General features: G+C 44.4%; 1 protein-coding gene across 2 annotated transcripts; it reads right to left on the bottom strand.

Annotated features, from left to right (window-relative positions):
• Positions 1-13,098: 13,098 nt before the first annotated feature.
• Positions 13,099-54,767, bottom strand: LOC147621455 (uncharacterized). 2 transcript variants are annotated; one of them, XM_086824194.1, is made up of 4 exons: positions 54,530-54,767; positions 14,346-14,502; positions 14,091-14,261; positions 13,099-13,973 (listed from the first exon to the last, which is right to left on the bottom strand). In XM_086824194.1, the coding sequence occupies exons 1-4, from the start codon at positions 54,611-54,613 to the stop codon at positions 13,369-13,371; spliced, it is 1,017 nt and encodes a 338-aa protein (XP_086680320.1). In that variant the 5' UTR covers positions 54,614-54,767; the 3' UTR covers positions 13,099-13,368. The 2 variants fall into 2 exon arrangements, with proteins under 2 accessions (XP_086680320.1, XP_086680319.1); XM_086824193.1 differs by having other exon boundaries at positions 13,099-14,261; positions 54,530-54,764.
• Between the last annotated feature and the right edge of the window lie 17,322 nt (positions 54,768-72,089).

Genomic DNA, 72,089 nt, shown 5'->3' with positions numbered 1-72,089 from the left:
GATCTTTGAAGGGTTTGCAAACACTCTCACAAAGTAAAATGCCACCAAATGCAAACAACTAAGGTGGAAGTAACCTCAACACATCCATGGAAACACAAGTTTGGCATAACTTAGGGCCATTGTCCCTTATTTGGCCAAATCGTGGATCTTCAAAAGGTTTGTAAACACTCTCAACCATTGTGTTGACTAGTCCCCTACCAAGTTTTGGGTGTAGATCTAGTGTCCAACGAAGCTAGTCTGGCATAAGGGCAATTGTCCCTTATTTTCTAGCTAAATTCAAGTATTGCTGGTGGTGGCTGAGCCAACTGAAAAGAGTTTTCTAGCTAAATTCAAGTAATTAGTTCTGGCACTAGTGGCCCTATCTTGTATCAGATGTAGATAAAAAGTAACATCAAGCTAGACACATATAAGGTCTACCTAGCCATCAACTTGCATTTCAAGTCAGAACACTTGTACACTTAATAGCCCTAGACCAAGAAACTATCAAGAGAGTCTAGAATTCCACACCTAGCTCCTATTTTATTTTTCTTGGGTATGACCTTTTGGGTAGTGATCAATGTCAGCCATGTTACCAAGTTTGACCTTTTGGGTAGTGATCAATGTCAGCCATGTATCAAGTTTGACCTTAATTATCGAAGTTTAAGGTTAATGGTATGCATAAATTATGTGAAGCATGCCAACTTGGTAAGCAAGCCAAATATGCTTTCTCACATATGAAAAGAACATCAGTGCAATGCCATTGAATGTTATACATTCGGATGTATGGGGACCAACCAAGACTACAACAATTATAGATTGTAGGTATTATGTTACATTCATTGATGATCACACTAAGAAAGTGTGGGTTTACTTCATGAAAGAGAAAATTGAGGTGTTTGCTTACTTTTAGAGATTTAAAGCCTTGGTCGAGAAGGAAAAAGGCATGGGTGGGGGAGAGTATTCTCCAATGAGTTTAGTGATTTCTTGAAAAAGCTAGGAATCAAGAGAAAATTCACATGCAGATACCCTCCGCTATACAAAATGGTGTTACAAAAAGGAAAAATAGGCACATTGTAGAAGTGGCACGTACATTGATGTCTGAAAAGAATATGCTATATCATTTTTGGATGGAAGCAGCATCAATTGTTTACATTATGAATAGGACCCCCATTATAGTTCTTCATGGTATGACACCTAAACATAAGTTTATAGGCAAAAGGCCAAATACGTCTCACTTGAAAGTGTGTGGATTATGCATATGTGCATGTTTGCAATGAAGTGAGAACAAAATTGAACCCAAAGACAGAAAAATACATCTTCATTGGTTATGCTTTACAGTAGAAAGGTTATAGATGTTATAACCCTACCACTCTTGAGATGCGAGTAAGTAGAGATGTTGTTTTTTATGAGATGGCTAGCTAGTATGCACTAGTAAAGGCAACAAAAGATGCAAATTTAAGCAGTAATGATGCTACCCCACATGTAGAGCAGCAATCACAAGTGCTTAGTGGACCTAGCACAGCAGTGGATCCAATGTTAGTCCATTGTTAGGAAGGTTGAGGACGGATGTAGATACACATGTATCACGCAAAGAGAATGAAAAGGTAAATCAAACTTTTGTGCCAAATTTGTTAGCAGGTTACTCATATATGGATGGTGACTCTAGTGACTCTAAGTAGAGCCTGATGAGAGGAGCTTGGCATTCCTTCAATGGCCTCCTAGTGCAAGGAGAACCAAGGCTGTTTTGAGGATGCCTGGCAATGATCCAAGTGTATGTAGATCTATAAATATTAGATACCATGTTGACAGGTTGAGATATGATATGGATATACATCCTATCATTATGCTTACATTCTTAAAGTAATATAGGAGTGGGAGCCCACTTGTTTTGAGCAAGCACTTGGAAATAAAAACCATGGATGAGGAGATGGCAGCATTGGATCCAAATGCAACATGGCAATTAATGCCTTTGCATAAGAAAAAGAAATCAATTAGATATAAGTGGGTGTATAAGGTCAAGCATAGCTCAGATGGATCAGTGAGAAGGTATAAAGCAAGTGTAACATGCAAAAGCTTATAGACATGATTATAATTTGGATATAGCAAATATTTAGCACCTTGGTTCTTGACAATTTGCACAATGTAGCGTAAGTAAGAGTACAAGAGCAAAGGGGGGGGGAGAGAGAGAGAGAGAGAGAGAGAGAGAGAGAGAGGAGACAATAAGACACATGTAACATGCGGAAGCTTCGGGGTAGATCGATAACTTCAATGCTCAGAAATCAGCAATTGTTCACGACGATGAGAATAACGTACAAAATTGAAAGCAGATGTGCAGAACATATATATATATATATATATATATATATATATATATATATATATATATATATATATATATATATATATATAGAGAGAGAGAGAGAGAGAGAGAGAGAGAGAGAGAGAGAATAGGACACAATATTGGGTCTCGAATACCCTCTGTAGGAACCCTACCACGAATGGTGTATTTGCTTTTATTAGAATGATGCAAAATCTAAAAAGAAAAGATTGACTTACATTGAGATAAATCGCTGCCCTTGACCTTCAACCTTCACCCTTGTGTTAGCTTCTCCCTTAGTTGTTCGGGCGCTTGAGTTGCTACAACACTTTGTGAAATATGAGACACCTCTATCATTTTCTTGGTTGGGCTTTTATACCCTTCTCTAGCCTTGGTCGGCCAGCGTCCTGAAGTCGGATTGCTGTGAAAAAGCTCACGACCTGTTTTAATAAGCATTAAATGCTTATTTTGCCCATCGTTTCACACCTATAATGTTGTCCAGCCTGCGCTTATGTCCTCGATGGGTGTCCAGGCTACTGGGCAACCAAATGCAACTAGTGTGGGGCTACCCCACACACAACCGACTAGCTGGGTAGGGTCTGGGACCCTGTTGGCTGCCTAACCAAAGCCCCTAAGGCTAGCCAACAGCTTGCCTAGCCCACACTAGGCCTGGTGGACTCAGCATGGGGCCCTTCTGGCCCCTTGGGGTGGTTCTAAACCTGCCCCTTGCCCATTGCAAGAGCTTTAGGCTATGATCTAGGGGGTAGCCCTATGGGCTGGCCCCTATTCTACATGTAAACCTACATGGTCTACACAGTTGTCTAACATCTGGTCACAGACCAAACACACAGAGCAACTGACATCATTCCAGAGGGATAATCACAACGTGGACTAGTACTGCTTCATGTGCAGGACAATGCACACCTGACCTCAGACGCATATACAAGACAATGCACACCTGATCTCGAACGCATGGAGTAGAACCGTGGCTTACTCATCTCGGGCTAGGGACTCACATGGGACCAGTTTTCCACTCTAGGTCCTGCATCTTCTTGTTCATATATGTCCATGTGGCATCCAAGTGCGGGATGCACATGACATCCCCTTCTACTTAACTTAACGGAAGCTGCATAGCCTCCAAATTGTCCGTCTCAATAAAGCTGGATAGTCGTTGAATAACTCTTTGTCAAGCCATGCTACTTCGTGGGTCCCTCAATGTCCTGAAACTTTGTGAGGAACTGCCTTTGTCTTTGTCCTGAGCCGTGCTTGAAGCAGTGCAAAAGGATCTATTCTGGAACCATTACTTCAGCTTCATCAATGATATCTGGTTCCGCTTCATCTTTCACTCGGACCTGCATATGGTTTTAACCAACTGACATGGAACACATCGTGCATAGTCTAGCTTGGAGGTAGCTTCAACTTCATTGAAACCTCGTTAATCTTTCTCTGGATGGGAAAAGGTTCGAAGCTCCTGAATGACAACTTTGGGCATCGCTTGCCTACCTATTTCAACCTTTGCCTCATGATCCGAAGATAAACCCAATCACCTTCCAAAAACTTCATATCCCTTCGATCTTTGTTGGCCTGTCAAGTGTAGGCCTCCTGTACTTCAGCCAACCTGTCTTTTAATGACTCTAAAATCTCCTGGTGGTAAGACTTTGTCAATCTTTTCGCTTCAGGCACTGAAGACAAGGCCCTAGTCAATAGCGACTGGAATGGTCTTGCAAATGCTGATTCATATGGAGTCCTGCCAATAGCTGAAGAAAAGGAATCATTCAAAACATCTTAAACTAAAGGCAAATACGATTCCCACTTACCATGTTGATTGTGGACATAACACTTCAGCACATCAAAGGCCAATTGGTTGTAGATTTCTATTTGACCGTCAGTCTGTGGGTAAAATACACTAAAAATTTCAATTTAGTACCAAAGTTATTAAACAATACCCTCCAAAAATGACTGGTGAACTTGGCATCTTGGTCTGACACTATGGTCTTAAGGATCCCGCCAATTGGGTACCAATGCCGACTGAACAAATGGGCATCTTCGGCGTGGTCACATTGGCCCTGTGCATGGAATAAGCATAACAAATTTGCTAAATCTATCAACTATAGTCAAGCACTGAGTATTACGCTTACCCGGACTGGGAGGCAGACTCGTGACAAAATCCATTGATATATCTTGGAAAAGTCCCTCAGGAATTGGTAAGGGTTGTAAAAACAACCCTATCTTCTTCCCACGAGGAGCTTTCACCTTTTGACAAATGTCACATTGTTGCACATGTGCAAACACATCTCGCCTCATCTTTGGCCAATAATATTTCCGTTATAACTTCTCCAAAGTTGAATCCATGCTCCAATGACCACCAGTAATGATGTCATGGGCATCATGGAGGAGAGCTACCCTGAACGACTTCATGACACACAATCTGCCTTTGTAGAAAAGCCATCAAAAAGTTGCATGGTCCTGTGACATCCAATGCTTGTTCCCACTATGTTTCAAATTCCTCGGAATCCACATACATGTGCTTCATGTTGTCTAGTCCCATACCAACAAAATCAAGTCTAGTGGTCTGAATCAAAGTCACATGTCCCTTCTGGCTCAAAGCATCAGCCACTAGATTGGCCTTTCCTGAAAGGTACTCAATCATACCACCAAATGCTAGAATATCTGGCGGGTACTCAATCATACCACCAAATGCTAGAATATCTGGCTCCACGGTGTTGTCGGTCACTCCACTGTGCACTTGGCATTGTCTAAATCTAGCGTAATGCCTGATGTCAGTGCAAACCTCAAATTCACGGCCATAAAAGAAATGTTTCCACTATTTTAGGGCCTGAATAATTGCGAGGAGTTCGTAGACTGAGTAATTATTTTTCACGAGCAGTAACTTACGAGACATGTAAGCTACTGGATGGCCATTCTATTGTAATACACCTCGCTCGCATCGATGATCACTTGGAACATCTTGTCCCACGAGGCAAGCGCTAGACAAGGCACTTTTGACAAAGCCACCTTGAGGATCTTGAATGCCTCCATAGCTCGTGGAGTCATTCGAATCTGCTACCTTTTAGTCTTGACACTCTTTAGCAAATCGGTGAGATCCGGCGAGCGGTCAGAAAACTTATCTATGTGGGTGGAGTATGCCTGGCATATACCCACAAAGGATCTAATGTCATAAGCCATCTATGGTACTTCCCAATTGACAATCTCGGCCACCTTGGCTAGATCAAGTCGAATGCCTTCTGCACTAATTATATATCCAAGGTAATGAACCTTGAACAAATAAAATTCCGACTTCTTCTCATTGATGTAGAGCTTGTTGCTTTCCAGCAACTTCAGGACTTTCTCCACATCAATGTCATGCTGCTCAATAGTAGCTGAAAATACCAGTATGTCGTCTAGAAATATGAACACACACTTTCCAATCGATTCCCGGAACACTCGCATCATCATGTGGTATAATGTGGCTAGGGCCGTTTGTCAAGCCAAAAGGCATGACCACAAATTCATAGTGGGCTCATTCCGTACAGAAGGCTGTCTTGGGGATGTCCCCCTCAAGAATCCTCACCTGGTGGTACCCACTCTTCAAATCGAGTTTTGAGAACACCTTAGCCCCATTCAGCCTCTCGAGAATATAGTCTATTCGAGGCATTGGGAATCTACTCTTGATAGTCAACTTATTGAGTGCACAATAATTGACACGCAATCAAGAAGAACCATCTTTCTTCTTGAAAAACATGATCGATGCTCAAATGGCGGCGATACACTGGACAGATGAAGCCCGATTGCAACAATTCTTGGAGTTGGCAGTCCAAGTCCGATTGCATTGCCTCGGAAAGGCAATATGGAAACTTGCTCGGGGGTTCCAGACCTGGGAGGAGGTCAATCTTATGTTCCTTCGGTCTGGACGGGGGGATCTAGGAAGGGAGTTTGTCCCGAAGAAAAATCTTATGGAACTTTTCATGGAGAGCCAAATACTTCTCGAAAGCACTGGCCATGATTTGGGTAGTCTGGATGTAAATCATCGCACAATGTGAGCCTTTCCTGATTGCTCGTTTAGCCTGCAAGTGTCTTACGAGCGAAAAGTTCAGGATTCTTGGCTCACACTTAATGGTTGCTCGGGTCATTGGACACATTCCGACTAATCTGGAAAGTGTGCTTATCCCACTTGACATCAGGATGGAACTTATGAAACCACTAAATGCCCAAGATTATGTATGCTCCTCCAAGAGGGGCAACCAAAAAATCGCGCACAAACTCTATGCCTTGAATGACTAATTTAGCACCTAGAGCTTCAAACTTGATGCTCGTCGTCATGCGTGTGCTAAACCCTCAACTTGCTTATCCACCGAAGTCAAGATGCAGTATGGCAGCTTATGTTTGGGACGAGTTTGTCCTCGACCTTAAGCAGCGATTTCTACCGTCCCATTACCTTGAGCGACTCGAAGACGAGTTTAGAGGAGCACGTCAAAACGTGCAACCAGTCCTTCCATTTGCCAATAAAATTTGAAACTTATGTTTGTAGTTGGGCTTATTTCATCTGGACAAGAAAGGGAAATTCCTTTATGGCCTTGACACACAAATCCAGTGGGAGGTGCATATGTTTAGGCCAGTCACCTTCGAAGACACACTCTCGCTTGCACACAGAGTGCTAAAATGAAGCACAATGGCGGAAAGCCCAAGACTTCTCAGCCTGCTACTCCCAAGGCGAACACCTCGATCGTGGAAAAAAGGCCAGAACCACACGGGGTCGTCCCTAGGAAAGAGCACGGGAGCCTCTAGCTCCAAGAACTCGACCAATGCGCCCAAACTTACTCCAGACCAGAGAGCTCAGGAAGGCGAGACCGGTGGCAAGTTGAGTGCCGAGGAGATCGTCGCAAAACAAGGAGGGTAGGTGTTTCTTTTGTCATAGAAAAGGACACACTTCTCGGGAGTGTCCTTAGAAGACTACCATTGCAAAGACCGCCACCCCAGCCTCCATAGCTTTAGTGGTGAGCCCAGCTTCCACATAGACCCAGGCTATCCCTAGTTCTTCGGATCCCAATGCTTCGGTTGGAGAAATCATTAGCCAGGAGCTCAAAGATAAGCAGAAGGGTGTCCATGACCAAGAGTATGAGCGCAATGAATTTCTCAAGACCTTTGGCTACATAGGTGGCCAGAGAGTCATTGTCTTGTTTGACAGCGGTAGCACAGAGGACGTGGTCGGAGCAGGCCGCTCGGCATACCCGCCATTATACTTATTGAAGTTCATTTTCTCGGGAAAATGACATGAGGAAGCTGCTGGTGTCAGTCTTGCGTCCAAAGCCACAAGGTATTGTTCATGTTCCACACATCGCATGGCATCATCTTCACGTTGTCGAATCTCCATTGCACACATCTGCAACTCAAGCATCGAACTCAGTCGTCGCAGTCGTGACCCTTCGAAAGGGTCCCTTTGTAGAGGATCTGGAATCTGGGAAACGGAAGGAGAGGGAGAAGGAGACAAAAAAAGAGGAGCTGGAGAACGAGTGTGCTCTTACAGAGCCAATATTTGTGACTTCTGCTCTTGCAATTTGGTACCCTTTTCTACGATTGCTTGCATCATCTTTTGGAACATCTCTGGTACACTCATGCCTGATGCCCTAGATGGACTGCCTGGTGCACTTCGGTCCCAAGGTTCTTGTTCTCTCTCGTTCGTCGTAGCTTGCCATAGTAGCAGGAAAATGCACTACCTTTCGAGAGCGCAATCTGACCATCCACTATGTGTGTGGGAGACTTCCGGAGGCTGAAAACCGTCTATCCTTCAAGGGATAGGAGTCACTCTGAAAGGGTAGTCCACCGGAGTTTGGAAACCAAACACACAAGCGACAAAAAATTTATGGGCTTATTTTCTTCTTTTTCTTACTGAATCTTTACACTTGAAGTAAGCTATGATACCACTATAACATGTAGAAGCTTCAGGGTAGATCGGTAACTTCAATGCTCAGAAATCAGCAATCGTTCACAACGAGAATAACGCACAAAACTAAAAGTAGATGTGCAAAAAATAGAGAGAGAGAGAGAGAGAGAGAGAGAGAGAGAGAGAGAGAATATGACACAGTATTGGGTCCCGAATACCCTCTATAGTAGGGCCCCTACCACGAATGGTGTATTTGCTTTTATTAGAATGATGTAAAATCTGAAAAGAAAGACTGACTTGACCTATTTTGGCTGAGATAAATCTTTGCCCTTGACCTTCAAACTTCACCCTTGCGTTAGCTTCCCCCTTGGTTGTTCGGACCCTTGAGTTGCTGCACTTTGTGAAATATGAGATACCTCCATCGTTTTCTTGGCTGGGCTTTTATACCCTTCTCTAGCCCTAGTCGAGTAGCATCCTAAAGTCGGATTGCTATGAAAAAGCTCACGAATCATTAAATGCTTGTTTTGCCCATCATTTCACATCTATAATGTTGTCCAGCCTATGCTTATGCCGTAGTTGGGTGTCCAGGCTACTCGGCAGCCAAATGCAACTAGTGTGGGGCTGCCCCACACACACCAACTGGCTGTGGGACCCTGTCAGCTGCCTGGCCAAAGCCCCTAGGGCTGGCCGACAGCCTGCCCAGCACACACTAGGGCTGGTGGGCTCAGTATGGGCCCTCTTGGCCCCTTGGGGTGGTTCTAAACCTCCCCCATTACCACTGCAAGAGCTTTAGGCTCTGATCTAGGGTAGCCCTATCACTTGGCCCCTATTCTACAGGAAAACCTACATGGTCTACACAGCTATCTGACATCTGGTCGCAGACCAAACACAAAGCAACTAACATCATTCCAGAGGGAGACTCACAAAGCGGACTGGCACTGCTTCATGTGCAGGAGGACAATGTACACCTGACCTCAGACGCATGTGCAGGACAATGCACACCTAACCTCGGATGCATGGAGTAGAACCCTAGCTGACTCGTATGGGACCAGTTTTCCACTTCAGGTCTTGCACCTTCTTGTTCTAGACACAATGAATACCTTAGCTACTTCATGTTGGGAGGTCTTCGATTTTCCGTTATTGTACTTCATCTCAACACTTTGCACAAGAGAAAGTGCCCGATCAAAAGGTTATGATTCGAACACACGCACATCCCATTGTATTTTCATGTCCAAACCGTAGAGGAATTGTCTTCTTTTGTCTACATCCAGCTTTTGCAATTGTAAAGCCAGGTGAGTGACTTTGTTTGTAAATTGTAGGGCAAGTAGCGCGTTCTAGTGCAATCCCCAAAACTCATCCCCCAGAGTCGCTCAAGATAATGAGGTGGTAGAAACCGCTTCTTGAGGTCACTAACAAACTGGTCCCACCCATAGTTAGCAACTCCAAGTGATTCCACCATGAGAAGGCTTCCCCTCCTTCGATGTAGCAACTAGCTAACAGCACCTTCTCTATATCTCACTTCCTACCAACAAGCAAAGTAGGCTTCAAATTGATCAATCAAAGAATGAAGAGTTGTGGGATCAAGTTTACTGCTATACTTACTGAAATTCATTCTCTCATGAAGACAAGTCAAGGAAGTTGCGGGCTGACCTTGCGAGACGAGAAGTGCAAGGTATCACTCATGCTCCACGTGTTGTCATTATGGTCATCGAGTGCAAGAGCACGGGATGTTGCTGCCTATGTTTAAATCTCTACCGTCTGTACCTGCACTTCATATAATGCACGAGAATGCTATGTTAACTCCTGAAGAGGGAGATAGCCAAAGCATGTATCTGGGAAGGGTTCTCGGTGTGATGATTTTGGTAGAGGAGAGGGGGGGAGAATGGGTGTCAAGGCTTCTTGAAGAGGTATCTATTTCTCCACCTTTTGGAAGAAATCGTTGTCAAGGAAACAATATGAGAGTGATGCACATCTAGATTTTGTGTGCAGGTTATGTAAAGCCTTGTATAGCTTGAAGCAGGTACCCAGAGCATGGTCAAACAAGATCGAGAAGTATCTTGTTACCATTAGATTTCAGATATCCAATGTAGATTTTTTACTTTATGTGAAAAAGACATTTAAATATATTAGTCTATCTGTCTTTTTTACTTTATGTGAAAAAGACATACAAAAGAATCATGATACTAGTCATTTATCTGGATGACTTGATTAGCACTGGTGACAGCGATACTGACATAAATGATGTCAGTATGCTTTTGATGTAAAAGTTTGAGATGAAGGATTTGAATGAGCTGCGATATTTATTGGGGGTATAAAGATGGTGAGATCACCTCATGACATTTTGTTGTTACAGAGATGGTTAGGCTTGGACATGTCGTCCAAGTATGGTATGGCAGGTTGTAAGCCTATTTGAGTACCATTGGAGCAAAACACAAAGCCAAAAAAAACTTCTTTAAAAAATGTCTGAAACCATTTTTAAACCTGATCCAGAAACACAAACAGGGATCTTTGATATGCGAACCCAATGTGGACTAAATTGTTAAAAACGACAGATTCAATCATAGCTATAGTGCATCGAACCACACCTCCTCAAACCAACCAAGCCTTCGATCCCAGTAAATGACTGGCACTCAACAAAGTGCTCCCCTATTAAGAAGGCTAGCCTCCTTCGACTCCACCTCAAGTGGGGAGCTTTGGGAGGAAATGAACAGATCTTGCATTAGCTTCCTTCCATTGTCTTTTATGAGAAAGAACTATCACAAAAGACCGTCTCTTCTTGCCTCCATCTAGGCATTGAGAGCTCTCCCTTCACCCCTTTGGCAAGAAGCATTCCAGTGCGACCAATGGAGTGAGGATGCAATGGACGAGCTAATGGGAAGTTGCATTTGCGGCTCAAAGGCAAGACCCAACGACACATGCTTCGGCAAGGCTAAGGTAAATGCTTTACTTGAACAACAAATAAAAATAAATATATAAAGCATATTTTAAACATTGTGATCAACTCTAATATGATTAATGACAAGGCTAAGGTAAGCTCTTTATTTGAACAACGACACATGCTTCGGCAAGGCTAAGGTAAGCTCTTTACTTGAACAACGAAGAAAAATAAATGTATAAAGCGTATTTTAAACATTGTGATCAACTCTAATATGATTAATGGCAATCCTCGTAGTGTGGGAAATGCATTGGTTTTCAGGATACGAGCTGCCTCACACCCCTTCAGTACAGTTTGGACTGTCCTTTTCTCCACCTTCCTCATGAGGACACCAACCGGGTTATCCAGTTAGATCTTCTCAACCACTACACCCACTGCACATAGATCACATCTTCGGAGCTCCTACCGAAGATGCACCTCTACAGAGATCACTTCCTCAGCCTCATTGAGGATGGATTCATCCAACAACAACCGGCTACCTGTAGATACGAGTTTCATCCCACCACCTCACAATGGAGACAGGAGAGCTGAGCACGTCTTCAGAGCCGAGGAGCTCATACGGAGACCTAGGGAGGAGAGGATCTACCAATTGTGCCACAAAGGTTGAGACAAAGGAGCATTACATATGTTGCTGCCTAGTATACCATGAGGGATTTGACCCACTTTCCAAGATCATTGACTTCTCGAACACCAAGGCTCTTCTTGCTCGAGCTCCACGCGGTCAAAGGGACACTGTCTTGAGAGAGCTTCAACCCTCGCCCCCCAACCCCTCCCTCACCAACCAACCATCACCAACTTCTTCAAGACCTAGGAGGAGGACACCCATACAATGGATCCCGTAGACCCACCTCAGGCTGTTGTCGATCCACCTCACCCAAGAGGAGTTACCTTAGACACGCCGCGGGCCTCCACATTCCAACGTGCCCCACACCCCCGACCCCTTGGACCTCAACCATGATCTCCTCATCAACACCAGATCCAAGACATGCTACATTGCCATCGAGCTACCTTTCCACATGACGTAACTGAGGGAGGCCATACTCATTAGCCCCATGCTTGATATTTTGGAGAGTGGGATGCCATCTATAGGGGGTTGATGCTCCTCTCATGTTTCATGTTTCATGTTTCATGTTCCTTGTATTCCATGAATTTCCATGGACAGTTTTGTATCAATCCATTGAGATAGTTTAGATTTGTTATAATTCTATGATGAGTATGCCACGGATATTATTGTCTCACTTTGGTCTCATTGGCCCATTGGGTTTTTAGTAGATGCTCTCTCTGTGGCCCATTGGGTTTTTAGTAGACTCTCTCTCTCTCTCTCTCAACACAAGTGTGTAGGTGTAGGGCTGTGTGTGTGCGTGTTGTGCGCATGCGCGCACGCATGCGCGCGCGCGCGTGCGTGTGTGTGTGTGTGTGTGTGTGTGTGTGTGTGTGAGAGAGAGAGAGAGAGAGAGCTTCAAATGTCAACTTTATCATGCGCTGCATGGACTACATGCGATCATATCCCCACTCACAACCGAAGAGTAAGAGCATGCTCGTGCAAAAGGGTATCCTTAGTTGTCTTTATAAAATAAACCAACATTTTTCACTTTTCCCATGGTGGGCAGAGTCAGCCATGATGAAAGCTCCCACTACAGCACGCGCATGCACACACTAAGGATAGCTGGTCATGCAACAGTAACATTTACCATCATGTCACACAATACACAAAAGAAGCTTCCCATACACCTGTCTTACCATTGCGAAACTAGAGGAGCAATCAAACAATCCAGGCCTAGCAATGGTACCCATGCATACTAAACAAAAAGAAACATTGCAAACAGCCTAAAGGGAGCTAGAACACCATAGCAGTCTTTCAACATAGGACTTAAACCAAGAGGTACACAAAGACAGCTCCACGAACACTCAAACTGGACTACATACGCTCATCGCATTTGGCGCACGGATTCGCACACTTACATGCATGCATGTGTAACTTAGCAATAACAAAAGCATGTCACACTACACAAGTGTTCACCATGTGGACACGTCAATCAAAGACCAAGTTAGAAAGAATACTAGAAAGAGAATACATACTTCCAGACCATATTTCTCCGTATTCATGTGAAACAATCCTGCAGCTTGGGTGAGTTATTGAATGTACACCATTAAGAGTATGTAATGTCTCGGTCTAAACCAGCCTTGTACTACTTAGCAAGGACCACCACCAGTAGAACAGTAGTCATAACTTAAAAGAATCAAACAAAAGGGAGACTAGCAATAAGCCACTCTAACAGGTACAGGAGAGTGATTTGATTCCCCCAAGGTTTTCTTTTCTTGGCCTTGCTCCACCCTCAGAGGAGAATTGTGACTGTTGAGCAGACTTTCCTGCTCTTCTTTTTGAATAAATGGCTCCAAAGTTTTGTCACTGCCCTCCATGAGCTCCTGTACGACAGGAGAATCAACTGTTACCTCATCACTGTTCATGGAGGGAGGGTCAGGAACATCCTTATCTCTGGAATTTCGACCCCGTTGCTCCTGCACCACAAACTCGTGACCAATGCATCCTGAAAGCTCCTGAGCTTCCATGGAAACCTTATCATCCTTCAGCTCACCAGAAGGTGGATAAGTTTCCACAAACACCTTGAGTTCAACCTCATGTTGTTTCACACCCTCTGCTGCCGATTTTGTTACAACTCGTTCGGATTGCTCTGTCACTTCTAATACCATATTTTCTTCCACGGGGGTTAAGCTTGCATCCTCCACTTGCTTCTCAGCAGGCTTTTCTGAAACAGTCGCTTTACTTGCTTGGTCTTCCATAACTTTCTTGTCATTGCCTTCACTTATGTGAAGCTCACCATTAAGTGTTCCATCCTGAGCTGCACCATCACCAAGCATCGTGGTTTTATCTTGCAAGTCATGCATGACTTCATCATTTCCTGTATCATCCACAGCATCTGGAGCAGCACCCTTGTCAACCAAACCAGAAAATCTACCAGCTTTTTTTGCACGCTTTCGAAGGGGAGTTGTGGCTTGATCATCCCCTGTAGAATCTCCATCAATTTCTGAGGCATTCCGCTTGCCCTGCTTTTTTGGTGTGCTTTCTTCATTCTCATTGCCTTCTCTTGTAGAAAACCTTGCTGATCGCCTTACAGGTGTCTTGTCTCCTGGTAGACAAAATGCTAGTTAAAAAATCAACCTCAGGTGCTAAATACTCAAGACCATTAACCTTTTTTCATCATAATGTATACCTGAACTCCAGATGAACTCTGAAATTGCAGGGCCATCAGGATGAGCCTTGAGGTAACGTTGAAGATGCCACTTTGACTGTACCTCCTGGCCATCGGGTGCAATAAAGATGACATCATATTTCTTGGGAGTGAACCCCTTCGCCTTTGTAGGCACAAGCTACACAGAGACAAGAGAGCAGCTGCTTGTTAGATATGGTGACAGTAAATAAGCAGCCAAGAAACAGCCTCCTTCCCTTGAGTGAAAAGATCCTGTGATAGCAAGTGTTGGAAGTGGCTCATCACACAATTGGGAAAACTTTCTTGATGGCTCACACAACTAGACATCATATAGTGAGTTGGGAGCCACCATCAACACCTTTACCCAATAATGATCTTAGATAAATATTAGTTGTTTACAGCTTATGGAAGCATCTGATGATCACACTCGGGAAACCTTGTGATGCCCTATATTTTACCTATTGTTTTTTTTTTTTTGAATTATATCTTTGCTTTGAATGCTTAGCCATGTCTGGAATTTCATTTTCTGATCATTCGTTTTTGTGTGGAGCATACATTTGTTTTTTATTTTGTGAGCAACTTTTGAGTAGGTTGAAAATAGAATCTCACAAAGAGTTGTATGAGAGTGTTGTAGGATTTTCATGGTATAGTAATTTTGTTCCCTTGAACCCTAGCTAATTCATCCATTCGGGTTCCCAAATGATGGCTACAATGTAACATGTGGACGCTTCGGGGGAGATCGGTAACTTCAATGCTCAGAAATCAGCACACTTTTCACGACGAGAATAACGCACAAAAATTGAATATAGATGTGCAGAAAATAGAGAGAGAGAGAGAGAGAGAGAGAGAGAGGGAGAAGAGGACACAGTATTGGGTCCCAAATACCCTCTGTAGGGCCCCCACCACAGATGGTGTATTTGCTTTTATTAGAATGATGCAAAATCTGAAATAAAAGACTGAACCTCAACCTTCTACCCTTGACTTGCAAAATCCACCCTTGCATTAGCTTCTTCTTGGCTGTCCTGGCCCCTTGATTGGCTTCAGCACTTGGTGATATATGAGATAGTTGTGAGCATTATTCATCTCCTGGTAGTGTGCCCAAGTTGTGTATCAGGGGTGCGCAGATTTATCCCGGGCAGCACCATATTTTTTCCATCTGTTCAGGGCCCTTGGTTGTAGGGTTGGCCACTCACATGTTTATTTTGTCTAGTCGTGGGTCTTTTTTTTCTAGAGCAAGTCGGCCAGCTCCAGTAGGGGCTATATAAGGCCAGGCTCTTACTCATTTGTAGACATCTTCACAGGGGCTTCCAGGCCCGGGTCCTCCCTCAAGGGAGTTGCTCATCATGCCCTCACGTACGGCGGGGACCACCCCTTGCACAGGGCTGTTTGTATCATTGCTTCTTCATCATTATGCAGATTCGTTTTCTCTCTCTCTGCCTATGTCTCACGCTTTCCGCTGCGCACTTTTGACATGGTATCAGAGCACCAGGTTGAAGCTCTTCTACAGAAGGTGTTCTGGCGTTTTTTTGAGACAGAAGGATTTCAGTGTTTTTTTCTCCAAAGGAGATGCTGGGCAGCATGGCAGCGTTTTTCTCCAAAGGGGGTGCTGGGCAGCATGGCTGCGTTTTCCCCTAGAGGAGGTGCTGAAGGTGCTGTGTTTTCCTCTTCCGTCTCTTCTTCTTGGTACACGTGCTGCCGGCTGGTTACAACAGTGTTTTTTGCATTATCTCATCAGCGTTTTTGGAGGCAGTGGAGGCAAGTGTTCTTTTCCAAGAATGGTGACTTCCCACATGGCCTTGAGCCCTTGCTCGCCCAATCTTTGCTTTGTCAGAGTTTTCAGACTCATGGGTGCACACTTGGATTCACATCCTTGAGGTGTGTGGAAGACAGTTAGTCCTTTCTCGACAGAAGAGGGGGTCTATGAGTTTGTGCTAGTTCAGCATAGTTTTGCTGGTGTACAAGTGTTTCCTTTAGGTTCTCAGGGTGTTCACCTTGAGACAGGGATGTGGTTACTTGGCAAGGTGAGCCACTCCTATTCCCCAGGCACATGGTGTCACCAATTGGCCGACCATTTGGTCCATCTCCAGTTGTGTGTCTCGTTCACTTGAGGCCAGGCCGGTGTCTCATGTGAAGAGGCCAGTATTTTTGCTTGACATGGACGGGAGCCAGATTGGTGCCACCCGTGTGTTAGCAGGATGGTGTCGTATATGGACGGGAGCCAGACTGGTGCCACCCGTGTATGACCTAGACTGTGTTCTATCCATGGGATTGTCACGCCATGGAAGGACCAGTATTTGTGCCGTGTCTTGCCTATGGGACTGTCACTCCATAGGAAGACCAAGATTTATGTTTTATGTCATGCCATTTTTGTGCCCGACAGATATTTCGTACTTGTTCCATGAACGGGAGATATGTCCATGATACTATTTGCACATGCACTCATGTTTTGCATGTTTGAAACTGTTTTCGCATGACTTGTATTTTTGTGTTTGCCTGCTTGACGTGTCACTTACTGAGCAGGGACGCCTGCCAGTGAGTCGTGAAGTTTGCTCTGTCTTTTGACAAGTTTTGTTGCATGTGAACAGGTGGTAAGTATATTGCACTTGTTGGTGTAAAAGTTTTTTTTTTTTCCCGAGAAAAGATCCTTTCATTAGTTATATAAAAACGCCCGTAGGGCTACAAAAGATCCTCTCCTGCTCACAAGAAAAACAGAGCAGTGAACAAAGCAAGGCAGCCCGAGAGACTCTCCCTAGGTGCTGCAAAATACAAGCATCACTACAAAGAACTGAGGGGCTAAATCATACAATAGGAGGGGGGAAAAGCCAAACAGGTGGCCTGTAATGCCAACGGGGGGATCCCGCATGTAGGGTATAGAAGGGGCCGCTACGCCAGGTGGTGTGAAAGGCCTGGCGCCGCAAGATCGCCTCATCCAAGTCGCCCCGGATGCGGTCATACTGTCCTCGCAGGGTGTGGATCAACTCCTGCCAAATCCCCCGTACAGTCTCTGCTGGTGGCTCCAGTCTCCCCTCAAAGGCCCTGAAACACCGGGCCCTCCAGGTGAACCAGATGGTGAGGCTGCTGAGGAGCTCCCATCGTAAATCCCTCTCCTGTGTCCAGCTGGCGGACGAGAAATCCGGTGACGGAACAAGGCGAGGCTGGCCCCTAATGAATCTGATGGCCTGACTGTCCTGCTCCATCTCATAGCCCATAGCAGGCCCTGACGAAGTCGACCAAGCAGCGGCACCCCACGTAAGCATACCCTCTGGAGAGAAGGGGGCCAGAATACGCAGCATCCGCAGCCAAATCTGCTGCGCCTGAGGGCAATCCCATAGGCAATGTCTCTGTTTCTCCATAGGGTGGCCGCATCGGACGTAGGCCGCCGGAAGACCGCTGAAAACAAGCCAGGTGCCAACTGCTGAGCCCCTGTGGGCGACCAGCCCCACTGGAAAGTCGAGATCCTGCGAGCTTGTCGACTAGCCCAAAGCCGGGCCCAAAAATCCTCCAGGAACTCCTGTGAAAGTCCCTGTAGCCGCCAGTGCCCCGCTGCAGCTGGAGAGACCATCCTCCTCGCCGTCAAAATATGCCGCCCCAGCCGAACAGTATACTGGAAAAAGGTGATCTCTGTGGCCTCAAGGGATGCATAAGGATCATGCCACTCGTACTCCCCAGGGTCCCACTGTAGCCGGGCCAAGGGGCGCGCTGCATATGCCCATATGCGCCAATCCGGGAGCACATCTGCAGGGTCTGGGTCAATATGCCACTTCCGAGAAGCGGCGGCCACTACCCGAATCCTCTGAAAGGTGCACTCTGCAACCAAAGGCGACTCCACCTCCACTCTCTGAAGTCTACCCTCATCCTGAATCTCATAGTAGAGGCATCTGCCATCCTCAGTGCAAGCTCGGACAGCAATCAGGATCTCCAACTGTGTAAAGGCTCCCATCCACCGTGGGGCCACTAGCTCGATAGGCGTGAACCACTCCTCTGTGAGTGCCTCCTGAATATCATCCCTCATAATCAACCCCCCTCTGAAGTGACTCAGCCTCTCCACCTGAATCTCCTCTGGGAGACTGCAGAAGGCCTGCCAGTCTCCAAAACTACGTGCTGGGCCTGCCGCCAAAGGTCCCCAGGCTAGACGAGGCCGAGAACCCAGCATATGACCCTGCTCTGTGCGAACCGCTGGGCTCCAGATGAGCGGCTGTCTGGCCCGCTCCTCAACACAAGAAGGAGGTCGCTGAGAGAGCCCCGGTCTCAGCAGCTCCCAAGCTCTCAGGATGCTCAAAGCAAATCTGTCCTCCCATCCTCTACTGAGGCCTGTCCTCATCATCTCTATGAAGATCCATCGAATCTTTGGTGCCCAAGTGCCCCCTGCTGGGGGAGCCCGAGCCTGCAGCCGCTGCAAGAGAAGCTCTTTCCAAGGCTCAACGCCTGGAAGCAGCCCCCGAACAATAAGCTTCCCCAATAAGGCTCTACTCTGATCGACTGGATCTATAATGCCCAAGCCTCCCTGAGCCAGCGGAAGTGTAATAACTGCCCATGCAACCTTTGCCCGGGCTGGCTGACCGTCCCGCCTAGACCAAAGAAAGTTCCTGATCAGCCTCTGTACCTGGCTGATGCAAGAGCTTGAGAAGATCCAGCAAGACGTAATGTACCACATGGTCGCTAACAGCACCTGATTTGCCACCACCACCCTCCCAGCCAAGGATAGTCGAGCTATACTCCAATACCAAAGCTTCTTCCGGATGCTCAGAAGAAGCGGGGCAATCTGCTGCTCAGGTGACAAATCTAGTCCAATCTGGCATCCCAAATACCGCACTGGTGTGCCAGGAGGAATCCATCTAAAACCGGGGTCCGGGCTCCATGCCGGAGTGGGAGCGCTGCTGATCCAAAAGGCCACTGTCTTGCGCCAATTGATCAATGCTCCCGAAGCTGCACTAAAAACCTGGAGCGACTGCTCTGCCCGAAGAAGATTGGCCTCTTGGCCATGCAAAAATAAGCCCGTGTCGTCAGCAAACTCAGCATCGAGCAGGTCCTCCCCCCGGACTGGGAGCTGGAGTCCTCTCAAACCAACCTCCTCTACCGTCAAATACATGCTCATAGCCTCCGCAAAGAAGAGAAAAAGAAAAGGGGCGAGGGGACACCCCTCATGGACTGATCTGGTCAGCTCAAAACTCGGCCCCCGTCCTCCTGCAATCAACACCTGGCTACGAGCTGTGGAATACAGAGCCGCCATCCCTCTAATCCAACCTAGCTCAAAGCCCAGGCGAAGCATAGTGCCTTCTAAGAAACCCCAATCGACTCTATCGTATGCCTTCTCAAAATCGAGAAGCATCACGACCGAGTCCTCACCAAGAAATCTAGCTCGAACCGTCGCCTCCCAGAAGGTGAAAATATTGTCAAGGATACTGCGCTCCTTGACGAATCCTGTCTGGGTAGCATGAATCAACTCCCCCAGGAAGGGCTGGATCCTCAAACTCAAGGCCTTTGCTAAGACCTTGTAGACAATATTGAGGATCGTAATAGGTCTCCAATGCCGAATATCATCTGATACTCCCTCCCCCTTGGGGGTAAGAAAGATCAAGCCCTCTGAAAAGCTCTGTGGCATCACGCCAGTGTCCAAAACATACTGAAAGCCCCTGCGGAGGCCTGGCCCCAAAAGGTCCCAATAGCGCATAAAAAAGGCAGGCGTCAGTCCGTCCTCCCTTGGGCAACTATGTCGCGGCAGGACCCTCAAGGCATCAGCAAGCTCAACCTCTGAAAGAGGCGCACCAAGAACTGTGCGCATACGATCTGTGACCCTCCTCTGGGCCCACACAGTCTGTCTGCAAGCATCCCGATCCTCAGTGGCTGGCTCCGCTGAAAGCAGGTCTCTATAGAATCCAGTGGCAATGGCTCTGATCTCCCCAGGCTCAGTAGCTACCGATCCATCCGGCCTTCCAAGCTGACGGACTCCTACTCGAGCATGGCGGGGTCCAGTAATCTCAAAAAACTCCCCAGTCACTCTATCACCAAGCTGCGTCCACTGAGAGGCCTTGCGACGATAGTAAAACTCATGTCTCTACTCCTCTGCCTCTCTAACCTCCTGGCGTGCCTGGCTCAGCTGGGACGCCACCCACTCACATGTAGGCTGCTACTCCTGAAGGCGCTGAAGCGAAGCAAGGCTGCGTCTCAGCCGATGCTCCCGCTCGCGAATCTCCCCCAACCGTGTCAAAGCTGCAGCGTGCAGAAAAGAACTAAGCTCGATGAGTCCCTAGGCACACTGGCCTGCTGCATCCTGGTCAGAGCACTGACTATCATGCCAGATCCTCTCAATGCCCTCAACGAGACTAGGATCTGTAAGTACCCTCTCTGGGATCCTCAACTACAAGCTGGGCTCCCGTGACCTCTCCTCAAATGTCAAAATAACTGGCGCATGATCTGAAAATGAGGTGCTAGCGAGAATGCCGACGGAGCCTCCTCGCTCCCCTAACCAATCGCCCACATAAAAGCGATCAATCCGTGATAGATTAGTCCCTCCCTGCCGGCGATCCGACCGAGAGAAACTAAGACTGTCCTGAGAACGGGAGAAGGCCCCATGCTGCCATGCATCAGTGATCCTCAGTGACATGCAAAATCGCTCCCAAGCTGCAAGCTCCGTGATCCTCAGTGACATGCAAAATCGCTCCCAAGCTGTAACATGACTGCCTCCCACCCTATCGGCCGGGTCCTCAAGCATGTTGAAGTCTCCCCCGACACACCAATGTGCGGCCTATGGCAATGCATCTGTAACCTAGGTCCAAAACTCCGCTCTGGCACTAGCATGGTTGGGCGCATAGACATTGAGCACGCCCAATAGCTCATCATGCATCCTCAGAATGACATACTGTGCTTTACCAGGCACAATGATCCCTCAGTCCACGATGGCCTGCCGCCATACATCTGCAATGACCATGCATACTCCTCCCTGTCCACCCAAAGGACCAAACCCTGCAGACCAAAAGGTGTCCCATCTACCAGGCATCACCGAACCATATCTCCGGATCCTGCTCTCACCCAAGTGGTGCTCCTGCATCATCAAAATATCAATGCTGCCACCAACCAGGCATCTCTGAAGCTCCTGCCTCAAGCAACCACGATAGCGTATAAAATGTGCTCCGCCAAGGCCCTGTACATTCCATGAGATGATCCTCATGGATGACCTGCTGAGGTGGATGCTGTCTCAGCCGTACGGCGGGCCTTCGCAAGCGGCTTGGATGGAGAGTAGTCCCCATCCGAGCAGCTGCGAATCTGCCCACCCGGTGTACTGCAAGAATCACGGATCAGGCGCCAGTGGCTGTGACCCATGGCGACTGCCTCCCGCTCAAACAGAGCAACCTCGTGTATACATACATATCCAGGGTCGCGTGCTAGGTTTGCCACTATGCGAACGACCAAATGACGAATCCCTGAGGCGCCCACACTTCCGGGATCCAAGAAAAAATGAGCCAACTCCCATAGTCGGCCTATCACATCTGTCACCTCCAGATCGCTCACATGGTGAGAAAACTCAACTGCCTCAGTCTTCAAGGTGCTAAGAGCGAGCTCCAGAGTCCACTCTCGGTCACATGGGCCACAGAGAGGGAACGAGAAGACCACCGCTGAATCAAGTGCCTCCTCCCCGCGGGCCGGAGGTATCCTCATGGGGGCCCTCTGCTCCAAAAAGCCGTGTGAAGGAGTAATCAAAAGCCTCCGAGCGCTGTCTAGTGCCGAGGCGACTCAGCCGACTGCGGATAGATGATATCCGTGAAGCCCGAATCGGCATGGTAAGTCTCCTCTGGAGTGCTCGATCAAGATCGGTGGTCAGAGCCCTCCTGACTGCAGGTGAACGCCAGGGGACTGCCAGGGCCTCCCGGGGAGCTGAGGCGGGCGGGGGGGAGGAGGAGGGGGCGAGGGAGGTAAAATCAGGAATTACAAGGTATTCTGCTTCAATTTTTTTTGGGATTTGCAATTGAGCAAGTACAATTCAATCAATTGAGCAGGTACAGGTGCCGAATTGCTCAATTTCTGAGCAAAATTGGCAAAATTGGGTGACATTGGTCACAATCAGGATCAATTTGCAGGAAATTGGATGTCGAAATTTGGGGCTTTTGATGTAATTGTGCAATTAAGCACTCATACATGCTGTATGATGTGAGAAATCGCACATTCGGGCAAAATTGCAGCAAATTGCAGTGCAAATCAAGGAATCGCATTTGATGCTTTGGGCAATGTGTTGATGCCTATCAAGCACTCAATGTGCCTGTAAATCAAGGGGCTTTCATGTATTGGATGTATATGTGGTCAGGGGGAAGCATTATGAAGACTCTGGATGCCTTCATGTGTGTCAATGTACCATGTATGATCAAAAATTGATCTTAAATCAAGGGGCTTTTCAAGATCGTATGCTTGTTGAGCTTGGCAAAGCAGCAAGCAAGACATTTATGCCTTGAATCCTCAGAAATCAGCTTGCAGTCAAGGGGCTTTTGCCCAATTTCTGTTCGGGACTGTTGTATGCAGTGTTCGGGACTGCAAAAGTCTGATTTTCACTCATTTGGACAGCCAGGAGAGCATTTATTGCTACTGTACCTGCTGGTACAGATTTGGTACAGCTTTGTACAAGTTTTGGCATGGCTATACACTGATTTGAGTGAGCAAAAGGTTCAATTTCAGCTGCTGTACTTGCCGGTACAGGTTTGGTACATCATTGGTGAGCACTTAGTACTGCTGTACAGTACTTTGGAAGGGCAACAGAGCACATTTAAGGTGCTGTCCTAAATCTGCAGCAACCAGATTTTGGTGTTTTCATCACATACAGTGGGAGAAAAGTTGCATTCTTGCTTCCGCAGTGGGAGACAAAGTTTGGGAGAACAACTGTGAGCACTTTGTGTGCTTTTGGTGCAGTGTTTGCACATTTTGCAAGGGGTCAGGCATTGACAGGTTGCATATTGCTATGGCAACCACAGGTGAGAGCTCTTCATTGCTTCACATCAAGAAGCTTGAAGGCTCACATAACTATGATATTTGGCAAACCCAGTGCTATAATGTGTTGCTCCAGAAGAAGCAGCACAAGCCCATCAAAGAAAGGGGTGTAAAGCCCACTTCTCTTACTGCTGAAGAGTGGGAAGATATGGATGAGCTGGCAAGATCTACTATCATGTTGTCTGTGTCAGACTCTTTACTTTTCAGCATTCGTGAAGAGAAGACAGCTTGGGGAATGTGGCAGAGATTGCAAGACTTGTATGCCCAGCAAAGTGCCTCAAGCAAAGTGTATTGGTTGAAGAAACTCATAGGTCTTCAGATGAAGGAAGGGGCGTCTATGGCAGCCCACCTCAATGAGTTTAATGGTATTGTCAGCCAAGTTATAAATCAAAAGTTGGCAATGGACGATGAGTTCAAAGCCACTTTTCTCTTATGCACTTTGCCAGAGAGTTGGGACACATTTAGGACAGCCACTAGCAATTCGAATGCTATGCTGTCATATGCAGATGTTGAGGGTGCTCTCCTTCAAGAGGAGATGAACAGGAAAAACAACTCTGTTGGAAAGTCCAATGCAATGAATGCACGTGGGAGATCCCAGCAAAGGGGTAAAAGCCAAGAACGGGGAAGGAGCAAGTCTCGCTCCAAAAAGGACTTGGAATGCCATTATTGTGGCAAGAAGGGACACATCAAAAAACAATGCTACAAATGGAAAAATGATCAAAAGGAAAAGGGAAAAGGCAAAGACAAAGACAAAGATGAAGCCAAAGATGTAAAGCCAAAGGGCAAAAGTGGAGTCAAAATTGAAGAAATCAATGTGTCACATGCAGGTGACAGTGAGGATGAGGTCCTATTTGCGTCTTCACTTGATGCCCATTCACTTCTTACAGGTGGTCATGGTATGCACTCATGGATCATTGATTCAGGTGCCTCCTTTCATGTCACAGGTTGCAGAGACTTGTTTGTCAGGTATACTGTTGGCAATGAAGGAGTGGTTTATTTGGGTGATAACCATGCATGCAAGATTCTTGGCAGAGGTGATGTGAGGCTTGTGTTTTCAGATGGCTCACAGCTTATGCTCCATGATGTCAGGCATGTGCCTGAGATCAAGAAGAATCTGCTTTCTACTGGACAGCTTGATGATGCTGATTATGTTACCACATTTGGTCGTGGAAAGTGGAAAATTAGTAAGGGCTCACTGGTTGTTGCCAGAGGCTCTAAGGTGGACACTCTTTACTTCATGCATGCAGGTGTTTGTCACCATGCTAATGTAAATGCAACCGAGCTGCCGGAAATCTCTATGTGGCATAGCCGGTTGGGACACATGAGTGTCAAAGGAATGGAGCAATTGTCTCGTTTGGGTTACTTGCCTTCTCTAAAGTTTTCAAGTTTTCAGTTTTGTGAGCATTGTATATATGGCAGGCAACTGCAGTCCCCCCACAAGAAAGCTCTTGGACAGAAAGATGCTCAGTTAGAGCTTGTGCATACAGATGTATGTGAGATGCCTCAGCTTTCTTTGGGAGGGGCAAAATATTTTGTGTCTTTTATTGATGATGCCACACGCAAGGTGTGGGTTTATCCTCTTCGTTTGAAGAGTGATACATTCTCAGTGTTTGAGAAGTTTGTTGCTCTTGTTGAGAATCAAACTGGCAAAACACTGAAGGCTTTGCGTTCCGACAATGGTGGAGAGTATATGTCCAAACAGTTTCAGGACTTTTGTGATGCTAAAGGCATCAAGAGGGAGCTCTCTACTCCTTATGATCCTCCACAAAACGGGACAGCAGAGAGGATGAACAGGACCATTCAGGAGAAGGTCCGTTCTATGTTGTCACATGCTGTGTTACCTCATGGTTTTTGGGCTGAAGCTGTTATGACAGCCGTTCACCTTATAAACAGGTCACCTAACACGAGGCTTGGTGGGAAAGTGCCAGAGGAAGTATGGACAGGGAAGCCTCCGTCATACAAGCACTTGAGAGTGTTTGGTTGCGTTGCGTACGTGCACATACGCAGGGAAATGCGCACCAAACTTGATCCCAAGTCTCACAAATGCATATTCCTAGGATATGGTGACAGAGGTGAAATGGGGTATAGACTTTGAGATCCCGTGAATAGAAAGATTATACGCAGCAATGATGTCATTTTTTATGAAACATGCATGTATAAGGAGCCTGCAAGGCAACAGGAGCGTGGCAGAGTCATTTTTGATGATGATGGACATCATGGACAACAACCAAGGGCTGTAAATCAGCCATTACAGCAGCAAAACCAGCCCTTAAATGGTGCTGAAAATGGTCCAAATGGACAGCCAGAGATGGCAGAAGATATCCGTATGGATATACCACAGTTAGAGGAGATACCGGGCATGATTTTTCAGCCTTATGGCATGGAACAGGAGCCACCAATGGGTGATATGCAGGCTGGACAGCAACCTGCAAATGATGGTCATTGGGTACGGAGGTCCACTAGACCCTCCAGAGCCCCTAACAGGTTTGTTCCAGGGGTTGACTACTTGATGCTCACTGACTGTGGGGAGCCCTCATGTTATAAGGAGGCTTTACAGAGGGCAGACAAGGCTCTTTGGGAGCGTGCCATGAAGTCAGAGATGGATTCTCTGCACAAAAATGGAACATGGAAGTTGGTGCATTTGCCTACAGGCAAGAAAGTTTTGCCATGCAAGTGGGTTTACAGGCTCAAAGTTGCACCAAATGCAAAGCCAAGATACAAAGCCAGGTTAGTGGCTAAGGGCTTCAAGCAGGAATATGGTGTGGACTTTGATGAGATCTTCTCTCCAGTGGTCAAAATGACCACACTTAGAGCTGTGTTAGCTTTGGTTGCACATGATGATCTGGACTTGATTCAGATGGATGTGAAGACTGCTTTTCTTCACGGTGATCTCCATGAGGAGATATATATGCAACAACCAGAGGGTTATGCAATGAGTGGAAAGGAGAAGCTTGTATGCAAGCTGAAAAAGAGTCTTTATGGGCTCAAACAGGCACCATGGGAATGGTATCATAAATTTGATACATTCATGAAATCACAGGAATTCAGGAGGAGTGACATAGATCACTGCTTGTACACCAAAAAAGCTTTGGATGGCAGTCTATTGATCCTCATCTTGTATGTTGATGATATGTTGATTGCCGGGAAATCTCGTAAGGAGATGGATACCTTGAAGAAGAGGCTGCATCAAACCTTTGATATGAAGGATTTGGGTGATGCAAATCACATTTTGGGTATGCGGATACTTCGGGACAGAAATCAGCATGTGTTGTATTTGTCTCAGAAGGAATACATTGGCAAAGTTTTGCAGAGGTTCAATATGGACGGGGGGAAGAAGACTAGTACTCCTTTGCCTCCATATGTGAAACTCAGTGCTATGGACAGCCCACAGTCAGATAGTGAGAGGGCTGATATGGCCAAGATTCCGTATGCTTCAGCTTGTGGCAGTCTCATGTATGCCATGGTTGCTACTAGGCCGGACATTGCATTTGCAGTGGGAGTGGTTTCTAGATACATGGCCAAACCTGGCAAGAAGCATTGGGAAGCAGTGAAAGGTGTCATGAGATACCTGAAGGGCACACAGGATATGTGCATTTGTTTTGGCAAACAGGATGCATTAGTGCATGGTTACACGGATTCGGATCATGCCGGTCATCCAGATAACCGGAAGTCTACTACCGGTTATGTGTTTACATTCACAGGAGGTGCTGTGTCATGGATATCCAGGATGCAGAAGTGCACTGCCTTATCTACTACAGAGGCCGAGTATATTGCAGCCACAGAGGCTTGCAAGGAGGCATTATGGCTATCTCGGTTAGTGGTTGATTTGGGCTATGCAGGGGATATTCCATTGTTGCATTGTGATAGTCAGAGTGCCATCCAGTTGGCAAAAGAACCCTGTCTTTCATGCAAAGACGAAGCATGTGGATGTGAAGTATCACTTCATCAGAGAGGTGATAGAGAACAAGCGAATTCAGCTTGTTAAGATTCATACGGATGACAACCCGGCTGATCTGTTGACAAAGAGTTTGCCTCCGGAGCGGTTTGCTCATTGCAGACACTTGATGGGCATTGGATGAGGCCAGTTTCAACCTTGATGGGCATTGGATGAGGCCAGTTTCAGCCTTGATATGGCCTTGTATATTATCATGTACATGCTGATTTTTCTTTTCCTTCATTTAAGGGCACTTTGCCTTTAAGTGGGAGGTTGTTGGGGTAAAGGCATTATGCCCACCCTTATAGTGTGTACAAGCCCATAAGTTATAGTACATAGTACACTTAGTACTTTTAATGTACTAAGTGCACACTGTGTACTAGTGCAATATACATGTGTGATAGGAGAGTCACACACTCATATCATGAGTTGACTTATCCCCACAACTCTCTCTCTCTCTCTCTCTCCCTTGTTTCTCTGTGTATGTCTCCCACATGAACTCTAACCCTAATTCTCTCTCCCATTCACGCATTACGCAATCTTCATTCACGAAATCCAAGAATCTTTTCAAGTTCGTGCGGAACAAATGTCATGTCCTCGACATCTATAATTTCTTGAGGAGTAACTAACTGATCTGCTCCACCCAGTACTTTCTTAAGTCTACTGACATGAAATACAGGATGAATTTTCACATGAGAAGGCAAATCCAATTCATACGCAACTGAACCAATCCGTCGTGTAACACGAAATGGTCCACAATATCTAGGGGATAATTTCGGAGATCGACCTGTCCGTAAAGTCTCGGAATCTTTCGGAACTCGCAAATACACCATCGTTCCTTCAGAGAACTCTCTGGGTGAACGATGTCTATTAGAATAAAACCTGTCTCGATCTTGAGCACTTCTAATAGATTCCTTCGCAACTTGTAACATTTCCTGCATATCTTGCAAAAAATTACGTGCTGCATCATGCTGAAGTCCTGAGAATCCTACTGTAACAGGTGATCTAGGTTGAAAACCATACATAAGCATGAAAGGACTAAACCCTGTACTCGTATGCTTAGTACTGTTATATGCAAATTCTAACATAGGAAGATAATCCTCCCATGAACTCTGTCTTTTGGATACATATGCTCGAAGCATATCCTCCAAAATCTGATTCACTCTTTCAGTCTGGCCATCAGATTGAGGATAATCTGAGGAACTCAAATTCAAAGTTGTTTCCAACTTCTCAAAAACAAGTTTCCAAAATCACTCGTAAGCTTAGAGTCCCTATCACTGACTATGTCCTGCGGTAACCCGTACAGTCTAAACAATTGCTCGATAAACTGCCGTGCTAATTGCGTAGCTATAATAGTCTTCCGGGTCGGTAAAAATCTAGCCATTTTTGTCAAGCGATCTACCACAACCCAAATAGAATCGTGGCCTTGATGTGTTCTTGGCAATCCGGTAATAAAATCCATGGAAATGCTTTCCCATTTATTACCTGGGATTTGCAAAGGATGCAACAACCCAGCCTGTCTAAAGCGTTCAGCTTTATTTGCCTGACAAATTTGACACTTGAGAACATAATCTTCTACATACTCTTTCATCTTCGGCCAATAAAAAGTGTGTTTCACTAATGATAACGTCCTGTGTACCCCAAGGTGTCCAGCAGAAGGGGCATCGTGACACTCCTTAAGAATCTTGGACCTAATGTCCGGGATCTGTGGTACACAAATTTGTCATTACGGAATAGTAAACCATTCCGAATCATCCACTGGCCTCTTGCAGCCTAAATAGTAGACTGCTCAGTCTCACCGAGTCTTGGTCAATCAATGAGCTCCCGTCCTGGATCTTCTGCCAAAATGGACCAAAATAACTATCAGTCCTACAAAGCCCTCTCAATGACTGAAATAAGTCAGTAGAAATCTCGCTAAACGACAAAGTATTCACCTCTCGAATTCGACTAAGCGCATTTGCAATACTATTCATGGACCCTTTCCGATAACGGATCTCAAAATCAAAATCTTGTATTAACTCCACCCAACGAGCTTTCCTTCCTCTCAAATCATCCGCATCACACACATACTTGATTGATTGTTGATCAGTCAATACCACAAACTTGGAGCCATATAAATAATGTCTCCAAACCTTGAGAGCATAAATCACAGCATAAAGCTCCTTCTCAAGGGTTGGCCAACGAGATTAAGTGTCGTCTAGCTTTTTACTTTCAAAAGCAACCGGTCTACCATCTTGAAATAGAGCAGCCCCGATAGCATAGTCACTGGCATCAGTTTCAAGAACATAAGGCCAACTAGGATCAGGCAATGCTAAGATAGGTGCTTCCTTGACTTTATCTTTCAAAAGTCTGAAGGCCATATCCAAATCGTTACTCCAAGTGATAGGCTGATTTGACTTACGTCCACGACCTTTCAATAAGTCGGTCATCGATAGTGTGAGCTGAGAGTACTCCCGTACAGATTTCCGAAGAAAAACAACAAAACCGAGAAAATAACGAAGTTGTTTCACTGTTCGCGGTATAGGCCAGTCCAGAACCTTCTGAACTCGGTCATAGTCAATGCTCAACCCATCTCTAGTGATCTTGTGTCCCAAGTAAATGATGTCGGTTATAAAGAACTCACATTTACTTAACTTAGCATATAGTCGATTCTGTCTTAAAATAGATAAGACAATCGTGAGGTGTCTGACATGATCCTTAAGAGTACGACTATATATCAAAATATCATCTAGGAATACCACCACAAATTTCCCCAAATGTTCACGAAAAAGATCGTTCATCATTTGCTGGAAAGTGGCTGGAGCATTGGTTAACCCAAAAGGTAATACGAGAAACTCGTAATGGCCATACCTAGTCCGAAAGGCGGTTCTTTCGACATGCCTTTCATGAATACGTATCTGGTGGTAGCCAGTACATAAATCTATCTTCGTGAAATATTTCGCTCCTGCTAACCGGTCAATCAGGTCATCTGATCTAGGGAGAGGATAACGGTTCTTAATGGTCAGCTTGTTCAATCTCTTGTAATCTATACACATTCTCCAAGTATTGTCCTTCTTTCTCCTAAGCAACACAGGTGCACCCCAAGGTGATTTACTTGGACGGATCTGGCCCATCCTCAAATAATCTTCGAGTTGTTTAGCCAACTCATCTTCCTCGGCTTGGCTCATCCTGTAAGGTGGAATACTAACAGGATGAGCACCAGGGATTAAGTCAATACGATGATCTACTGCCCGTTCAGGTGGTAAACCCGATGGCAGTTCCTTAGGAAATACATCTTGAAACGAATCAAGTATCTTCTGTAATTCTTTGCTTTCAAACACACTTAATTCATTTATATCCATGGAAGGGATGAGAAAAGAAGAAAGTGAAATCAATACACAATGGAAAGCGGTATACAAAGAAGAATCCATTATATTTCCAAAATCAATTGTATTTACAACAGGTCCCTAAGAGGGATGAATACAATTACCTAAAATACTATACTTGGTGTCCTTATGCTGAAAAGAAAAAATATGACCAGACCAATCTATCTGGACTTCAAGAGTCTTAAACCACTCAATCCCTAATAACAAGTCTACATTTTCTAGATGCATAACATAGCATTTCAGAGTGTCTTTGTAGTCCTGAATCTGGATTGGAAGCATCTCCACCTTGCTATCCCAAACTTGCCTTCCCGCAGGTAGACGTACCTCATAGGTATGGTCGCTGAGTGTCGTATCAAGACTCAATTTCTGCACAAGTTTGTAGTTAATAAAGTTATGCGAACTGCCAGGGTCTAAAAGAATGTGAATTTTATGGCCATTCACTTCTCCATAAACTCGGAGAAGATCATGCAAGCCAAATACTTTAGAATTGAACAGACAATCAGAACAAGTACTAGGGCGAGAAAGTACAGTAATTGACGTACCTATCAAAGATAACTGGTTAGCTGCCTTTGGCTTGGGTCCTGCGTTTGACTTGGTACCCTTTTGCTTCGGGCACTCATTACGCATGTGTCCTTCTTCTTCGCAGATAAAATAACGTCCTTCCTTCTTGAGCTTTAAAGCCCTAAGGAGTCGTTTCTTCTTCGCTGGTGTCGAACTGGAACCCTTCGAAGGTTGGTCCGAAGACTTTTCTTCTATCGTGTTAGCCATAGGTGCGGAGAACTTTCTTTTATGCTTGTTCCCCTACTCGGTAACGAGTTTCGACTTGGAAGAGACCATCGTATCATCATAGATACGAGCTGAATGAATGGCCTCGTCCAAAGTTTTACATTTGTTATTTTTAACCTGTAATCGGTATGAGTCTGGTAAACCAGCTACGAAAAACTCCAAAAGAGTAGGGATCCATTTTTGTAGCTTTCATCTGCAAGTCACGAAACTTCTGGAGGTAGACCTCATAAGTGAGGTGCTGCGAGGTCATGGTCAAAGCTGAAAACCGGGCAACAACATCATAATCATTCTCTTTCTTGAGGAATTCTTTCTTGAAGACGTCTTCGAATTGTGCCCAAGTCGTTGGCTTAGGGTTGAGTTCCTTCCACCAAAGCAAAGCTTTGCCGGACAGGAAACCTGCTGCTTGCTAACGGTATCTTCTTTCCATCATCATATGGATGAAACTGAAAGTGAACTTGCCACTTGTGTAGCCACGTGTCCACGATCTCCTTGGTGCGCTGCTTTTGCTCGCCCCCGAACGGTTCCGGAGTAATGTTGGGGCCTAAAGCTGAAGCCAAGGTATCCATACCCGAGAAAGTAGAGAGGGTAGTGGTCAATAGAGCAATGGAGTTCTGCAAAGCTTGCATCTGAGCTGCGATTAGTGCCTGACGTTCCGATGAAGAAGCTTCGAGAGCTACTTTGAACTCTTGGAAATCTGATTTTGACACAAAATCGTCAAAAAGATCGGCATCGGTACCTTCCGTAGCCGGCAAGCCTTCGCGTTCCAAAAGGGGCTCCAACTCTGATTCTTGGGTCGACATCGTGAAGAGGGTACGTGGAGAAAATTCGATCTTTGCACAACAAAAGTGCGAGTGAACTTGAGAGCTTGAGAGCTTGAAAGCTTGAGAGATGTGTGGCAAGAAGCCCACTTGAGGGGTTTATAAAGATAGCCCCAAAAGCCAAAAAATCTCCAAAAGCTAGGCTTAGCTTTTGCTTTGCTTTTGTGTGTTTATATATATATATGTATATATATATATGTATATATATATATATGTATATATATATATATGTATATATATATATATGGATATATATATTCTAGGGTCTTAAAAAAAATAAAACACCTTTGAAACTGTGGAGAGGGGGTCTTTTAAACTTTTAAAAAAATTTAAACTCAAAAAAAACGAAAGCTCTAAAAAAAACGTACTTTCCTTGCTTTTTTTTCTTTCTTTCCTCCTGGATTAGCTCTGTCGGCTGGTTGCAGCTGCCGTCGCTTGAAGTGGTGTCGGCGCCTGTGTGCAGCCTGCGCATCATGGCAGCGTGCCTGGGCGCCGGCCTGGCCTAGCCTAGGCGCTGCCTGGGCTGGCTACGCATGCCTGGCCGCCTGCCTGGCAGGCCTGGCCGCCTGTGAGCTGCTAGTAGCCCAACGCCTACGACACACACGACACACACGGCCAGTACAACAGTACTCGGCCAACAGACATAGCAACAACGACGCTCTCTCTCGCTCTCTGTGATATGCAGCGGAAGTCTTTGTATCGGTTGATCCTGTCACACAATATGCTCACACCGTCTTCTGTATCCTGAGTTTCGTGAGTTTAGCAATCCATTTCATTTACTTCAAACTTTAAAGAGATGAGAGAGAGATATGAACACTGTACACCAGATTGGGTCCCGAATTACCCACTGAAGGGCCCCCTATCCCGATAACGAGATAGTATTTGCTTTATTACTTTAGAGAGAATGACTTTGGACTGTAGATAAGCCAAACGCAAGATCTCGGAGGATCGGAGAGCGGCTGATCTGTACACTGCTGTAGAAACACCTCAATGACTTGATCTCGAGCCTATGCACTCCTCCCAAGGGCATGAGGAAGGACTGCACACCTGAGGCTCAAAGAAGAAGAAGGTGGACTGTTCTACACACTGTTAGAATGCTGACAACACATATGAATGCTGAGTTACCTTCACCAGATGACTGCTGAATGTGTTGATGATGCACAGAATGCTGGACACTGATGCAAACAACTGTTTCAAGGCTGGAAACTGCTGTAGACTGTTGCTTCAGGGCTGGAATCTGCTGTGGACAGAAACGCAGGTGTCTGGAGAGGGCTGTGGACTGAAACGCATGAGCAACAGATGATTGCAGGGCTGCTGCTGTACGGCTGGAGCAAAACGCAGATGGACTGCTGTACGGCTGCACCAAAACGCAGGTATGAAGGCTGAATGCTGCTGGTTTTCAGGCGTGGAACTGAGCTGAAGATGTATGCTGAATCTAGGGCATGAACTGATGCTGAATTCAGGGCTGAAAGAGGCTAAGGACAGGCACCTAGGGCTGGGCTGAAGCTATGGATCTCAAGGGGCTGGAGAAGAAAGCTTATGGGCACTAGGGCTGGATTAGTCTTGGGCTAAAAGCAAGAGAGAGGAGAGCTCTTAGCACAATGAAGACTGAATGAGCAAAAGAGGCTCTAGGCAAGCCTATTTATACTAACTGGAGGTTGGTCATTTAATAAAGTTAATATTTATAAATGCCCAATAATGCAAATAATGATAAATAAATACTAATAAATATGGGAAAAATACCAGATAAATCCCAGTAAATTCCCTAAGGCTTTGGGGATGTTCTAAATGATGCGCAGGCATATGTATGCATATTATGCAAGATGCAGAGTGCTTTCTGATGCAAACCCTAAGGCTTCTACTGACTCTACATGCATGAATGATTCTCTCCAAGTGGGTTAAGGGACTTGACTGACTGACTGACCCACTAAGGCTGAGGAATGACCTATGTAGCTGGTGCCTAACTTATCCTGGACTGAGGATGTACAATGGGGTCACGGCGTACGACAAATATCATCCTACTGGGTTCTAAAACTGTACAAATGTTGCACTTCTGATGATGAGCCACCTTGTCACCATGCACTGAGTGCAGAGTGCATGTGACATTCCCTCCTGATTAGCTTGGCGGCAGGTTCATGGCTTCCAAGTAGTCCGCCAATAACTGGGGATACTCCTGGAAGAACTCCTCGTCGAGCCATACGGCTTCGTGGGTGCCTCGATCTCGGAACTTCGTATAGAACTGACGAATCCGTCGACCGGAACCATGCTTCCATCGATGAAGAAGGATCTGCTCAGGCTCAATAACTTCTGCCTCGTCTACCACGTCTGGCTGCTGTTCATCTGAAACATCAAACACTTCTGGACCAACATATGGTTTTAGCCAAGAAACATGGAAAACATCATGCATTGTCCAACTGGCAGGCAACTTTAACTTCATTGAGACATCACTTATCTTCTTAACTATTGGAAAAGGGCCAAAACTACGGAATGAAAGCTTGGGACAACGTTTGCCCACTTGTTTCAATCTCTGCTTCATGATACGCAAATAGACCCAATCCCCTTCCTTGAAGTGGACATCTCGTCTAGATTTATTTGCCTGTCTGCTATATGCTTCCTGAGCTTTGGTCAAGCGGTCCTTAACTGACTCAATGATCTCGGAAAATGCTTCCGTGGTTTTATTAGCCTCTAAAGATGGAGACACCATTCTCATCAAAAGAGAAGAAAAACGGCGACCAAAGGCTGCTTCATATGGAGTCCGTCCGACACTGGATGAATGCGTGTCGTTCAAGATAGCTTGGACCAACGGAAGATAGTGCTCCCATTTGGACTGCTGGTCATGACAGTATGACTTGAGGACATCAAAGGCCAACTGATTACAAATTTCTGTCTGGCCATCTGTCTGGGGATGGAATGCACTAGACAACTGCAACTTAGTTCCAAAGTTTTCAAATAATGCCCTCCAGAAATGCGAGGTAAACTTGGAATCTCTGTCTGATGTTATGGTGCTAGGCAAACCACAAATTGGATACCAATGCTTGAGAAACAGACGGGCTACGTCCTCGGCTGTGGCCGTATGCTTGCATGGGATGAGCATGCAGAACTTACTGAAGCGATCCACAATGGTAAAACACTGAGTGTTACGGGATCCAGTGGGTGCTGGTAGAGGCCCTACAAAGTCCATAGATATGTCGATAAAAGGTCCGTCGGGGATAGGCAAAGGTTGAAGTAAACCTGCCTTCTTTGAATGGGGAACCTTGACTTTTTGACAAATCTTACAGGCTTGTACATGTGCATAGACATCACGCCTCATCTTTGGCCAATAAAAGGACCGTTCTAATTTCTCGAGGGTACTGTTGATACCCCTATGTCCTCCAACTAAGGAGTCATGGGCATCATGGAGAAGAGCAGAACGCTTTTCTCGAGTAACACAGAGACGGTTCTTGTAGAACAACCAACCGTTCTGTACTGAATAGTGGCCAGGCTCAGAAGTGAGGGCCAAACTATACTGAGTACCAAACTCAGGGGAGTCGACATATTGGTCTTTCATACTATCTAAGTCCTTCCTCGTGATTTCGAGAATGGTAGCTTCTTGGACTGCCTGGATGCTGGACTTTCGACTGAGAGCATCTGCTACTGGGTTATGCTTACCAGGGATGTATTCAATCATACCTCCAAACTGTTGGAAGATTTGACTCCACCTGGCCTGTCGATCACTCCACTGGGCACTTGGCATAGTCTGAAGCCACTTAAGTGCTTGGTGGTCTGTTTTCACTGTGAAAGCCTGTCCATAAAGAAAAGGCTTCCAATGTTTGAGCGTTGTGATCACACCCAAAAGCTCTTTGTCATATACCGAATAATTCTTTTCAGCGACATCCAACTTTCTGCTGTAATATGCCACGGGTCTATTGTCCTGCTGGAGGACTGCACCTATGGCTACATTGCTGGCATCGGTGATGACCTCGAAAGGTTCGTCCCATGATGCTAACTTTAATACAAGTGCTTCTGAGGCAGCTTTCTGGAGTGCACGGAATGCATCAAGTGCCTTACCTGTAACTGAGACTTTCTGCTTGCGAGTCTTCACCCCCTTGAGCAAGTCGGTAAGAGGTGCTGCAAGGTTGGAAAACTGATGGACATGTGTGCTATAGACCTGACAAAGACCTACAAATGAACGGATTTCTTGGGCGGTCTTAGAAATATCCCAATCTAAGATCTCCTGAACCTTTGAGGGGTCCAGTCTAATCCCATCGGAACCGATGATGTAGCCCAAATACTGAACTTCCTTAACACCAAAGATAGACTTTTTGGCATTTATGTAGAGCTGGTTATCTCGCAAAAGTTGCAAGACTTTCTCCACATCTTTCTCATGCTGCTCCGCAGTGGCAAAGAAGACTAGTATGTCATCAAGGAATATGAAAACACACTTCCCAATGTGGACTGCGAAAATCCTAGACATCATCTTATTGAACGTTGCTGGTGCATTTGTAAGCCCAAAAGGCATGACTACAAACTCGTAGTGACCACGCTCTGTCCTGAAAGCTGTTTTTGGAATGTCAGCTTCAAAAATGCGGACCTGATGGTAACCACTCTTGAGGTCGATCTTAGTGAAAAACTTAGCACCGTCTAAACGCTCCAAAATGTACTCTATCCTGGGCATAGGAAACTTGTTCTTGATAGTGAGTTTGTTTAATGCCCTGTAGTCTACACAAAGGCGTGCAGACTTGTCCTTCTTTTGGACAAATAGGATAGGTGCAGCAAATGGGGAGGAAGAAGGCCGAATGAATCCGGCTCGGAGAAGCTCAGATAACTGCTTTTCCAACTCGCCCTCTAAAGTCTTGGAAAGACGATAGGGAAACCTGCTAGGAGGGTCTGATCTAGGGACCAAATCAATGTGATGGTCCTCAAGGCGAGAGGGTGGGAGATCGTCCCTAAGCATAATGTCCTGGTGTCTGGATAGGAGGTCTGCTAACTGAGGGACTGAAGATGTAAGGGATGCTACTAATGAGGGAGGGGCTGTTTGAGCACGAACATAAAGGAGTGCTCCTTCTGCTCCCTTGCGGATAGCTCGTCTGGCCTGGAGATGTGAAATCAATGGGATGCCAAGAATGCTTCTATCCCCACGAATCATGACAGGCTCAAGAAAACCTTTACAAATAGTAAAAGTGTCCTGCCCCCAATCGGGAATAGGCTCATACTGACGGAACCACTGAATTCCTAAAATCATGTCACACCCTAACAGAGGGGAGACGAGGAAATCTCGTTGAAATGAGGCCTTCTGAACTTCAAAGGCAAACTGCTGTGCCTTCTGGGAAATGTGGGTGCGAAGACCAGGTGTAAACCCGTCCACATCCAGATGATATGGGACTAATGTGCAGTTCAATTTATTAGCCAACTGGGGAGAGATGGCGTCTTCAGAACTACCCATATCGAAAAGGACTACAAACTGTCGGCCCTGGGCAGAGCCATAAGCTCGGATAAGACTCTTCTGAGCAGCATCGCTCTGACCCTCCTGCTTAGCATCAAATACCACGGATGGTATAGGATGCATGGAAGGTAAAAGTTGAACTGCATTTGAGGTAGTAGGCGGGGCTGGAGGAGCTGGGGAAGCTGTGGCAACTGTGGCAGAAGGAGCTTTGGCAGCTTGTGCCGCTTGCCATTTGTGGCAATCCTTCTTACCATGCCCTATAATATGACAGAAAAAACATCTATTTTCTGACTGATACTTCTTTTGCTCCTCTGGAGGAAGATAACCTCCAGTAATGCCTGCTTTAGCCTTTTCATCAGGGGTTTTTGTTAGGTTCTTTATCCTTCTTACCCCCTGAACTGGAGCTATTACTGCTGTCCTTCTTAGCATCTTTAGAAGATGCGTTACCTTTCCCTGACTGTGCAGCTGATTGCTGCTGCTGGGGTTTGGTACTGGACTGAGATGTCTGCTTGGGCTTGCCCCCGTTGAGCTTCATTTCTTCGTTCTGAGCAAGAGTCAGAGCCCGGTCATATGTACTTGGTTCAAAGTTACGAACTGTGAACCGAATGTTGGAGTCCAATCCACGAATGAATTGCTCCATCTTGGCCTGCTCAGATAACCCTAACTGCTGTGCTAAAGTAATAACCTTACCGGAAAACTGAAGCACTGGGGAACCGTTCTGTCTGAGTCCATAGAACTCGTCTTTCAGACCGGTCATGTACTGAGGCGGGAGAAATCTGGTCTTCAGGTCATGGACAAAGATGTCCCAGTCAAAGGTTGTGACACCTGTAGCCTGGTCAGTATGAATACTAGACCAATGCTGCCACCAAGTGACTGCCTCACCAGTGAGATGGGGAGCCGCTAAGTGGACTTTGTCTTGTGGGTCTGTGATCCTAGCTAATGGAAAATGAGCATTAAATTGATGAACAAATTGATTAACTGAAGAATGATCACACTTACCATCATACTTGCTGAAATTCGGTTGACTGCGAATGATGGTGGTTGCTGCTGCCGGCTGCTGGCTGGTGACACCTATGACTGGGGAGACTGAGGAGAGCTGCTGATACCTCAAGTGTATGGCCTCCTTTTCCCGTTGGTGTTCGAGTAGCATACGTTCTCGATCAAGCTCACGTTGGTGTTCCCGAGCGGCGAGTTCAGCCTGACGCCGGTCTTCGTCGATCCTGCGTTGGGCTTCCTCATAGTCCCGTCTTTCTTCTTTTTCTCTTCTTCTTCGGGCCTCGTCCTCTCTCCTTTGTTGTTCCATCTGAAAGAAGAGGGAGATGTAGTCGGGTGCTGCTGCTGCCTCCAAGGGTTGGAAACGCTCCATGAGTAGCTGGTTCTGAGCTCTTAGAAGAGCTATGGTGTCTGCTGTAGGCGGAAGAGCAAGGTCTCCTTCGGGGGAGACGTCTTCCGGCTGATGAGTACTCTCTCGTGTAGACATGATGCTGAAGTCGGTGGTCGTGCCGGAACGCAATCTAACCATCCGAGGATGCCCCCACGCTAGGATACGGTGTGTGTGGACTATCTGAATCTGATACCAATGTGATATGCAGCAGAAATCTTTGTATTGGTTGATCCTGTCACACAATATGCTCACACCGTCTTCTGTATCCTGAGTTTCGTGAGTTTAGCAATCCATTTCATTTACTTCAAACTTTAAAGAGATGAGAGAGAGATATGAACACTGTACACCAGATTGGGTCCCGAATTACCCACTGAAGGGCCCCCTATCCCGATAACGAGATAGTATTTGCTTTATTACTTTAGAGAGAATGACTTTGGACTGTAGATAAGCCAAACGCAAGATCTCGGAGGATCGGAGAGCGGCTGATCTGTACACTGCTGTAGAAACACCTCAATGACTTGATCTCGAGCCTATGCACTCCTCCCAAGGGCATGAGGAAGGACTGCACACCTGAGGCTCAAAGAAGAAGAAGGTGGACTGTTCTACACACTGTTAGAATGCTGACAACACATATGAATGCTGAGTTACCTTCACCAGATGACTGCTGAATGTGTTGATGATGCACAGAATGCTGGACACTGATGCAAACAACTGTTTCAAGGCTGGAAACTGCTGTAGACTGTTGCTTCAGGGCTGGAATCTGCTGTGGACAGAAACGCAGGTGTCTGGAGAGGGCTGTGGACTGAAACGCATGAGCAACAGATGATTGCAGGGCTGCTGCTGTACGGCTGGAGCAAAACGCAGATGGACTGCTGTACGGCTGCACCAAAACGCAGGTATGAAGGCTGAATGCTGCTGGTTTTCAGGCGTGGAACTGAGCTGAAGATGTATGCTGAATCTAGGGCATGAACTGATGCTGAATTCAGGGCTGAAAGAGGCTAAGGACAGGCACCTAGGGCTGGGCTGAAGCTATGGATCTCAAGGGGCTGGAGAAGAAAGCTTATGGGCACTAGGGCTGGATTAGTCTTGGGCTCAAAGCAAGAGAGAGGAGAGCTCTTAGCACAATGAAGACTGAATGAGCAAAAGAGGCTCTAGGCAAGCCTATTTATACTAACTGGAGGTTGGTCATTTAATAAAGTTAATATTTATAAATGCCCAATAATGCAAATAATGATAAATAAATACTAATAAATATGGGAAAAATACCAGATAAATCCCAGTAAATTCCCTAAGGCTTTGGGGATGTTCTAAATGATGCGCAGGCATATGTATGCATATTATGCAAGATGCAAAGTGCTTTCTGATGCAAACCCTAAGGCTTCTACTGACTCTACATGCATGAATGATTCTCTCCAAGTGGGTTAAGGGACTTGACTGACTGACTGACCCACTAAGGCTGAGGAATGACCTACGTAGCTCGTGCCTGACTTATCCTGGACTGAGGATGTACAATGGGGTCACGGCGTACAACAAATATCATCCTACTGGGTTCTAAAACTGTACAAATGTTGCACTTCTGATGATGAGCCATCTTGTCACCATGCACTGAGTGCAGAGTGCATGTGACACTCTCTCTCTCTTGCGCCAAAAAGCAACGAACATGCTTTTTCTGTTTTCGCTCCCTGCAGTTCATGCGACTGCACCAACAAACTCTTCTCTTCTTTGCAAAGCAACGACCCTTACTAAACTACCATCTCCCATCAACATGGGTCTCTTTGATGAAGAAAAAACACATACTGAATCTGAAAACAGCAGTATACACAAAAAAAACAGCAAGCTTTTTAACACATACCTTTCTTCGACCTCTTCTTCTCTACCTACCGACTTGCTCGTTCACGAGGTATGCTCTGATACCACTGTCAAATCCCCACGGATCTCCTCGTGATCGATCTTGGTTCGAGACTCGATGTGAGGATTATATTGTTAATCCTGCATATTGTGTACTGATTACTACTCAAGTAATTAAATTAGAACAAGAACCTTCAGGAGAACACTTGAGACAAGATTGAATTGACTTGTTGTTATTAAACTGAGTACAATAGGTCTCTTATATAGGAGATGAAGAGACACATTTGAAGAGGCATGTCCTTTGACGAAAGGACATGACCTTAGACGAAAGGGTACAACTTTTAGGCTAAGGGATGTGTCCATTCGATGTAGAGGCACAACCATTCATCAAGGGATACAACCATTCGTCGAAGGGATGTAGCTATTCGATGAAGAGGTACATCCTTTGGCGAAGAGTCGCAACCAGTCGAGGGTAGGGGTTCCCTTTGGCTGATTACTCTTTGCATCTGCAACAGTAATCAGCAATGAAGAGAGAATCTGATACATAAATACGTCACAATCGTGACATTCCCTCCCATTTAAAATAAAACCCAGGGGTAGTTGTTGTGACTCTGGAAGAAGGGAAATGATTGTATTGCTTCTGCATCCAAAGCTCTAGCTGCTAGATCCCATGTCATGGCATTATTGTTGACCATAACAATCTTGCATATACCAAACTGAATATTAACTACATCTGCAACTTGTCTCATCTTTACCAAAAGCATGAGAATCATATCTGTAACTTGAGTAGAACTTTTGTTAACATCATTGGGAACTTCGAGCTTTGTCCAAGAAAAGATTGAATCTTTATTTGCTTCAAGTGAAACTATTGGTAAATTATCTGATTGTGTCGCCACGCTTTCCGGCTGAGAGGCGACAACCACCTGTTGGATGTCTGAAAGGGATTCCACTAATTTTTCTGGAACACAAAAGTCTTCAAGTGTTGTCGTAGGTTGAGAAGAAATATCTTCCATATGCTTTTCTTTGCTCAGAAAGTTGTTCTCGAGACAAGATATGTTCAAAGATTCATTTGCAGCGACTAAAGTCATGCTGCAAGAGTCTGCATCTGATTTATCCTTTGCACCACTGAAGGTAAGGACTGGAGTCTTCATTTTTGAAGAAGAATCATCATTCACCATGGCGTCAGGTATCCGGTCAGAGACAAACACTCCATTTTTCACGGGCGGTGACGAGGGTATCGCTTCTGCCTGGGTCACGGCAAGAAAAGGAGTTGTGGACATTGTATTTGTCACACATGTACAAGAATCTTCTGAATCTTCAGCTTTCTCAGCAGGTATTAAGGCTTCCAATGTAGAAGGGGGAGGTTGAGGTTGTTTGCGCCTCTTAGACCTCTCAAGGATCTCAAGGATCCTCTTGCACAACGTGAGAATGAGTAAGTCTTCAACACTGCCACCAAGAGCTTGCAAGGACTTGAATGTAGGGCATTGCTCGCGAGGGAAAACTTGTCCAACGTCGCGGCGTTCACGACCGAGTACTCGACTAGGGTCGGACACACGTGCCACTAAGTAAGCCCATCTTGATATGACTGATTTCTTTCCAAGATGTGATCCTTTGGAAGCTTCATGTTGCTGCTTCTGTTGCTGATGATTCCAATAAGAAGTTGGTTGCTTAGAACCGTAACATTTCCAAGAATATCCATGCTGAGGCTTGCGTTGCTCGCACGAAGATACTTTGTGTCTGGTTGTCTCTGAAGAACCATGCTTAGGGTGAGAGAATTTTTGTTGAGAAACATGTTGAAGCTCATCGATACGAGCTTTTGGTTGTTGATGGAACATGGCTTCAAACCGCTGGAATGCAGCTTGTTGCTTTGCATTTTGCTGCTCCAAGGATTTGTTTATAGCCATCAATATGGAGGCCATCTCTTGATCATAACATTGTTCACCGCATCTACCCGGTACTGAGATAATCCTGGGGCAAATGTGATGCATGTGGTGCAGGAAGTGAAACTCCTCTAGGAATTGGAACTGGTTCCGGCATGGGGGAACGAGGAGGGCTGTGTTGGGGAAGAAGAGCCTCGGGGATCTCGTCGATGTAACTCAGGTAAGAGATGTGCCCGAAAAGTTGTCCATGAAGCATGCACGTAGAGGGCGAGAGCACACAGAGTATGTGGTGTGAGCAAAGCCAGGAAAACCCACAAACAGCCAGGAAGAAGGGCACCTATTCGCTGGGGAGAAGGAGGCGAGCAAAAACTAGGCGACATCCTGACAGCCGGGGGGGGGAGGCGGTGGGTGGTTTCCGAGTCGCCCACGGTGGCTGTTCACACCAGCAAATCCCAAACGGACGCCCAGCGCACGCCCAGCGGGTTACGCACGCCTGTTGGGTTTGTTTGGGTTTTTTTTTTTTAGATACCCACGTGGCAATAGTACGTGTAAAAAATATTTTTTTTGTTTGTTGTTTTCTTTGATGTAAAGGTGACGGCCTGGAACACGTCACCGAATGAAAAAGGATGCGCCGCTTCAAGGCCTGGACGTGTCGCGTGCTGACTGAATGGATGCGCCGCTTCGAAGGGGTGCTGCCAGCAAAGCGAAGAGGCGAAGAGGGGGGGGGGGCTCCATATTCAGCAACGAAGGGCACCATTTGTGAACGCTTATCACCACCAGTTAGCAGGGAGGGAGGCAGGGTAGTCCGGAAATACAGCAGGGGTCCCTCTCTGCTATACACACAATGCGTGTGTATGGGTGTGAGACCTTGTGTTCTTGTTTACATTACTTTGAGCAAGGATTCACGCCAAGTCCACCATCGCTCTGCTTCTTCCATACAACACCGAGAGGAGAGGTGGATGAGGGAGTACCGCGGAGAGGGTGAGGGCTTCACAACCCACGGGTAGGAAAAATTTGCTTTGATACCACTGTGAGGATTATATTGGTAATCCTGCATATTGTGTACTGATTACTACTCAAGTAATTAAATTAGAACAAGAACCTTCAGGAGAACACTTGAGACAAGATTGAATTGACTTCTTGTTATTAAACTGAGTACAATAGGTCTCTTATATAGGAGATGAAGAGACACATTTGAAGAGGCATGTCCTTTGACGAAAGGACATGACCTTAGACGAAAGGGTACAACTTTTAGGCTAAGGGATGTGTCCATTCGATGTAGAGGCACAACCATTCATCAAGGGATACAACCATTCGTCGAAGGGATGTAGCTATTCGATGAAGAGGTACATCCTTTGGCGAAGAGTCGCAACCAATCGAGGATAGGGGTTCCCTTTGGCTGATTACTCTTTGCATCTGCAACAGTAATCAGCAATGAAGAGAGAATCTGATACAGAAATACGTCACAATCGTGACACTCAAAACCTGCAAACAAACGAACAAACAAACAAGCAAGGGAGTGCAGGCCTGACTCACCTCCCAACCATGACAGCCGTGGGCAGTCGTGGGCAAGCCCACAGACTTGGCTGTCCCCACCGAGCCACGAGCTAAGCTAACTAGGATGACGTACCGACCAATCTCCTCCTCGCGACGTCGCATACCGCCACGAAGCTGCCCTTGCGGGCCTCGAGATCGCTGCCGGCCTCGGCTGCGTAAAGCAGGTGCACGTCTGCACTAGATCCAGGCTCCAAGACCATAGAGCTCTCACAAACTCGCGAGACTCTCTATATCCCAATAACTAACCTTGGCCACCCTTTTATAGGCTCTTGGCCGGTCATCGGGCGTCCACACTTGGGCGCTCGCCCGTCCATACTTGGGTGCCCGCCCGTTAGTATTTCCCTAACTCAGCTCCTCAATCAGCCTGCCTAGTTCCAAGCTTCCCCAAGCCTCGAAACTAGTCTTGCGTGCGTGTAGCACACGGTAGATACACACTGTGCACATGACACCATCCCTCAGGCTGCTCCTTCTCGTGGCTCTCAGGCGGCTGCAATCCCTCAGGCTGCTCCTTCTCGTGGCTCTCAGGCGGCTCCTTCCACCATCTCTCAGGCGGCTGCTTCTGTCCTGCAGACGGCTGTACCCTCCGCTGGTGCCTGCGCTTGTTATCCAGCGGGCTGCCCACTACACAGCAGGCGGCAGCACCTGCAACCGGGTGTCTCCTACCCGTCAGCGGCTCCTGTCCTCTCCAGCAAACAACTGCGCCTACTCCACCTCCTCTCTTGCCAGGCAGCTGCAGCCAGGTGTTACATCTTCAACAGGCGCTGCTCCTTCTGTCCAGCAGGCTGCACACAACTGTGCGCCTCCATCTCCTCCTCCAGGCTGCTTCTTCTCCCTCAAGCGGCTGTACCTTCTGTACGTGGCTGCTGTTCCTTCAGTTGGCAGCTGTGCTCCTGCAGCCAAGCGACTCCTCCTCATCCGTTCCATAGGCGGCATCTCCCTTCTTCAAGTGGTTACGCCTCTCACAGCAGGCTGCTCTCCTCAACCTCCTCGATAGGCTACTGTGTCTTGGTGTCCCTCTCAAGTAGCTGCACACAGATACCTCGCGTATTGGTCTTCCATCTGCAAGCTACAAGTAAGTGAATTCAGATTTAAGTAAAGAACTTTGTTGTAAATCTGATAAAGGATCTTCTCTATGCCTAACACCCGTTCGGTGCCGGGTAGTCCAAGCTTTTGGAGAACCACGGTCCAAAGGTGCCGAGATCGGGAGAGCCAAGCGTTAGTACGGGAGCGCCTGTTTGTGCGTGGTCCTGGAACACCAGTGGGGCGCTCTCCGCGGAGTCCAGTGAAGGCAGAGGACCGTAGAGACTGGACCACTTAAGTGGTCACTCTACTTCGAACATCTACTTCGAGCCTTTTGTTTGGTACTGTATTCATTTGTACATGGACATCATATGGTTCTTTGAACCCATGGAGCATTGTATTTGTTAAATACTCCCAATAATATATCATATATCGAGGGGGCGGTCGGCCCGTTCCGGCCCCTATGCTGGTGTCCATCTATTTCATTTCATATCATTTCAAACTTCAGTTGTTATTAAGTTGTCCATTTCAAATTGTGATATTAAGTTGTGCTTTTACACGTGTGGGTGTCCAACGGAGTCTATTCCCACTTGACGGGATCGGTTTCATTGGTATCAGAGCACGGTTGTTTCCCTCTTCTTAGTGGGGAAACGAACCTGTGTATTGGACACCCCGCTTCTAGCACACTTAACACAATGGACAGCCAAGGCAACCCTTTGGAAGTGCCTAATTCGAGGGGTCCATCTAGTGCCTCTCGTGGTTCTGATGCTCTACGAGGAAGGCACAAGCCTCTTGAAAGGGTTAATGATAGTGGTTCAAAGGGACAACTGTCTCGAGGAAAGACAGTCATGCAAGAAGAAGAGCCTGATGCAATGAGGGCTGAAATGGAGCATATGAGAAAGCTTTTGCAGGCACAAGAGCAAGCATAGTTTTTTCAAACGTCAATCAAACGTCAAACGCGAACGAGTATGAAAGTATGATACGAGTTTGATTCAAACCCTTGACCTGAATCAAACGCAACCCTAATTTTTTAGCATTTTTTAAACAAATCCATATTTACTTGAACATTAAAACATCATAACATGAAGCACCTCAAAACTAGCAATTGAATTGAAGCAAATGAAAATTGAAAATTGAAATGCGCATTGTGCACTGCGCAAAGTTCAAACTGCAGTGTAGACTCTAGAGTGACTAGTGTAGAGTCTAGACTCTAGAGAACAAAAGCCAGCTGATACAAAATGATAAAGCCAGGGGAAAAAACCCCTCCTAAAGAAGGTAAAAAGTGCCCTGGCAACTACAGAACTAAACAACAAGGAAGGAAGGGGAGATGGTCATGACTCATACAAACTAGACTCTACGCGAGTCTTCACCTAAATGAATCATGATAGATCATTCTCTGAAATAGAGTCATCCTCCCCTTCTTCCTCCTCCTCCTCATCATCATCATCATCATCGTCATCATCATCATCATCATCATCATCATCATCATCATGCTCACCAAGGGAACTGGTGCCAACGATATCACTTCTGCTTGCCCCCGTATGCGATAATGAGGCTACAACATCCTCTTGCTCCTCTTCTTGTGTCTCTTGCAATGCAAGAAATCTATCATCATCATTCTCCTTGTTAATCATTTCCAATGTGACCTCCATCTTTTCGTAGCCTCCTTGCTTGATCTTGTTGATAAGGCGAAGGTTGGTGTGAATGTATACAAGATGCTCTGTTCTTTTTGGAAGCAACTTGTTCCTTCTCTTTGTTTGGATAAGAGAGAATGTGCTCCAATTTCTCTCACATGGGGAGGCACAAGTCCCTTGTGAGAGCACCCTTATAGCCAGCTGTTGCAATTTGGGTGTCTGACTTGATAAACCAAGAATATGTGCCCTTATTCGCGATGGACCACCATCCCAAGTGTGCCCACAATATTTGCATCTACATGTAGTCTGGCCTTTTTCAGTTGTTTTCAAAATGGACACATGCTCCCATTCAGCTTTGCGCTTTCGTCCCATTTGCACAAGTTAAAACCCTGTTACCAACTTACCTGTATATTCGTCCCGAGTCCCGACTCCCACCTGCTGAGTCCCACCAGTGGAAGGTGCTTGCTGCTGCTTGCTGGCGAGTGGCAGTACTGGGCCTTCAAATTTCAGTAGAGAAAGACTGCTGCTCGAGAATCGATGGGCTGTGTGCACTGTGTGCAGGGCTGACTCAGCCTGCTATGCCTGCACAGTCACGCAAGAGAGAGAGATGGGCTGTGTGCACTGTGCAGGGCTGCCTCAGCCTGCTGTGCCTGCACAATCACGCAAGAGAGAGAGATGGGCTGCCCGGCTGTGTGCACTGTGCAGGGCTGCCTCAACCTGCTGTGCCTGCACAGTCGAGCAAGAGAGAGACTCGAGAGAGTCTAGACTCAAGACACGATGGGCGGGCAGATTCGTCACTCGAGAGAGAGTGGGCGCAACTTGCAAGAGAGATACGCTCGACTCCCTTGACACGATGGGCGGGGCGAAATAGAGAGAGACGGTGGGCGGGGGCGCAAGAGATGCGATGGGCGACGAAGCGTTAAAAAAAACCCCCAAAAAAGTCCACGTTTGAAATTTTTTTCAAACGTTTTTTTTTTCAAACGTTTGTAAACGTTTGCTTCGCGTATCAAACGCGTTTGAATGCAACTATGAGAGCAAGAGCTGAAATTTTTGCATGAAGATCCCCATGTGCAAAGTGCCATTGAAGCAAGGAAAGCCAATGCGGTTGATGTGACTTTTGAGTCCATGGCACGGGAAGTAGGCAAGAAGCCAAGAGAGTTGGCACTTTCTTACCTCCTCCGCAAAGGTGACATCAAAGAGGGGGAAGACAGAGAGCTGAAATTCAGAAATCCACCTCGCTTGAAGCATGGAGATCCCGCATCTCAAAGGTTGAGGTCATTTATGCAAAAGGAAGAGGTGACAGTCACCTCTCGTCATGCATCTTCTCCACAAGGCACAAAGCCTGACAGGTATATGTATGCTAGTGCTCATGGAGGGCATGAAGATCACATGCATTCAAGACATGTATCCCATGCTAGGGGTGACAGGTCTGCCGCTAGAAGAGCTTTGTCTTCTCAGTTGTCTCATGGAGAGACATTGCCTTATGCAGGAAAGTCACATGCATCTGATTCTCAAGTTCGTGGAGCACATGCCACCGTGCTTCATGAAACTTCCATGATGACCCATGGAGCCCATGCAGATAGGGCTGCCCCGTTGAATAAGGGGAAAAGAAAAAGAGAAGACCATGAGCCTCATGCCAGAAAGCTCAAGGAATTTAAAGCAGGTGACAAGTCTGTTAAGTTTGATGTTTTTCATGGAGAGCATGATGCTTCCAAAGTGTTAGCATTTGTGGCACAGTTTGACATTGCTTTTAGCAATGAGGACTTCACTGAGAAGTCTAAAGTACGCCATGCTAGCATGTTTTTGAAAGGAACCGCTGCTCATTGGTGGATCACTGAAAAGATCACCAAGGACCCCATTTGTACCTAGAAGGAATTTAAGGACAGATTCTATGCTCAATTTTTGCCACCAAATGCGGAGCAAACTCTCACCCAAAAGTGGGATAGACTTGAGCAAAGAGATAATGAAAGCGTGCAACAGTATGTCAACAAGTTTTGGAAAGTGTTGCTGGAGGTAACTCCCTTTATGCAAATCACTGAGGATGAAAGAAAGAGGAAGTTTCGCTCTGGATTGCAACCAGCTTATCGTTCGGGCATTGAATTGCACCCGAAACATACTTTGCAACAACTCACAGCCTCTGCTCTTGCTACGGAGCAATTGGTGCTCAAAATTAAGCAGGATCTAAATGAGCTTTTAGAGAAAGGTTTGGTTCAGCCCAGTTCCTCACCTTATTGCTCTCCTGTACTTCTTGTTCAAAAGAAGGACAGATCATTCCGCATGTGTGTGGACTGTAGAGCTTTAAATAAGCTTACCATCAAGAACAGATTCCCAATTCCGCGTATTGATGACATTTTGGATAAGCTCGATGGTTCGGCTTGTTTCAGCTGACTTGATTTGAAGAGTGGTTATCACTAAATACGAGTGGTGCCACAAGATGTCCATAAAACTGCATTCAGAACAGCCTTTGGATTATATGAATTTTTGGTAATGCCTTTTGGTCTCACCAATGCTCCTGCGACGTTTAATCGTATGATGGATAGGATATTCCGACCCCATCGCAAATTTACAAGAGTATTCTTTAATGATATCTTGGTTTTCTCCAAGAATGAGCAAGAACACAGAACTCATTTGGTCACAGTATTCGAAGAGTTGCGGAAGCATAAACTTTTCATTAATGCCAAGAAAAGTGAGTTCTTCCTTTCAGAGATACATTATTTGGGACATATTGTATCCAAAGATGGAGTAACAATGGATCCTACAAAGATAGAGACCATTCGGAATTGGCCCAAATTGCAAAACGTACATCAAGTACGTAGTTTTCTGGGATTATGTTCATATTATAGGCGTTTCATAAGGCATTTTGCTATGATAGCTACCCCTCTACATGATCTCACAAAGAAGAAAACCACTTTCAAATGGACTTCAAAAGAACAGGATGCTTTCTTGCAGCTCAAGCATGCTATCATATGTGGTCCCGTATTGATTGTTCCTGACTTGCACAAGTCATTCGTAGTTGAATGTGATGCTTGTGGTGATTGCATAGGAGCTGTCCTAAATCAAGAAGGGCATGGAGTGCAGCAGCCTCTGTGGTGGACCCTGAGTTTCAGGGTAAAGGGCAAGAAAGTGACACAGAGGTGAGCAAGCTATGGAGACTTGTCTTGACTCGAATTGTGCCTAACCCAAATGTTAGGCGGAAGATCCGTGACCAGTTGTCCAAGTATGGGAGCTTTCAGGGCTCTTATGGAGACATGGATGCACAAGATGATCGCTTCAAAGTTGGGGCTGCTTTGTGGTGGGAAGATTTTGGTTCGGATGGACCTGAGCTTCAGCATCTAGCCATCCGCATTCTCAGCCAGGCAGTGAGTTCCTCTTGCCTAGAGCAACTTTGGAGCTCATACAATCACATTGCATCGAAGAAGAGGAACCGTCTTGGGGTGGAACGGGCAAATGATCTAGTCTTTGTGAGTGCAAACTTGTGAATGCTTTGCAAGAGTGCAACTACAAAGGCTGATGCATTTACCGAGTGGGAGATGTCTCAGGATGATGAGGAGTTGGAGGAGCAAGTGGAGGATATCTCTATGGAGCCTGCACGCATTGCAGGGACCCATGATCGTGAGGCTAGCACTTCACATGCCCCTTGAGGCTTTTTGACATTTGTACTACTCTAGTGATAGTCTCTTTTTTGTATGCCACTTACGTGGTTAGGGCCTAGGCCTTTGCCCTTGTCTTTTGCTTTAGCCTTTGGCACTTGGGTCCTGGGTGCCCGATCTCCTTTTTTGTAACACCCATTTTTTTGCTAGTATGACTTAATATTGATGCTTTGGAAGTGTAAAGTGACTTTGTTTTAGTATTGTTAAGTTTCTTGAATGAGTGCATACTTAAAATTGAATATTTTGTATGCCGTCCCCCGTTCCCCGTCCCATGTTAAAGTGACTTTGGAAGTGTAAAGTGACTTTGTTTTAGTATTGTTAAGTTTCTTGAATGAGTGCATACTTAAAATTGAATATTTTGTATGCCGTCCCCCGTTCCCCGTTCCCCGTCCCGGTTCCCAGGAATCCCCGTCCCCGTCCCCGTCCCCGTCCCATGTTACCATGGGTCAAGCACATGAGTGTCAGCGAAAAGCATTTTCAACACGTAGTAATCTATAAGAGAGCAGCCAAAAAGGAAATACAAGGGCTGGAAAAGCAGTGTGGTAATCATGTGCTGGCAATAACCAAAGGTTGGAGAGGCAATAAAGCAAGTCAAAAAGCATGTGTACGGACTGGTTTTGCTGAATGATGTCTTCTTCTACCTCCTCTTCTAAAATGTGCCAATTTCCGAGAGAGAGAGAGAGAGAGAGAGAGAGAGAGGGTGGCTATTGGGCCACCTCACCTGAGGTCACACCTCTTCAATAAATGGAGAGGGTGCCCACTATGTTGTCCACAGTGCCTGGCCGGCTGCCATCTAATAAATGCCCGGACTTGCTTATAATCTATCTGCCCACACTTCAATGAAGTGTGAACTGGCAAAACAGAAGAATGAGCAGTAACTCTCTAACAAACATAAACAAAGAGATTAGAATCACACCTACCACATGTCTACAGCCCGCAAGCAAAGAAATCAGAATACTTAATTCACGTACACCGTTCACGGGAGGGCATCCCCTGCCTATAAACTACACATACAAGTCTTACAGGCAATAAAACAATTCCAAGCAAGGAGTTATACCATGCAATGCACAAAATGTTTCGGACAATCTCCCTTTTTAGCTAGTGGCCATTCCCAAGCGTAGACATTACGTCCCTAGGCTAACAGGAATACCGTACTCTGAATCTAAGCACAGACCAGTAGATGTAAGTCCTGTGCTATGAGGTGTCATGTCCACACTATGGATCCCATCGGAAGCGCAGAGAATGCCCAAAGGACCCGGCTTCTAAACAGTTGACCGCAACTGAAAAGCTTGGGCAGAGGTTGGGGCTTTGAAGTTAGAGAGAAATTGATGGGAGCAAGAGCACAAAGTGCTGATTCCTGAGCCGTGGCTAGATGGAAAAACTCACATGTATGAAGGAGCCTCAATAAATACTAAATATGTAAGTCATGAGCAGACAACCTGAAGGGCTGACCGACCTGGCCTATATAGAGGCTAGGCCAGTTTTAGTGTGTGTGAAGACACCTCAGTAAATACTAAATATGTGTGAAGGCGCCTCAGTAAATACTAAATATGTAAGTCGTGAGCAGGATATGTAAGTCATGAGCAGGCTGACAGCCTGAAGGGCTGACCGACCTACATATTTTGGGCCTATGTAAAGGCTAGGCCAATTTTAGTCTGATCATCTACCCCCCCAAGTCGAGCGTCAAGAATTAGATTTTCCTTTTGGGAAGGCCAAAGGCTATAGATTTGTATAGAACATATACATCTTTTTGTATGATACGAATATACTGAAAATACAGCTCTCTCTCTCTCTCTCTCCTCTCTGTCTTTTTTGGTGATTTGCGTTGACGTTCCTATTCAGTTACTTAGGGCTGAAAGAAGACACTCAGAGCTTCCATGCATGTGACATTGATATCAAAGCATCACGCTCAGCAAAGCTAAGTGCTGAAGGTGTCCCAGGAAGGTGCATAGGTCCAAGTGGCAAGGAGAGTAACACAGCCAAGGTAATAATCCCATGGTGCTGGTCAGTGTCAGCAAAACCCAAGGGGATGGCAGCCCTAAGGGTCGGTATGCCATTTGGGGCATACCAAGGAAGACGCCGGTAAACAGTTCCAAGGGGGTGGAACAAGGATGCCAGGATCAACCTCAGGAAGGAGACCATTGTAGTGTTCAGGGATAGGGCATGAAGGCAAGGGGACAAAGTGGAACAGATGCACAAGTCTCAAAACTAGATTTGGGGTGGAGTCAAGGACATGGCAAGGTTTTCAATGACAGGGTTGCCAGGAAGGAAGAATGAAAGATTTGGGAGCCCAAGAGAAGACAAAAGGGATGATGACAGTCATCCAAGGTCAAAGGTTGGAATCCCATCATCAAGTTTGGCAAGAGGGGATGCCATTGTTGTATTCCAGGCAAATCCCTGAAGTTGGTAACAGATAAAACATTAGGGTTTGGGCAGTAGCAACCTTAGGAGCAGGCCAGGACCCTGTCGGCCAGCATAAGGAGCAGTCAGCCATATGGGAAAAGTCACATGTGTGAAGACACCTCAGTAAATACTGAATATGCAAGTTGTGAGCAGGCCAACAGCCTGAAGGGCTGACCGACCAGCATATTTTGGGCCTATAAAAGGCTAGGTCAGTTTTAGTCTCATCATCTACCCCCTTTTGGTACAGGTCAAGGGTCTAGAATTAGAGTCTTTAGATTCTCCTTTTGGGAAGGCCAAAGGCCACAGATTTGTATAGAACATATACATCTTTTTGTATGATATGAATATTACTGAAAATACAGTTATCTCTCTCTCTTCTCACTGTCTTTGTTGGTGATTTGCATCAAGCTTCCTACTCAATTACTTAGGGCTGAAAGAAGACACACAAAGCTTCCGCGCATGTGATATTAACCTAGAAATTGAGAAGTTTTGAACAAGTATGTTGGTATGACCCTAACATAAAAGCCCAATTTCCACGCTAATCTTAAAAAGTTTATTTTATATAGCCTCAAAATCAATAAATCGACCCCAATTGAAAATGTAAATTTCCAAGTATTGAAGGCATGTTAGAAACAGATGCAGGTAGGTATGGAAAGCTTAGAAAGAGAATTTTTCAGCATGGACATCATGAATAAAAGAAGAGAAGTAATGAACGAGGCTTTGGCAGCATTTGCCACTCGTCGGCAGCCGGCCACCAAACAGCCAAGGTCCAGCCACAAGCCATGTGAAACAGCTGCAAGGTGAAATAGTTCTTCATTTTACAATTTGTTGGACCGTATCGCGAGCCATCTGCTTTTTCAGAAACTTGACAAAATCGATGTACCTAGGATTATAAATGTCTATCTAGTCCTACTCTGGTCTCTATTAACTGTTCCAGCTACCATGCCAAATAATCCTTGGGCTGAACGAACTACACCTAACACCTTACTATATCTGCTCCAAGTAAAACAACCCAAAGTAGTGAGTAAATCCTTACCATATCTGCTCAAAAAATACCTAAAGTAACTAATCAATCCTAATTTTTTGACATTATTGTAAGGTTTTGGCCATGTCTAATTTCCAGTTTTGCTTTGATCAAACGTAATAGAGCTTCACGTGACCTTGCCCTATTGCAATAAATTCCTCGAACATCATGCTAATTGATTACAGAAACGCATTATTATGCATCCACGTTGAGAAATGGCATACATGCCGTTCACAACTATAAACCCATAGAAAAGGCCTAACCCTAAATAGGACTTCAAAACCTGATTTAAACTAATTACACATGATAGAACAAAACAGGAAACCCTAATTTGAACTTACAGGACCCTAAACCCTCTAAGGGAGAGCATAAACCCTAATTAGACACAAGTTCCATCAGAACTTCCAGGATTAAGCCGCAAGAACCACCATCCTATTTGGGCTTCAAGAATCTAGGAACCTTAACCCTAGAAAACAATACCAAACATACCTTCTTTGTCCAGCCAGGAGGCGCGTTAAGCTGCTCCTTGTCGGAAACAAGAGGGGATTCTGGAGCAGGGGCCTGACCGTCCATGGTGAAATCGCAGGAGCAATTCAAGGCTCAACAGCGAGTGTGCATTGGCTCAAACGGCTCCGCATGCTCGCGCTAAAAATGGAGCGTGAGGTTTTCAAAATATTTACTAAATTTGGTACCACACCCTTTCCATGCCTAGCTAGTCTTTCACATATTTGGATGTCTCATAAAATGGGCAAGATTTGTCCCATTTACCTTGGCCAAAGTTATTTAATGCAACTTGGCCATGAGCTTTTTTTTCAGCACATTTAGAACATAGAAATCCTTTCCAAACTTTGGTCAAAATGCATTGAATGGCTTCATAAAGACACGATAGTGATCACGATTCACTAGGGGGCAATTTCCACAAAGCTTTTTTGTGGTTGCTCCAAGGGAAACTTGGGGCCTGTTTCCACGTGCACCCAGGGACGAAGCCACTTCCAGCTTGGCTAAACACTGGCAACCAAGCTTTCGTTTCCATGAAAGCTATAATTTTTGAATTTCAAACATGTCCTCCATATAAATAAAAGAAATGTGCATTTACATTCTCGCCCTTCTGCTCGTTATTAGAAGAGTTAGGGGTAATTTGAAAAAAGGGGTCAAAAATAGGGTGTCACTGTTGGATGCCATTCAGTTGTGAGTTCAACTGATAGGGGCCGCCATGTATCCAGGCTGCAACCTAGTTGCCTCTCACCAAAAATCTCCCTATCCATAGAAAATTAAATCTAGTTGAGGGATTTCAACCAGTTTTGCGGGTCCACACGCATCCAGCTTCTACATGGAAACTAGACCTTGGAAGTTCCGAAAGGAATTGTGGAGACTGTTGGTCCAAGCCAATGGAAATCAATACTTATATTTTACTCTCAAGTCAAGCTATAGAGTAAAGGTGTTAACTAACACTTACTCTCAGATCACAAACCCATCCTTATAACCCTAAACAACACCTCCCACGGGGTCAAGGCAAGATGGGTTCACTTTAACCCTAAAAACTTCCGACTCCCATATATTCATCTCCCCTCTTATTAGATCTCCAAAGAGGATTGAGGCATGTGCCCATCCGAATACCCAAATGTTGAAAAAAAGTCATCCCCAAGTCCATAACTGCTATGTAGTACCATATGTATAACTTGAACAAAAGTAGTAAACCAAAGATAAAAAATATAGTATTGTTTACTAGTAGATGCAATTCACTTATGATTCACGGTCTGAGGCTAACTTATAGATAGAAAAAAATATACAATCATCTCTCTATAGTATACTAGTTGAGTCTTTTTCAACATTATCTATCACTTTGTCTATTGTTTAAATTGTGTTTGTAATTCCTTTGATTAATTATTTTGTATATTGTTTGAATTATGTTTGTAATTCCTTCTATCATTTTGTTTGAGGTTGACTTATAGAGAGAAAAAAAGATAAATTAAAAGTCATAAACTATTGTACTACAATCATCTCTCTATATTATAATAATATAGAGAATTTTGAGTCTTGTTCATCAACATTATCTATCGCTTCATCTATTATTTAAATTATGTTTGTAATTCCTTCAATTTATTATTTAAGTAGTTGATTTAGTTGAATTGATCTAGATGTCTTCTAGAAATTTTTAATCAATAACTTTAAAACATCCTTGGAAATGGTAATAGGTGAAAGGCTTGTTGGCTCGACTCATGTCTAGGCCTCTTCCATTCATAATGTTGATACTTGTGTATCAGTTGGTGCTAAGACTATCATCTTAATACCTGGTTTTGAACTCCTCAAGCTTTTTACTAAATCATAAAGGATTTACACTCATGTAATCAATCTTTCTCACCTTAAATTTAGTAAGTATTTCCTACAATATTATGTTTTAAACAAATATCTCTTTTAAGATTACTCCGAGATACAATTTTGTTATCAAAATGTACACAATAGAGAGCTTTGAGGTAGGAAGGGGGTAGTAGATTGATTTAAAATACTTGACCACTAACATGAGTTATACTATATACCTCCTCTCTATAGTGATTAATAGGATCATCTGCATAAAGATAATAATGATAATACTTTTAAATATTTTCTAGAATGTATGAATACTTTAACATTGAAACATGATGTCCCTAGAGTGTATTGAGTTAATTAAAAGATTAAATTCTGAAACATGATGTTATGGGTAAAATTTATAATTGCCTCAATGACATTGTGGGTGTAAGTTATACTATAATGGATGTGCTCAGCTAAAAAATTGCCCCTTGCTCAAAATTTCCCTAAAATTATAACACAATAAGGAAACACATGTATTGGAGTAAAATTAAGACACATTGTTAGGGTGAGTAGTGTGAACATAGGGTTTATAGTATCTAAGGATGGGATATTTGTGGGCACAATCAACACAAGCAGTCATAGGTTAGCTAGAGTCAAAGTTAGTTAAGGAAGTTTGGGGATTCTTAGGGTTAACTGGATGCTATAAAAGTTTTGTACACGGTATGCTAAGATAGTCTCTCCCTATTGATTGCACTTCTTAAGGAAGGATACCCCAATTTAGTGGACCCCAAAGTGCCCTTCTAAATAAGGATACCCTATTTTAGAAGACCCCAAAATGTATTTCTAAAGAAGGATACCCAGTATGCTAAGATAGCCTCTCCTTGTTGGACTGCACTTCTAAACAAGGATAGCCCATTTTAGTGGACCCTAAAGTGCATTTCTAAAGAAGGATACCCTATCAATGTGTCAAAGTTCTTTTGACAAGCTGAAAGTTGCCTTAGTGATTACTCATTTTCTTAAGCTATCTAAACTTGGCAAGCCATTTGAGGTGGTTACAAAAGCTACCTAGTGGATTTGTTGTATAGCAGGAGTCCTTATGCAAGGACATAATGTGCATGAGTATGAGAGATTATTTTATCCATAATTTGGAATTAGTTGGAGGCAGTGCATGCTGTGAAGTTATAGAGATCACATTTTTGTGGATGTGGTGGTGGTGGTTAACAATGTACTAGACTAGCAAGATGAGATGGACATGTGAATTATAAATACTTGTCCCAATATCAGCCATTCTCATGATGTACTTTTAATATATGTTTTCATCTTCAACTTCATGTACATGTTGTAGGATCATTAAATTTCTATGAAAGGTGAAATAAAATGATGTCTCTCACAAAGGGACTTCTTGTGTGGAAGTGGCCCGCTTTTAGTGTGGGCCCATTTCCCCACAGGATTACATGTGGAGTTCCTTGATTCCAATGAAGTTCCTCAATGGAATTCTCCCATGATATTTCTTTAGTAGCAGGGAAAAGTTGGCTTTGTCATTCACTATGGACAAGGGTTGGTTCATCGCATCATGTACTATGTCCGATCATTGGCCTATGATATATAACCATGCCAATAGATTTTCCTTCAATCTTTATCGCATATATACCTTGCTTTGTGATGCAGGTTATGTGCGTGATTCTGATAAACAAGTATGGTGTAAATAGATTTTTTCACTTCATGTGACTATATTAAATCAATAATTACTTGTGCTAACACACATTTTTCCCTAGGTGTGCAAGTTATTGTTGGGTGTGTTTTGGAGAAGGATGGATGAGATACTAGAGATGGATTTGAAAGTAGGGGAGACAATTAATCCTTTGAGATATTATGGACCTACAATATATAAGATCTCTAAAGTGCAAACATAGATAGTTTAATGGATGGAAACATACATGCAAATGAGTAACTTTACCTTGATTGTGAGAGAAATCACACTTACATACAAAGTTGCCCTAGGGCCATGGGCTCATTCACATATGACATTTTTTATTTCAACACACTCCCAAACTCTTCATGGCCTTGACACATGACCTTCTATACTTCCATTTCTTTTAATTGGGATTTTGATTGGAATCGATATTATTTATGTAAGGTGCCCTTACCCTAACCTATGACTGTGGTAAATTTCCTAGTATTAAGAAAATAAAAGGTAAATTTTAATTTTGAAAAAGCTAACTAGATCAAATGAAAATTTAAATCTTCTTTTATGTGGACGAGGTTCATAGGAGAGAACTTGAACCCTTGAGCTTAGCTCCATCAAACTGGATATCATGATAGGGTTTGTTCTTATATAAATAATTTGAGAATATATGTGTGTGTGAAATTATAAGAAGTAGATATTTAGAAATTTATGTATGTACAAGAAACTATGGTTGAAATGCTTTTTTGTTAAAAATTTGAGTAGATTTGGCTAGCTTAGTTGTGTTATGGTTAACTAATGTAAACTAACAAACAAAATTAGCACGTTGAGGTCTTGAGGGTGGTTCAATCTATGTTCATTTTATAAATTATTTATAATAATTTATAAAATGAACAACACTAAAGATTGCTATGGTTTAGCTAATGTAAACTAACCAACAAAATTAGCATATTAAGGTCTTTAGGTTAATCTATAAATAATAATTTTAGAAATCTTTTGACCCCGCTCATAAATTGATAGATATGCTTTACTTGTTTGGACTTGAAAAAGGGATCCACAAATAAATTCAAATAACTCCTCTTCCCTAGAAATTGGAAAAATCTTTGCTTATAAACCTGGCTAATGCAAATAAGGTAGTGTTTGTTAAATTCAGGAGACCCTTGATCTTGATTTAAATTAAGGAGATTATACCTTGGTTGGAAAAACAAGAGGGGACGTTAAATAAATTGATAATTATCGTTTTGGCAAGGTGATTAGGGAGCTGACAAGTGTCCCCCTTTCCCTCATCATGGGAATGATGGCACCTCCCATACCCTTGGCCAATCTCATGCCTAATTTGGGGAGTGAGACCTTCACTTAATATTATTGCATAAGCTAAATGGTTAAGAGAAATGGGGAAGGTGGAATCATGGGAAGAAATTGACAATTTTTGCATGCAGTTTCTAGCCCCATAAGCATCATTTGGATTAGGGAGCTATGGTGAGCTTTAGCTGGGTCATCATCAGCTATCCATCTTGCCTAAACTATAGCCCTTACTCTAGGCTTTTTCTCTCTTACTTAAGGGTGTGGAATTACTAGACTTGAGCTCATCAATTGAAGTTTCCCATCTATCCTATGTTGACATCCTAGATCACTCTTCTTGTTCTCTGATGTTTATACAAAGCTTGTGAGCCTCTATACCTACTCATACTCCTACCTACCCTATAGGTAATGAAGCCATAGAAATAAGTTAAGCTATGCTTAATTCTTTTGTTTGTTTTTAAAGCCCCAAATCCATGGAAATTCAGCACAAAGTGCCCATCTCTTTCCTTCTTTTACTATTCATTTTGCATGTAGTTAAATGGCTCATGGACTTATCTAAGCTTTTTCTATAGATTAGCATTGATTCTCTTGCTATTAACCTCCCCTCTTTTTCTATAGATTAGCATTGATTCTCTTGCTATTAACCTCCCCTCTTTCAAGATTTATTAAGCCCAATTCAATCCCCAAATTCATGGTAAATGTAGGGAATTAATTCTTTACAATAGGCACCAATTCATCTCTCTAATGATGGTTGAAGGTTGCTCTTAAAAACTCATTAGAGGGATTCTTCATCATCAAACTAGGAGGAGATATAAGGTCACTAAGCTCTTTTTTTGAAGAACTTGATGGAATTCGGACAACCCTATTCAACCTCTCAAGGTAAGCATAGTTTGTCTACATCACTATAAACTAAGAAGATACCAAGGTAATCACCTAACCCTTGCTCTTGTTGAAATTATGGTCTTAAGAAGCCTAAACTCCATTAGTGTTGGAGTGGAGATCAATGTAGCAATGCACACATATATGTAGTATGCCCAAGAAATACTACAGCTCACCCAAATCCTTCATCTCAAACTGTATGTTTGCATCACTATCACCAGTGATAATCAAGTCATCCACATAGATGACTAATAGCATGATCCCTCTATCCGTCTTTTTCACATATAGTGAAAAACATGCATTGGATATCTGAAATCCAATGGTAACAAGATACTTCCCGATCTTGTTTGACCATGCTCTGGGTGCCTGCTTCAAGCCATACAAGGCTTTGCGTAACCTGCACACAAAATCTGGATGTGCATCACTCTCATAACCTGGTGGTTGAATCATGTACACTTCTTCTTGCAAATCACCATGCAAGAAAGCATTCTTTACATCCATTTGATGTAAAGACCAACCCTTCGCTGTAGCCATAGCAATGACAGCTCTCATGGTTGCCATTCTTGCAACCGGGCTGAATGCTCCTCATAGTCCATGCCATAAGTCTGTGCATAGCCCTTGGAAACCAATCTTGCCTTGTACCTACTCATCACTGAACCATCAGCATTGTGCTTGACTTTATACACCCACTTACATCCAATTGCCTTCTTTTCCATAGGCAAAGGCACTAACTTCCATGTTGCATTTGCATCCAATGTTGCCATCTCCTCATCCATGGCATCTTCCCATTTCTTATTTCCAATTGCTTGCTCAAAGCAAGTGGGCTCAACCTCTTGTATTGCTTTTACCATGTAAGCATAACGATGGGCTGTATATCCATCATATCTCAACCTGTCAACAGGGTATCTGACCCTCGTAGACCTGCATACACCTGGTGTCCTTAAAATACCCCTGGTTCTCCTTAGACCAGGAGTAACCAGAAATGCAACGCCAAGCTCCTTATCAAGGCTCTGCTCAGAGCCACTAGAGTCACCATACACATATGAGTGACCTGCTGACACATCGGGCACAAAAGGTTGATCTACCTTTTCCTTCCCTTTCCATGATGCATGTATACTTGCATCATTCCTCAACCTGCCTTCCTCAACCTGCCTGACCATGGGCTACTGACCATGGGCTAACATTGGATCCACTGCTCGAGGACTCCCCACATCCGCTTAGCACCTGTGATTGCTGCTCTACATGTGGTGTAACATCAACACTTCTTACATCTACATCTTCTGTTGCCTTCACTACTGGTGCATACTAGTTACTCATCTCATCGAAGACAACATCTCTGCTTACTTGCATCTCACGAGTGGTAGGGTTATAGTCTCTATAATCTTTTTGCTCCATAGCACAATAAAGATGCATTTCTCTACCTTTGGATCTAACTTTGTTCTTGCTTCATCAGGAACATGTACATATGCAATACACCCAACCACTTTCAAGTGAGACACATCCGATCTTATGCCTGTAAACTTATGTTCAGGAGTCATACCATGAACAGCTACAGTGGGTGTCGTGTTCATAATGTACACAGCAGTTGCTACTACTGCTTCTGTCCAAAAGTAATGTGGCATATTCTTTTCAGCCATCAAGGCATATTCTTTTCAGCCATCAAGGCATGTGGCACTTCTGCAATGTGCCTGTTTTTCCTTTCTGCAACACCATTTTGTTGCGGAGTGTAGCTGCACGTAAACTGTCTCTTGATTCCCTACTTTCTCGAAATTGCTGAACTCATTGGAGAAATATTCTCCCCCACCATCTGATCTTAAGCATTTTATTTGCATGCCTTTTTCCTTCTCGACCAAGGCTTTAAATCTCTTAAAGTGAGCAAACACCTCACTTTTCTCCTTCATGAAATAAACCCACACTTTCCTAGTGTGGTCATCAATGAATGTAACATAGTACCTGCAACCTGCAATTGTTGTAGTCTTGGTCGGGTCCCTATACATCTGAATGTATAACATCCAATGGCCTTGCACTGACATGCTTTTCATGCGAGAAAGCATGTTTGGCCTTCTTAGCAAGTTAGTATGCTTCACATACCTTATGCATACCGTCAACCTTAAATTTTGGCAAACTTGCAACAATATTTTGGGCCTGCATAGACTTCAGTCAGTTGTACATTCACATGACCAACATGCTTGTGCCATAATGTCAATATTTGCAATGACACATGTTCCATGCACAAACATGGCTGCCTTTATCTTAGGTATGTTCACATCCAAAGTAAACATCCTGCCATTTCTATTACCTTTTGCAACCAAGCAATACGTATTTTTGAAGTCTTCCACAAAACATCCTTGGATTAAACCTCGCTCAGACCCTGCTCAACCATCTGTCCAACAGAAATTAGGTTCTTTGTAATATTCGGAACATGAAGTACATTGGCCAAGTACTTCATTTTGCCATCCTGCATAGACAATGGCACTTTACTAACATGCGCAATATCATCACCTATTTCTAAATAACCTGGTTTTTCCATTTTCTACATATCTCTAAACCACTCAGCATGACTGGTCATGCTGAGTGGAGGTGCTAGAATCCACATACCATATATCTTGAGATCTTGACACATCCCCTGTTATGGAACTAAGCATGTGTTGCATCACAAACAGCTGCTCACTTCTGTCATCACCTCCATGTTTGCTAGATGATGCATAGTTACATTGTTGTAACTTTCGACTTTTAATGTCATTCTGCTTTTTGTAGCAGTCCTTTGCCATGTGTCCTGGTTTACTACAGTAATAGCACTCTATGCTATTTGCATTTTGATTTCTTTGCCAACCACCTCGGCCTTTTTGGCTCTCCTTGCCTCTAGACTGCTGGCCTCTTTCACCCTGTGTATATGTAATAATAACATTCTAAAGTCCTTTGGCGACCAATACATATCGCATCATATAGGACCACAATGGGTTGTTGATTCCATTGAAACGACGGGGAAGACCGCCTCTATAGCCCCGTCCCAATGCTCCACCATGGAGAACTCTCCCAACTAACACAACCACCAACAAAACACAGATAATCACACCCTTGTAAAAAACCCACAAGTATTAGACATCCCACAACAAAACACACCACGAGGTCTCCAAATAAGTTCAAAGATAACATAGTACAATAGGAAGACAATGGAGATTGGTGCAACCCTAGATTTCATTAGGCTTGGATGGACTTGTTACATGAAGTGAGCTCTCTATATTTAACATCCCATGTGCTCATACCGCTACATACAGCCACCAGACAACACCGCGGATGTCTCACAACAAAGACCAATGAATAGTCTCTCTCAAAGAGTCTATGGAGTAGCCACTACCTCCAGCAAACCAACAACAGTCTTTCAAAGAGAACACCTTGCAGCGCCACAGCTTGACCAATTCTAGAAACAACTCGCTTGTGAATGTCTGGGCCTTCATATAATGGCAACACGACCACCATTTTCATGAAGCTGACCTCTCCATCTTCTCGGATGAAGCAGCAACAGAGGTGTCCTCCACTCCAAGGTGCTAGAAGGCATCGCCCAGCCCTCATTGACTTTTCCTGTCTCACTGACTTTTCCTCTGTGTGCTTCCTGGCATCCCAAGCTTTCTCTGAATTGCTTCTCAGCCCTCGGCAAAGCCTAGCCCGACACAGGCTCCAGTCACCTTCCTAGCCACAACAGCAACTCGCCTTCACAAGCCTATTAACCTTTCATACCATGCATCTCACAAGCCTATTAACCTTTCATACCATGCATCTCACAAGCATCCCACAAGCCTATTAACCTTTCATACCATGCCTTATTGCCACCCAAGTAGAGCATAATGACCACATCCTATCCCGATGCCTACTTCTTGACCGAAAAAAATCCTATCACCGTTAAGCTTATCCTCAGCACAAAGCATCCCAAATACATCAGTGCCTGAGCCATCCTACGTTCAAATAACTAATCTCTGACACATAATGAAAATATCCCAACTACCTCTAGGTACTATCAATGCCCACTAAATGTAACCAAAATGACTCAGTAGATCACTGATGAGAATGGAAACTTACAAAGTGTATAAAATATTACAGAGTGTAGAGTGTGAAACCGATACTTAGCAGGAATGCAAAAATCGATGATAATGTTAAGGATGTTGTGTGGTCTCAAAGATAAACTCAAAGATGCAATACCGAAGATGAAGACGTCCCTATTTGCACACCAAATGCTAGTGCTATTGTGCAAAAAACCCAAAATCGAACAAAAACTGTTTGAACTTACACTCCCTCGAGATGCTTGCAAAAACCTTACACAGCAAGCCCCGAAATGTATCTAAAATGATCCCTCAGGGGGTTCATTATATCACGTGCATTCAAGGCCTATTTAAAAAACCCCTTATCTGTGATTTTTTCATAAATAAAACACACTCTTTTTCCATTCAATCTGTGAATACCCCCTTTAAATGGTACCCTTTTGTATGTAAAAAATGTGTAAAATAAGGATTTTAAAAATCCCTTCAGTTGAATCCACGTGCTATGCTTACATATTTATGAGTGACCCTCCTGAGAATGCTCCAAAATGCACTACATGGTATACCTTCTCCACGTAAGAGGATATCTTAATCTTAAAGAGAATTTTCTTCTTCTTCTCTACTCAACTAGCATAACATAAAGATAAGACTACACACTATATGGGTTAGTAATCAACTACCACAACATACAAGGGTTGGTCCATAATGTGAACCCAACTAAATAAGCTGGCCTAACTATGTCAGTCTCTCTAGTAATCCAAAATGGCTGTCACACAGCTTGTCATCCCACTGGCCGCATATTACCCATAATCTCACTAACCATGCTAGTGGTGCAGATGCGGAAGCTATCACCCACGCGGGTCATCAATGTCCACTGTAGCACTAGTTGAGCTTGATATCTCAACACTCCCCCTCGAGCTCAACTCCACATACTACACTCCAAGTAAGCTCCTAAACCTGTGGAGCTTCTCTATGCCCAATGCCTTCGTGAAGATGTCAGCCACCTGATTCTCTGTGTGCTGACACATACCAAATCTATATCTCTTGCTATAGAACCTTCTCCCTCACAAAGTGATAATGCAACTCAATGTGCTTCATTCTAGCATGATATACTGGGTTATTGGCCAATTGTATGAATGCTGCTCATGTTGTCACAATATATGACAACTGCCTTATCCCACGGGCTATCCCATGTCACCAAGTAGCTTCTGAAACAACCAAGCTACCTCACAAGGTGCCGTGCAGCACCCCTGTACTTTGCCTCTATATTCGACAAGGAAACTGTTTGACTACTTCTTACTACTCCAACTCACAACAGCACTCCCAAATGAGAACATAAAACCACAGGTAGATCTCCTGTCTGCAATACTACCAGCCTAATCAGCATCTGTGTACCCATGCAACTATTTCTCCTATCTGCAATACTACCAACCCAATCAGCATCTGTGTATCCATGTAACTGTATCTCTGTACCAGCCTCATAGAAAAGTCCATAATAATCAACTGTGGACTTTATGTACCTCAGGATCCGTCTAGCCGCATCCAAATGTGGCTTCCTAGGGGCCTGCATAAACTGACTCACAAGTCCAACAACATAGCTCACGTCTGGCCTTGTAATGGTCATGTATATCAAACTACCCACTACGTGCCTGTATGTAGTGGGGTCCTCCAAAAGCTGACCTATATTTGTGGAAAGCTTTGTGTTTTGTCCCAATGTGTTAAAGCCCTAAGATCTCTATGATAATTGTTATGCATAAACATGCATAAATCAGGCATAAACTCATCCACCACTCCCGAGCCCAAGGGATGCACACATGAAATATAATGAAATACATCATACCTTTACCTTGATGTCCCATACCATCAAGAGGTATAACTCCAATTCAATAGCATGTAGCTATAGTGTGAAATGGTAGGTGAGTAGATATGATCCTCTACACACAAGAGACCATAGCCTAAGCCTCCCTTGAGTGTGCCCCATGCCCCTATTATATAGGAGGGCCCTCAAGTGACTCTTGACTTTCCATTTCCCATGTGTGACCCTTGGATGCCTGACCCTAACCTTAACCCTTAAGGTTAGTCCTAACCCATGCTCCACTAGAACTTGTTCCCATGCTCAAGCCTAATGTGGGTTAGCCTCCTAGTATATGCACACATAATGTGCATATAACGTACTTCCCCTCTCGCAAAACCCTAAGATCTCTCTAGATAATTGTCATGCATAAACATGCATAAATCAGGCATAAACTCATCCACCCGATCACCCCCGAGCCCAAGGGATGCACACATGAAATATAATGAAATACAGCATACCTTTACCTTGATGTCCCATACCATCAAGAGGTATAAGTCCAATCTAATAGCATGTAGCTATAGTGTGAAATGGTAGGTGATTAGATATGATCCTCTACACAAGAGATCATAGCCTAAGCCTCTAAGCCTCCTTTGAGTGTGCCCCATGCCCCTATTATATAGGAGGGCCCTCAAGTGACTCTTGACTTTCCATTTCCCATGTGTGACCCTTGGATGCCTGACCCCCCTAACCTTAACCCTTAAGATTAGTCCTAACCCATGCTCCACTAGAGCTTGTTCCCATGCTCCCATGCTCACAAGCCTAAGGTGGGTTAGCCTCCTAGTATATGCACACATAATGTGCATATAATACAATGGCACTGAAATATGTTTACAACCTGTCATACCATACTTGGACAACATGTCCAAGCCATACTGCATCTATAATAACAAAATGCCATGAGGTGATCTCACCACCTCTATGCCTAAGAAATACCGCAGCTCACCCAAATCCTTCATCTCAAACTTCTGCTTCAAAAGCATCCTGACATCATGTATGTCTGCATCACTATCACTAGTGATAATCAAGTCATCCACACAGATGAGACTAATAGCATGATCCCTCTATCTGTCTTTTTCACATATAGTGAAAAATCTACATTGGATATCTGAAATCCAATGGTAACAAGATACTCCCCGATCTTGTTTGACCATGCTCTGAGTGCCTGCTTCAAGCCATACAAGAGGCTTTGTGTAACCTGTACACATAATCTGGATGTGCATCACTCTCATAACCTGTACACATAATCTGGATGTGCATCACTCTCATAACCTGGTGGTTGCATCATGTACAAGTACTTCTTCTTGCAAATCACCATGCAAGAAAGCATTCTTTACATCCATTTGATTTAAGACCAACCCTTTGCTGTAGCCATAGCAATGACAGTTCCCACAGAATGTCTCCTTATAGTCTATGCCATAAGTCTGCACATAGCCCTTGGAAACCAATCTTGCCTTGTACCTACTCCACTGAACCATCAACATTGTGCTTGACTTTATACACCCACTTACATCCAAATGCCTTCTTTTCCTTAGGCAAAGGCACTAACTTCCATGTTGCATTTGCATCCAATGCTGCCATCTCCTCATCCATGGCATTTTTCCATTTCTTATTTCCAATTACCTACAAGTGGGCTCAACCTCCTGTATTGCTTTTACCATGTAAGCATAATGATGGGCTGTATATCCATCATATCTCAACATGTCAACAGGGTATTTGACCCTCATAGACCTATGTACACTTGGATCACTGCCAGGTGTCCTAAAAAAAGAGCCCTTGTTCTCCTTACACTAGGAGTTACCACAGACGGAATGCCAAGCTCCTCATCAAGGCTCTGCTCAGAGCCACTAGAGTCACCATACACATATGAGTGACCTGCTGACACATCAGGCACAAAAGGTTGATCTACCTTTTCCTCCCTTTCCGTGATACATGTATACCTGCATCATTCCTCAACCTGCCTAACCATGGGCTAACATTGGATCCACTGCTTGAGGACTCCCCAAGTCCACTCAGCACCTGTGATTGCTGCTCGAGATGTGGTGCAACATCAACACTTCTTACATCTATATCTTCTGTTGCCTTCACTACTAGTGCATACCAGATACTCATCTCATGAAAACAACATCTCTGCTTACTCGCATCTCACGAGTGCATCTATAACCTTTTTGCTCCATAGTATAACCAATGAAGATGCATTTCTCTGCCTTTGGATCCAGCTTTGTTCTCACTTCATTAAGAACATGTACATAATAATACACCCAAACACTTTCAAGTGAGACACATCCCGTCTTATGCCTGTTAACTTATGTTCAAGATCATACCATGAACAGCTACAGTGGTTGGCCTGTTCATAATGTACACAGCAGTCTACTGCTTCTGCCCAAAAGTAATGTGGCATATTCTTTTCAGCCATCAAGGCACGTGCCACTTCTACAATGTGCCTGTTTTTCCTTTCTGCAACACCATTCTGTTGCGGAGTGTACCTGCACGTAAATCGCCTCTTGATTCCTTACTTTCTCAAGAAATCACTGAACTCATTGATGAAGAAATATTCTCTCCCACCACATCTAATCTTAGGCATTTTATTTGCATGCCTTTTTCCTTCTCACCAAGGCTTTAAATCTTTGAAAGTGAGCAAACACCTCACTTTTCTCCTTTATGATATAAACCCACACTTTCCTAGTGTGGTCATCAATGAATGTAACATAGTACCTGCAACCTGCAATTATTGGAGTCTTGGTCGGTCCCCTTACATCTGAATGTATGACATCCAATGGCCTTGCACACTGACATGCTTTTCATGAGGGAAAGCATGGTTGGTTACCAAGTTGGTATGCTTCACATATCTTATGCATACCGTCAACCTTAAACTTTGGCAAACCTATAACAATATTTTGGGCCTGCATAGACTTCAGTTCACTTTTCATTCACATGACCAATGCGCTTGTGCCATATGTCAATATTTACAATGGCACCTGTTCCATGCGCGAACATGGCTGCCTTTATCTCTCAGGCATGTTCATATCCAAAGCAAACATCCTGCCATTTCTATTATACTTTGCAACCAAGCGACACTTATTTTTGAAGTCTTCCACAAAACATCCTTGAGGATTAAACCTCACTTGGAGACCCTACTCAACCATTTGCCCAACAGAAACTAGGTTCTTTGTAATATTCGAAACTTGAAGTACATCAGCAAAGTACGTCATTTTTTCATCCTGCATAGACAATGGCATTTTACCAACATGTGCAATGGAATGCGCAGTATCAGCACACATGTTTCTACATAACCTGGTTTTTCCATTTTCTACATAATCTCTAAACCACTCAGCATGACTGGTCATGTGGTTAGAGGCGCTAGAATCCACATACCATATATCTTGAGATCTTGACACGTCCCCTATTATGGAACTAAGCATGTGCTGCTGCATCACAAACAGCTGCTCACTTCTGTCATCACCTCCATGTTTGCTAGATGATGCATAATTGCCTTGCCAACTTTCCACTTTTAATGTCATTCTGCTTTTTATAGTAGTCCTTTGCCATGTGTTCTGGTTTGCCACAGTAAATAGCACTCTATGCTATTTGCATTTTGATTTCTTTGCCAACCACCTCGGCCTCTTTGGCTCCCCCTGGCTCTAGACTGGTCTCTATAAAGGGTAGTAATAAGGTTTTCCACTTTCGTAATTGTTCTTAGAATGTGCCACATATGAAAGGCACTTTCTTTGCGAAAGCAAAGTTGCAAAGTGCTCAACAAAGCTTTTTCACATAAAGTTTTAACCCATCCTTGGAACCTCCAAATTCCACCTGTGTATGATTGCTGCTGTGAATCATTGGACTGTTGTGTCCAGAATTTTGATTTCCTTGTCGGCCACCACCTTGGCCTCGACCACGGCCTCTACCTCTGCCTCTATCTGAATTAGAGTAGAAGGCCTGTTCGGATGTGTTCTTGCTTTGTGAAGAAGAATCCTCACCTAAAGCCTTTTCTTCTATGATCAGCATAGATATCAAGTCCCAAAAGTTGGAAATATTCTCCCTAATTGTAATGGAGGTCTTGAATGGCTTGTACTCTTTGTTGCCAAGCCCATTCAGAGAGACACTCACCAAATCATCATCCTCCACTAATACATTGATAGACCCAAGGGATTCAACAATGTCCTTGATCTTTAAGGCATATTCATTGATGGACATGCTTTTCTTTTCCACCACAGTATGTAACTCTTGCTTTAACTGCAACTTCCTTGCCTTTGTGTGACACTAATTAAAAGCGAGTACATGACTTTTCTTGCATCCTAATTCCAATCCTTGAATGCCTTTATACCCATAATGCGCTCGAAACACGAATCTGGCTGAAAAAACTTTGTCCAATCAGACAGTAGGATAGTAGACCTGCCTTGTAGCTCCGCTTTCGCGAAGAGAGTTTGTCAATCGAAGATGTGTAGCTCCCAAAGCTACTGAGGGGGTGTTGTACCTAAACCAAGAAAGGAAAAGAGATGATGGTGCTTTTACCCGTGTAGTCACCGCTTCATTCCTTGCTTGTTCTTGCCTCTTTCTTGCCTCCTTAGCTCTCACATGAACCAGGCTTTGATACCATAAAGAGAATGTCGGGGAGAGGGAGAGCTTCAAACCCTAGCAAGCACACACACACACAAGAGAGAGCACGACAGAAGAGAGAGATGGATAGCTGAATTTTCTTCTATCTTCTTCTTCTCTACTCAGCCAACATAATATAGAGATAATAGTACACACTATATGGGTTAATACTCAACTACTCCAACATACAAGGGTCGGTCCATAATGTGAACCCGACTAAATGAGCCGGCGCTATAACCATGCTAGTCTCTAGTAATCCAAAATGGCTATCACACAGCCTGTAATCCCACTGGTTGCATATCACCCATAATCTCACCAACCATGCTAGTAGTGTAGATGCGGAAGCTATCACCCAGGCAGGTCATCAATGTCCACCTGTAGCACTAGTTGAGCTCGATATCTCAACAAATCTGACACAATCAAAAGGGAAACTTGAGGAGAAGATAACAAGGGGGTAAGAGCTAAGAGAACCTGCTTTGAAATTAATTGTTAGAGTGGTCTAGATCAATGTAGGAACATACACATAGATGCAACAAGCAAGGAAAGATCAATGGAAGCATAACACTCAAAATAGATTAATGAATGAGTGAAGTACAAGTGAAGTGACATGATAAGGTCACTTACACACTCTCATAAGAGTATGTATATATGCAAGGAGAGATAGATGGAAGCACAACACTCAACTTAGATTAATGAGAATGAGTGAAGTATAAGTGAAGTGATATGATAAGGTCAATTACACACTCATAAGAGTAAGTATATATGCTCGGAAAAACCTCCCAAAGAGGGAAAAAGAACCCCCGGTCCATTATTAGCCTATGTTCACACAACACTACTCTATAAATGTTATAATTAGTCTATGATATTGACTATTTAAAAAGATGTATGGGTTCTATTTGATTAACAAGTTAAAATAGTATTAAAGAGTTAAAGTGAAACTAAGCTATGATGCCAATAATGATGGTGTAGAGTTTTAAGTTAAATCATTATACCTCAATTTTACGTTAAATGATGAATTAAACAAAGGTAAGATTAGGGTCTTTTTTATAAAATCTTATTTGGAGATTTTAGTTGTGAAACTTAGGTAGTTATTAGCTTTCCTTTAGTGAATAGATATCAAGTATAATCTAGTAAAAATTATTGGTTTATGGAATGAGAAAGTAGTGTGATGGGGGAAGGCCTAGGATAAACTAGAGTCATGGATGAAATCATCTTGTCTTTATAGATATGTAAAATGTGTAGATAAATTTATCTGTGATGTTTCTTAAGTGTTTATTAACAAGAGAAAAATATGCTGGTAGATTTTTATCATAAACTTGTATAAGGGCATGATGAGTTGATTACTCCATGATTTTTCCCTTATCTTAAAATATTGTGATATATAGGGTGAAAAAGAGAGTAAGTGAGTTGAGA

This window comes from Cibotium barometz, chromosome 30 (genome assembly GCF_041138505.1).
Source record: "Cibotium barometz isolate CiBa-2024 chromosome 30, ASM4113850v1, whole genome shotgun sequence".
NCBI lineage: Eukaryota > Viridiplantae > Streptophyta > Polypodiopsida > Cyatheales > Cibotiaceae > Cibotium > Cibotium barometz.
Note: the sequence above shows the minus strand (reverse complement) of the source record. Positions and strands in the feature narration are given on the sequence as shown.

What these genes read in the sequence shown, in the direction of transcription:
- LOC147621455 (XM_086824193.1), bottom strand. Translation starts at nt 54,613, where the DNA reads ATGGACGGTCAGGCCCCTGCTCCAGAATCCCCTCTTGTTTCCGACAAG. An exon ending in CTCCTGGCTGGACAAAGAAG is followed by an intron (nt 14,503 to 54,529) that starts GTATGTTTGGTA and finishes GTCTCTGTGTAG; the next exon opens with CTTGTGCCTACAAAGGCGAA. An exon ending in AGAGTTCATCTGGAGTTCAG is followed by an intron (nt 14,262 to 14,345) that starts GTATACATTATG and finishes TTTGTCTACCAG; the next exon opens with GAGACAAGACACCTGTAAGG.